The 55,365-nt window shown below is 41.1% G+C and overlaps 2 protein-coding genes across 2 annotated transcripts; one reads left to right on the top strand and one right to left on the bottom strand.

Moving 5' to 3' along the window:
* Positions 1-20,423: 20,423 nt before the first annotated feature.
* Positions 20,424-30,717, top strand: lrpap1 (low density lipoprotein receptor-related protein associated protein 1). Its single transcript, XM_084563484.1, has 8 exons — positions 20,424-20,701; positions 21,895-22,039; positions 24,579-24,709; positions 25,530-25,650; positions 27,347-27,502; positions 28,268-28,350; positions 28,861-29,037; positions 29,904-30,717. Exons 1-8 carry the CDS (start codon positions 20,540-20,542, stop codon positions 29,970-29,972), a joined length of 1,044 nt encoding a protein of 347 aa, XP_084419610.1. The 5' UTR covers positions 20,424-20,539; the 3' UTR covers positions 29,973-30,717.
* A 943-nt stretch (positions 30,718-31,660) lies between these two features.
* On the bottom strand, positions 31,661-49,553 carry dok7b (docking protein 7b; the record flags this gene model as incomplete). The annotated part of the gene is made up of 12 exons (XM_084553862.1): positions 31,661-31,855; positions 32,626-32,857; positions 33,630-33,666; positions 34,402-34,473; positions 37,155-38,023; positions 38,541-38,648; positions 40,832-40,951; positions 45,565-45,765; positions 47,908-48,058; positions 48,493-48,581; positions 49,339-49,384; positions 49,500-49,553. 12 exons carry the CDS (start codon positions 49,551-49,553, stop codon positions 31,684-31,686), a joined length of 2,151 nt encoding a protein of 716 aa, XP_084409988.1. The 3' UTR covers positions 31,661-31,683.
* Between the last annotated feature and the right edge of the window lie 5,812 nt (positions 49,554-55,365).

Here is a 55,365-nt window from a genome sequence, read left to right on the forward strand (position 1 = left end):
CAACCTGCCTGACATGACACCTGCCTCAAGCAAACACCAAACAGAGCACAATGAGCAAAGTCAAGACTGTAAGCTGTCTTTGTGAGGCATCTGAAATATAGACAGGCTATTAAACATGCCTTCAGGAAGCTTTATTTGATTAAATATTACTTCAGTGCTCATAAACAAGGGTGAGCGTGAGTGTCTCTGTGCATAAGCTAAGCCAGGTAACCATGTCGAGTTGGCAAGTGCAGAATCAGTTGCCATGTTCTACCTGTACAAACCAAAGAAAATGAACAGCAGGTACAGATGGCCGGTGGGAGTACATGGCACCATGCTGCAGGCACTAACATGCACACAAACCATACTGTGAGGCCAGATTCAGACGTAAAGCTCCACTCAGTCATTTTCTCTCGATTAATCCTCAAATCCCAGCTCTATAATTACATTATGCACACGGATACATGGAACTGGATGTAATGAATATGTAAATCAGTTTAATATGAAGCACAGACTGTGACAGAAGCCAATAAGTCTGGCTCAATCTTCATGTTCCCTATATCTAGCAATAAGCAGAGAAATATAAATTTCTTGGTATAAAACTGGGAGTGTGCGTATGAATAAATTGTACATTGATGCGAGAACTGCTGATTCACAAATATCATACATATGATTGACATTTAAAGAATTTTAAAAGACATTTACAGTGGTCACTTTCACAGACAATCCTGAGCTTTAACATGCAGACTGTCTCGGCCCACCTAAAGTCACTGTCTGCATCTCACAAAACTCAAGGGAATTTTTGAGGGAAACGTCAGAGCAGGTGGTGGTGATTTCTAGTCATGTAAATAGCTGTATTGCATCCACCTTTCTAACATTAAAATGAGTGAAACTGATGAAAGGAAGCAAATATGTGCAGCCCTTTCATGTTGTTGACGTTCCAAACATCACCAATGCTGATTCTTTGTGGGGAACTCCACTAGTTTTACTCATCAAAGGTTGTTTATTGGAATACTGCTACACGTGGGAGTTGCATAAATTCTTTTGTGGATCCAGATGGAGCTGTGCAAAAATCTGATGAACTACCTCTGGGGATGCTGCTTGATTCAGGGATGACTGGGTCTGAAGACTACAAGGCTGAAATGGAAAAAGACGTATATGGCTGTGGAGTTAAACGTAAGTGAGCTTGCCATGTCTTTGTAGCTTTATGAGGCTAACTACTCGAGTCCCCATTGGTCACTAGCATACCACACCGACTTAACTAAAGGTCAAAGCTCTAAGAGGCTTTTATTGTTATTTCAACCATATATAGCAGGTGCAGTACATTGTGAGATGTACTGCATGAAAACATAGTTCTAAGTACAACTCAATAATAATACTTTATGCTGTATTGATCCCACAGGGGAAATTCAATCCCGCTATTTGACACATCCATTTGATCACACGGTGCTGTGTACAGTCGGGTCAGGGGGCTGCACCCAGGGAGCACTTGGATACGAAAAGATACCGGGCCACAAAAAGGGTATGGATGTAAAGTGCACGTGTGGAAGCTTATGCAGACAATACAAAAATAGTGCAAACAGTACGAATGCAAACGGTGCAAACGGTGCAGACAGTGCAGACAACAGTGCCAACCGTGCAGCCAAACAATACAATACAGAGAGTGCAAAACAGTTGGTAGACAATGCATGTATAAAATGATATTACACAGAACAGAACAGCTAATAAGCAGACTAACAGAGTACGAGTTTGAGTAAACATTTGACTGACCAGCACTACCAAGTCTTGTTTCATTATCAGTGATGTTGAAGATGTAGAAGAATGGAAGGAGCAAGAATGAATGAAGAAGGAAGAGTGCATGGGGTACTGGGCCTACATAAGTCTAGGGGTTTGTCTTATTTTTCCCACGGAGCCTGTCTTAAGCCCACGTATTTCACTAAAGTGTCCTTTCAGTTCCAAGACGTCATAATCCAGATGGGAGAGGCTCAAGTTGCATTACTTTGTTTCAGTTTCATGCTTATATTGAAGTAACAAGAGTTTGAGAATAAGTAGTGCATGGTTAGACTGAGGTGAAGCCTCAGATGAAGGTAATAGATACAGACAGACTCCCCTGGAGTGTAGGTGCTGGTAGTGGTTGAGGAGGAAGGCTGATGGAGACTGACAGAGTGACAGAATCACAACGAATCTTAAGAAGATGGAGTATGGAGCAAGGAGTGAAGGGATGTTGACAATGTGATTAAGTGGAAGTGATGAAGTGAGAGGAGCATCACAAATAGCCCAACTTTCACCTGAGCTTCATTTAATAACATCAGTAGTAGTAACTTGACATGCAGATCAGAATAAATGCAGGACATTGTGTTGACAATTGCTATTTATTTACATATTTTAACACAAATCCCACAGCTGACACAAAACCTCCACCTTTACGTAACTGTAACATTCACTCTAATCAATTCAGTCACTTAAAGCAGGTAAATTATCTCAAAACATTTCTGAGGGATTCATTCTGTAAACTAATGTGACATGGGTGCAGTGTGAGCTGCTCTTTAATTCTGTTGTATTATGTGTTGAATGTCCTTTTGTCTAATATCAGGACCAGGCGGCTTAGGTTTTCTTCAATCTGCTTCATTTAATGTGAATTGGAATTCAGGCTTCCAGGCAACATGCAGTCATTACAGTAGTTACAGCAGTAGTTTAAATGTGTCCAGGCCAAGGCAAGCCCACAAGTCCTGTTTCTTTCATTGTGTCCTTCACTGTTCTCTCCGTCCTTTTCTGTTTTCATGTCTGTTTATAACACTGCTGCTTTGCATGACGATGATGATGCAGGGTAAAATACATGTCACAAAATGTTTTAATACAGGATGCAGTGCTTGTCCTTGTTGCTTTCTTCTAAATAAACCTAAAGGATTTGCTCTTAAATGCATGTTAAAAAATACCCATGGTATGTGCATCATTCGCACAAGTAATAATTCTCTAGACACAGACACGCACACTTACACACGCACTTGTATCAGTTGTTGCTTCAAAACTGACCAGACGTGGTCTGTATTACTGTACGGATTTAGGACTCGTTTCTAAACAACATCCACTGAATACATCAGTAGGTTTCTCATTTAAAGCAATCAATTTCACTGACAATAACTTTATTTCCTTTACGCCTTACTTTCTTCCACACTGTAGAGGTGATGTTAAATGTTTCCCCATGAGTCTGCATCTCTGAAGACAGGGCAAACAGACTGTCGTTAAAAGCGAAATGAGGACCTCTTTACAGGATTATTATTTTATGTCCTGAAGGACACTGTACAACATATGGAGGAAAGACCAAAACTATTAAACCACACCCTGGCTGCATTGTATTTTATTGTATACTTAAAGTATTAAGCCAGGTTTTGTCCTCATACAAACAAGCTATAGAAAACCAATGTGTGCAAGGAGAGCTTTACTGTATAACATTATTAGAGTTTTTATCCTTATAGTTATCCAGTGCAGTGCCCTGGAGATTCATGCATGCTCATTGCAACTCCCTCGAAGCACAGGCAGACACAAGTGGCTTTTTTGCTTGCTGCTTGCTACTTGTCGAGGCACTTTCAAAATAAAATACTACTGCTACTAAATAAAATAGTTCATGATAATAAATGCTACTTACGTAAATTCTCAATTATTAAGACATTGAATTAGAAAGAAAAACAAATTAGATGAATTATCTAAACAGTATTATTGCAACAACAGTTACATCCATGCTCATTTACAGTAAATCACACCTGCAAAAGCCACAGATGAACTGAGAACAGATAGCATGTCTACTGTCATCTCACCAAAGCTCATCTGTTATTGAATGCAGTACACATGTGAACACACATAAACCACTTTTACCACAAACAGTAACGCCTTACAGCTCCCACTCCTTCTTCTGTAATCAGGTCTAATCAGTGCCTATGGAAAACAAAATTCAAAATAAGTGTTTGCCCAAAGGGACCGCTGAACCATCATCAGCACATGCACATCAAGTTGATTTTTTTATTAGTCATACATTATTAATCAAAGACTAGCCCGGTTATTTCTCAAAGATGGTTTAAATGTCTTTGCTAATCATCTGGACTATTAAAATAATATTTTAGTTTTAAAAGCCTCCATCCAAGGCTAAACACAAGGCAGCATGTGTGAAATGTTTATTTCTATTGCAAGAATGCAGTAAGAACTGAAAAAAAAAGTTCTTGGTCTGAAGGAGTTTGGATGTTTCTAAAGAAGTTCGAAACCCTCTGGTGGGTGAAAGTGCTGACAGAAGCAGCAATAATTTCATCACCTGTTCTAAAATTGTTAAAAAAGAAAAAAAAAAAGACTTTTAAATTCACTCACAACTCACAGCTGCAGTCTGCTCAGTCCTTGATGCTATTTCTTTCCATCACGTTAGAGCTTTGTTTTTATTTTGTTTTTTGTTTTTTTTTGTGTGCATCTTTAAATACATCCATAAATGATGAATATAGTTTGTTCTTTCCCAAGTTTAAACACAGATGAGATCCATTATATTACTAAAGGTGTATGCTACCTGGACACATTTCTGTTGAACAATTACCAAAGATGACCATCCGTTTGATCTCATTTAAGTTTACAAAAGGAAGGCTAATCTGTTATTGTTATTGTTGTTGCCGTTGCTGTTTTGTTTTGGGGGTGTTGTCTTGTTATCAGTACAGAGCAAAGCTTCACCGAAAGTTGAGGTCCTAACCAACTGCTTTAGATATAAATATCTGTCTCAGTAATGCTTTGCTACACAGCAGATCCTCGTAGAAGTCAGTTATCATGTTAACCTAGTCAAACAAGAACCCAGACAGTCCAATCTGTTTCACTCACCTCCCAGACAGTGTACAGCATTGCGTATAGTATATTGAATAATGTATCTCAAGTAATGTGTTTTTCCAAGGCCTGGCCTGAGGGGGAGTATAAGGGATGAACCGTGATTTCAGTCACCTTCCAAGACAAAGATTACAACAAGAAAACAACAAATAGACAACAGTAATGAGGAATTAGAGAGGAGACTGAAAGAGAGCAAACAAAGCGTTGTCACCTTGGGATTTATTTGTCTGGTCTTGTTGTCAAACATATCGGTTTGCCTTTGGAATAATGTAGCACCCGACATTGTGTACATTTATGTAATTCACAGAGGGCTGTTCATAGCTTCAGGGTCGACACATGGCTGCGTGACAGAACATTGGTGACAGAGTCGCTGTGCTTTGTTAGTTATACTCAGTATGTACACGCAGATATTTAACAAGAAAAAGTGCAAATGTCCACAGACACGGGCTGTGGGTGGAATATTGTCTTGTTGTTCCTCATTATATCCCAGTAAATATGTAAATGTGGGCATGCAGCTCTGGCTGGGCATTTGCTTGTATTAGTTATTAAAAGTGACTGCGAATCTAGTCGCAGATCAGCCACCACACAAGGCATTTGCAGGATTATCAAATTCAGTTTTATGCTCTTAAAACCCTAAAAGTTTGAATGGTGGTTTTCCATGTTACTTACAAGGATATCCAAAAATTTAGCTCTATAAGATTGAGCAGCTCACAAACGACAAACGAGGCTGCTAACATAAAATAGCAATGCTCACATGCTCATGCTAGATGATTTAGCATTATGCTAACATGTGATTTTAAGCACAGTGGAAACTGAAGAAAATTACATTAGCTTTTTCCGGTAGAGTATTGATTTGTAAACCACAGTACTGGACAAGCTGAAACATTGATCTGATGACGGAGATGAAAAGTCAGGTTACCATGACAGGCACAAGAGTTCCTCCTGAGTGGAAACAGAATGTCTGAACCAAAGCTGATAGCAATGTCTGGTGACACTGAACATGTGAAAACACAATTTCACAATCTATCCAATAGTTGAACTGACCAACCATGTGACGGAGCATTCAGACGAGCATAGCTAAAAAACATGATCCAAGTCAAAGCATCACACTGAAGAGTTCAGTGTGATGTCTTCGGCGGTCAGTCACCATCAACTTTAACTAACTCCTCGCTTATTTTAAAACGGTCAGAGAGGTGTGTGAGATTGCGGGAGTGGAGATTAGGCATGTGAGCAACCCAAGCAACCTTTACTGGCACCTACCCGTCATTCAAAGCGGCTCCACCGTTTGCATAACTTCGCATTTATATGATTTAAACAGATGAGTCACATAAGCTTCCACCCACTATACAGTTGTCATGAATAGGGAAATTCGCTATAGCACCGGAGCCATTTGATTGTACCCGGCTGGAAACATTTATTTCTGCTGTGTTTAAACACAGAGCTCTTTGGACACTGACTCGCTTTTGCAGCTCAAGTGGCCGTTCCAGATACTGCAGCTCTTGGCACTTCAGTGCATCCCTCATTTGCTTCAGTGTTTCAGTCCTGTTTGTTCGTTCGCAGTCCCTCTCATGCACATCTCGCAAACAGATAACGTTTCAGTTTTAAAGAAGCTTTAAACACATGAGCACTACTTGAAGCAGATTTTTATGCCTCTTCTGTTTTATGCATGTAACTACAGTGACAGTGACAGATAACCCCATGGCATTTAACTTCAAGGTCATTTCCTTAGACTCAACAATGTTATTCCACAGTTTATATACAGACACAGAGTAACTCGTTGGAGATTATTGTCAGATTAGCATTCCTCGTGACTAGTAAAGTATTATGGGTGTGCAAAGGTAGTGGAGAGCCCCCTTAAACCATTAAACTTTATACTCTGAAGTAAAAAGGAATTAAAAGTGGGCATATTGCACAGGCATGACTGCACCCTGTGGAGAACCTGTTATCATACACATGACAGGCCTACTTGTCCTCTCTTAAAGCAAGGTCACTCTCTCCTGAGCTGTTTTTATTTTCCTGTTCTTTGTTTCCCTTTGCTGTTGTTGCTCGTATCGCTCGGTCTTTTTGAACCATTATGTTCAGAGATTGCCCCGCTCCCTATGAATTAAAGATGACAGCTTCTCCACACTCACGACTGCAGCATGCTCACTCCTTGACATGTCCCACAAACTTCTACAAGAACTCTCGAACACACAGACACACATTCAACTAAATGTTATCCTCTCTACACTTCAGCATCTAAATGATAATTTCCTCCACCTGCCGCCAGTAGATGGGTAACTGAAATTGCATCTAATGTTCATTGAGATGACAGCAATACAGGAAGTAATAAATCGGGAAATTGAATAGCCTGAGCTTTCAAAAGAGGAGTTTTTTTTTTTTTTTTTTTCAAACAGCAGGGTGCATACCGGCACTGTAGAGTAAATGAATCAGCAGATGAATACTCTGAACTCAACTTCAAAACTGAGCGGCATGATAGGTTTTTCAATAAGATCTATATTCAGACCAAAGCTTGAAATGAAAATGGATTGGATTCTTTCCAAAAAAAACAACACTGTTTCACTTTTTCTCTCTTTTCCTTCTTTATCCGTTTTGCCTTCCCTCTTTGTATTATTTAGGGACATTTATCTTAATTAAGTTGAGATCACAGTACAACAGCAACGCATTATTAACATAGAGAAAGAAATGAGAAATGAGCCCCTTAGAAACATTCTCCAGGTTAATACATACAGAAAAAAACACTGTATTCCTCATTTAGTATGCTTTGTGTGGTGGTATAGAGCTTGTCCTTTTCAATTTTTCCTAATTCCAGGCCCACCTTGGATCCCACAGTCTTTAGTTTTCAGCGACACACTCCCCAAAGAAACACTTCACAGCTTCATTCCTTTGTTTTTCTGCCACCTGGCAGCTCACCTGGACCCAGGGGCTTTCATTCTTCATTCTCCTCTTCCTGAATTCCAAGTGCAGGTGTCACATGCATCCAGTAAATAGAGTCGTATGCCTCTGCACACAAAATCCGTGGTTTATCATGGTACCTCAGGCTTTTACTATATAAATATGAAATGTCCTGCATGTACGGGTGGCAGCATGCAGGGATCAGATCACAGAATGATTCAGAGAGGGTTGTCACATTTGTTTGTCTCCAGATGCCTGGTCATTTATCTCAGGAAACACCCATCCAAATTCCAGACACACACTGAATCAATATTTTTATATTCCACAGCATCACATCTGGTTGAACAGAAAAACATCTCACAGGTGGCTCAAGCCCTAGGCTTAAGAAGAGCTTGTTCTGTTATTCTGTGTTTGTCTTGGCTTTTTTTGTGCCTAATTTACTATTCCAATGGTGCGCTTTAAGTAGTCCATAAAAGTAAATATTTAACCAACTACAGTTGTGAAGCAAAAGATATTGCACCGCATTTGTGTATCTCCAGGCTACACATGAATTTGAATTATTCAGCAATGCACAAAAGGTCCAGGTACATCTCAGAAGGCCACTTTAATTTGCAAATCATGTTGTGAATTTGAGGCTTTTTAATAACTTGTTCTATCATACCAGTGTGTTAATCTCTAAAATTACTAGGAAACATTAAAGATGTAGAGGATGCACACAGAGCTGTGTGATTACAGAAAGATTATCAAGCAAGTGAAAAGTCCCAAGGAATGACAACAACATTTATCCAGTGCAGTACTTTACACTATGCAGTGTTTTTGCATCTTGTCAAGGTGCAGAGGGAATAACCATCAGTTAAACTTTAATCGACTCGCCAATATGAATGCATGATGAACATCATTTATTGAGGAAGTTGTTTTGCAGAATGTGATACCACCAACTGTGTGACGGAGGCTGGTGCAGAGCCTGGCAGAGCACTCTGCAAAACATCTGAGCCTGCACTTGTGAGGAGACATGAAGGTGGAGTTGAGGTGGTGGTGGATGCCAGACCAGAGAATGAGTAAAGAGCTGTCTGTTGACTGTGACGTCACACACTGGTGTCCTGAAGCTCAGTGTTATAGCACCCTTTGTCGCCATATTGGCTTTGCTGGACTCTGCGTAACTGGATGATTAAAAAGTGGTGGCACTCGCACAGGCGGGTGATTCTTAGACAGAAAAATAACCTCCTGTAAGGCCTCCCACCTGTCCTGCCTCCCGCCTGTCCATCAAAGCAATGACGCCCTTGATGAAGCACAACTTCAAGCCTTGATATAATTCAAACATGTCAGTTATATAAAAATTGACCCGCTTACAGTTGTCCTATTTGTTGGTTGTTGTTATTTTACCAGACTTTACTCTAAGAGTGGACATCTTAACATGGAGGACTATGGAGATTAACTCGCTATTGGAGTGAGCGTCGAGTGGCCACTTGAGAAACTGAAGTTTTTAGCTTGAGCGTTTTGAGGGGGTTGCTCATGGGTCTGCACATGCAGTAATTCAAGAGTCAGGAGTAAAAGCAGATGCAATTCAGTGTGGGTGTTGAAGTGTAATACCCTGAAATTTTCATGAAATCATATCTCATTTTAGATTTTTGTTTTTTGAGCCAATAGTCATTCAATTTATTTACAAATTTATGACCTCTAGAGTATACCTGTATTCAATGTCCCAGTCTGTTACTCAAGACTCAAATTAGATTAGATTAAATATTGAATTTATATGTGCAAGAGCTTCATAAGAAATTACGTGTAATTCAGCTTTATAGTGTGTATTTTTTTCTCATTGCTTTCTGTTCACTCTCCTACAGCCACAGCAATAACTTGTAAAGCTATGATGTGGCTGTATGAAGGGAAATGTTTAGTTCTCACTGGAAATAAGTTATTAAACATAAACAGTTCCTGCTGTCTGTTGCTTTCTCTGAAGCAGGAAAATGAGCTTACTTGCCACTGATAACCAGGTACTGGTAACAGATAATCTTTAAAACTGTTATGTTTGGATCAGAGTTGCAGAAGACAGGTGACACGCCTTAAAGCAAGCCAAGAGACTACTCACATCCAAAGTCTGATATATTGTGGTTTCTTATGGCAAAGGCTTGCAATCGGCTAACTTCTTTATTAAGCAAGATGGGTTTGCTTGGCTGTACCATAAGAGATACTTATTTGTTTAGTATATTGGACATGTGTGCATTAACAAGCACCATGAACGGTCTCATTTTTTTTTGAGTTGGTCTTTTTTCCCCATTTTTAACATTTAAGATCAAGGGAAATGGATCAGGGCAGTAGTGACATTTAATTAAGTTGATAAAAGTTTTTTATTTTTCCTTGTTGGGGCACTTACCTGAATTTTCACAGTCAGGAAGTCTCTTTTTAATCTTTTTCAGAAAATATGACAAAGTGCAGCAAGTGTTCAGAATTCTGGGACCCGTAGTGCTAACCTTCACAAATGGTTTCCATGGTAACTACATGTCTCACCAAGTCAGCTGTGACTTAAATCACTCAAGAATTTGTCATTCATGTTGACATAAAGTAGTGTTCATCACACAGTTGTTGTTGTTCTAACTTTTGTATATGAACTGGATTACACTTGATCAAGGCTAGTCTCACCTTGTGCTGTATATCTGGCTCCCTCCCTGGGTCGGTGCTGGTTCCAGTTCAACATGAGCGCCAGGGTCTGTGAGGTAATAAGTGAAAAACGATTTTCACTGCTAGGTCTCTGGTGTCAGCCCCAGGCCTTACCTGGCCTTTGAGAAATAGATTTCTGTGGACAGAGATCGTCTTTTGGAGGAACGGTCACGCCGAATTTGTCCGTTCCTGCTTGCTTTGTTGTGTCAGCTCTGACTACAGCCCTCTGTTCACAGCAGGCAAGACACTGGCTCCAGTCAGCAGGCACTTCAGCCTTTTCTTAACATGTAAGCATACACACATACACAAAACACACATAACTTATAAATTCAGTTGAAAGATTAAAGTAAAATACACTCATGGAATAAAATCAGCTTCTGCTAAATGCTGTAAAAACTCTCCTGTTAATTGTCAGTTAATCAATGCAAATAGCATTTAAATGGCTCCATCTAATTATATGTATTTCATGAGAACTTGCTTGAGACGCGAATGAGTTGGAATTCATACTAACACTTGAATAGTCCACTAATTGTAGGGTTGGCTAATTCATTCTCTGGCTAACGAAAGGCCGACCAAAGTGTAGCAAGGTACTGAACACAAAGTTGCTCCTATACCTTGAATGGTGTGTCTGAATAGGGGACCAACAAACAATGTAAAGCGCTTTAAGTACCACTAATGTAGAAACACACTATATAAGATAAGGCCATTTACTTTTGGCATTAAACTGTCTAGTCAAGCTAACAGGGCTATCACTCTGGAGCTCTAATCGATGCACCAGACAAAGCACAGTCCAAGACAAACTTTCTATTTGAGCACTCAGACAATTTTATATCCATCAGATTTCAGTTTGCATCAAAGTCAAACATAATTCCACCCAGAAATGTGAATAAGCTTCTTCAACAACTCAACAACTTCTTCAGTTTTTTCTTCCAACTACAACACCTGACTCAATGAAAACTAGTTCTTATTTATAGACTCAGTCCGACAGTGACCACTGCATGATAATAAGCTTCACTTAAGAGGCCAATAAAACCTTTCATTTAAAAGCAAGACAAAAACTAAATGGAATACAATATACAGCATGATATCAGGTATATATATAAAAAAACAATGCATACAGGTAATTCCTGTCCAACAGCTCTTGTTTTTGTTCTTTATTTTGCCGTCTAAATTGAGCCAAATGGTGAACTGACATTGTGCTCTCTAACTTTGTCGGTCTATTGTCAGTCAAACAACTACATATCAAAACCCTGTCTTTAAGGATCTGCTCGATACCTTCACTCCTTTCTTCTTGCTCTACTATTTATATCCGCTTCAGTGGTTTTGAAAAGCTGTACTCCTCCTTAGAGTCAAGGATCATGACAGAGAGTAAATTATTGTTATTTGTCCCTCTCCCACGCTCAGAATGACAGGTCTAGAGTGGCCTTGCTACTGCAAAAAAACAAAAAACATGTTGTTTAGCTCCCTCTCTCATTCTACCTTTATTCTACTCCACCATCATCCATCTCCTTCCAGCTGATCTGCATTGTCCCTCTTCTTTCCTCTCCCCTCCGTACACAAAGCAATACCCCCAGGAAATAAATCTGTAAGTGAGGGTTTGCTTTGAAAATTAGCGTCTCTTATTGAATCAAATGAAGCATGGACTCAGGGAGGGAGGAAGGAAAAGGTCAGCAGACTGAGAACATTTAATGAATATTGAATCCACGGCTTTCTCTCTCTTTCACAAACACACACACACACACACGCACACACAGAGAGCAGATGTTACCATCAAATCCCCTCAGACCCCGGAAGTATGTCTGTAAATGCTGTATATATACATAACAGCAGCAACAATAATATCCCTATAGACATGCACTTGCAGTTTTCTCCAGTGGTTTTGAAGGGTCATGCTGAAACTGGAATCGCTCTTGTAATTCATTTTCTTGCATATTCTATAGTGCAATTGAAATTTTGAGAATTTAAAGGGAATTACAGAATTAGTATTATATGAACATTAACCAGACCAAGGGAACTGTGTAATGTGTCACCAAACACCTAACTACCTACTGAACACAATAAACTCTTTAGCAATTTGCAACTAAAGAGTTAAATATTTTCTACGGGGACTGATCAAAACAGGGACTCTTCAAATGAAGAGTGAATATCGGACTTACATCTATCTAGTGGACGGAGACACAAATGTGTTGTTCTGTATGTGTGGCTAAACAAACCTTAACTCGCAGGCTGAGCCAAGCCATCCTATAGATGAAACTCATTTTGGCTGTTTGTATCTTCACTGCCATTCTTTGGGTCACCAGCTAAAGCTCATGAATATAGGTGAGGGTTCGGAAACATAGATCCAACAGTAAGTAGAAAGATTTGCCTTGTGGTTCAGCTCCCATACAGCGCCTGCATTACTGCTGATGCCACAGCTTGTCCATCTCTTGCTCCATATTACTGTTTTGCTGACCCATACATCCACCCCAGCCCACTCAACATACAGACTTTATGAGTGTAAAACAGACACAGGGACTTAAGCTCACCTGCTGAATGGACCACAAGAATTATTTTGCTTCTGGATCGCATTGTGCAGCCTGATGTACATGTGTATTAGCATTTCCTTTACTGGCCCTGCCTGCGGGTTTTTTTAGTGATGTATAAAATTTACTCCAGCTTCCTCCCACTGTCCAAAGACATGCTCGTTAGGTTAACCGGTGATTCTAAATTGGCCGTAGGTGTGCATGTGAGTGTGAATGGTTCTCTCTCTCTGTGTTAGCCCTGCGATAGATTGGCGACCTGTCCAGGGTGTAGCCCACTTCTTGCCTGGTGACAGCTGGGATAGGCTCCAGCCCCCCCGTGACCGTTGACAGGACAGGCGGTTACAGAAAATGAATGAATGAATGGAAAATTGCCTCTGTAACCTCAGGCAAGTGGATTAAAAAGTTGTTACAAACAAAACAGAACTTGAACCTTTTTGGCAGTCAGAGGTGTCCTATCAACAGTTTTACAATATTTATAATTGTGGACTATGGAGTAGATCCCTTTGGGCTTGCAAGGGATTTGACACGATTGGCCACCTCCTCCTTTGAGTGAGTGAACTGAGTGATTTCCTTAAGCTTCAGTGAAGGTGACCGTAAAGCAGAAGGACACATTACTGGCAACACTGCACATGATATTACACATGCTATTAGTAGCATATGAACCATATCCATTTCCCATTAAAAATGCATAACCTTCCCTAGCCTGTACGTTTTAAAATAGAAACCACATAGCATAACGAATGTCCATTTCTGATGAGCAAAATTACTTTTGGTGGTTGTTTAAAAGGTCTCCAATTATCAGTTGAAAGAGCACGCTCATTAACTCCTGATCCTGTTCATTATGAAACAAAATTGCAGAACATTTTATAAGGCAAATCATTTCCTTTATATATAAATATATATATGGGTGTAGGTCTTCAGAAACTGGCATATCATTGGCATAAAAAAAACTCAATTTCATGCTGACGTTTCAGGCTTACGAACGCACCACTTATGTTAAAAGTTGAAAGTCATTGCTGACATACTGAAAAATATAGAAACTTATTTTCTGATGTTCAAAGTGATGACGACTTGAACAGCTCACTATGGCCACAGGGAAAAGCTCCATGCAGTTATGCAAAAGTAGAAGTTCCTTTATTTCTAAACAATAGTCTAAAATTAGCACAGATATTTTCATTATTATTATTATTATATATTACCTCTTTTTATACATCTTGCAGTGCATAGATTGCCTGCACAAATAGAAACAGGCGGGATAAGGAACACTGCGCTTCCATAGCAACAACAAACACCAAGCAGACTGTGATGTATCAAGCAATTGCAAATATGTGGAAAAACAAAAGGAAAAGCCCACAAATATAATCCAGACCATCAAATCAGCTGGAACTTCTTCCCAAGAGGACTCCAGCTGATTTGGATCAGTCCAGCAACATGTCAAGCCTGATTTCTGCAAATACGGAATGTGTCGAGTGCTGTCCTAGACATTTGACAAATTCGTAATACAAGTGGTTCATAATACAGAGACTGCCTGCAGCTGCTTCAGCTCCAGCTGCTGAGATGTGTCTGTAACAACAAAAAATATGAATGTGCTTCGCATATAATATACCACAAAGTGTGATATGCCTTCTCACATATCGCAGTTTTCCTCTGCTGCAATTTTAGTCTTGACTTATATCAAGCCAAACAACGCAGTGTGTTTATCTTAGAGAATATGGGAAACAGTGTTTTTAAGCATCTGTGCTCATTTGGTTTGTGTAAAGACAATTAAAATATAATTAAACATAAAAGGCAGTGTGCAATGCTCTCTCCTCTCAGCAGCTTATCAGCAAACGTAGTATATCTGCAGTCATTAATTATGCATTAAATTGTAGACGTTTTTGCTCTACCTAGCTCCTGTGACATGTAGGCAATCTGCCATTTTTATTTTCATGACTTGTGCTGAAACTAGCTCAGTGAAAATAGAGGATTTGGAAATGTTGAAAGTTTTATTAGCAACGAGCTAATTCCAGCTGAGCTAGACTCCAGGTTAATGTGATGTCTGCTCTCGTTGTTCCCTGCAGTTAAATTAGCGCAAGTAATAAGATAATCGAAGCCTGTTTATTGCAATCACTTGGCCTTAATGACTGTGTTTGTTCTGTGGTCAGTGATTGAATGTATCCTTTATTTCATTATGACTTTCCCCCCGACACCCACAGGACAACAGGACGTGCTGATCAAACACCTGTTGTCTCAGGATCTTAGTTTCTGTCTAGTTTTTTGATATTTCTGTCTGTTTTTTGTGTCTCAATGCTGCCACACCCCACCTGAGCTGTTTTCTCCCTTTCTTGAAAGCCAAAGGGAAACAAAAAAGAAAAGCTTATAAGTTATTGAATTATTTTATCATTTGGGAACTGACACAAACCTTTTATCATTGACCAGAATCCCTTTAGCATGTGCACAAGGATACTGCAGGTGTACCAAACAGCTGTGATGGGACTGAAGGCAAACTTAATATTCAACTGCAATATATGATTTTGCAGTGTTTTCTGACAAAATCTCAGAGCCTTTGGCAAGGAGGTGTTGGCCTTTCAGTTAGCCGGCTGATTTTTTAAGAGACACACATTCATTAACTTTGGCAGATCTCTGGTGCATACTGATGCTTGTTAAAGCCAAAACCTGAGATGCAGAGATCCACAAAAAAGAGATCAAATATAACAAAGTCTAAGAGTGAAACAGGGGTGTTATTGGGGCTTGAGAGGGTACTCGTTATATTGTAAGTCCTGTTAATAGTGCCTTACATATGCAGATGAACACCACCTGTGGTAAGTGATGAAAGGGCGGACAGTTTATAGAGATTTAATATTAACATATTTTCAAAATGCTCAAACTGGATGCAAACAAAGTCTGAAAATAATTAGATAGAATCATAGTATTCACTGACCTTCTGCTTGTTGGGTTTAAAGATGGGGGTATTATGGTATCTAAAAACACCATACAATGACCAAGAAATCTTTATATATACTGTACACACACAACCGGTCAAAAGTTTTAGAACACCACACTTTTCCCAGTTTTTTTACTGAAAATGATTCAGTTTAGTGTCTCATTGCACTCTGAAATGAAGGCATAGAACAAATAAGCAATTTGAGTTGAAAAAGAAATCATGGAATCAATTTATAGACCAAAATGTATTCTAAACTTTTGACTCATCAAAGTAGCCACCTTTGGCAGATATAACAGCTGAACACACTTGTGGCATTCTTTCTACAATAGAAATCAAATATTCTTCAGAAAGTTCTTCCCATGTCTGTTGCAGAAGTTCCCATAAATGTGTGGCACTTGTAGGTTGCTTGGCTTTCAGTCTTCTGTCCAGTTCATCCCAAACCAGCTCGATGGGGTTTAAGTCTGGAGACTGTGCTGGCCACTCCATGTTTTCAAGCTTACCATCTTGTTCTTTTTTCCTGAGGTAGTTCTAGCATAGCTTGGACTTGTGTTTTGGGTCATTATCTTGCTGTAGGATGAACCTCTGACCGACTAGGCGCATACCAGAGGGTATTGCATGGGGCTGCAGAATGCTGTGGTAGCCGTTTTGGTTCAGGGTGCCTCTCACTCTGTACAAGTCATCAACCCTGGATCCAGTAAAACAGCCCCAGACCATCACACTTCCTCCTCCATGTTTGACAGTTGATGTCACACATTGTGGAACCATCCTCTCGCCTACTCGACGGCGTACAAAGATTCTGCGTGATGAACCGAAGATTTGAAATTTTGATTCATCAGTCCATAATACCTTCTTCCAGTCTTCAGTAGTCCAATGGCGGTGTTTCATGGCCCAGGCGAGCCTCTTTGTCTTATTCTGACATCTTAGCAATGGCTTTCTTGCTGCAACTCGTCCTGTCAAACCTGCAGCTCGAAATCTTCTCTTCACAGTTGAAACTGAGACTTGCTTACTACTGTGCTTGAAGCTGTTGTCCTGTGAGCCGCCCATCACACAAGCTGTTAACTCTCAGAAACTTGTCCTCTGATTCAGTTGTGGCTTTGGGTCTGCCAGACCTCTTCCTGTCAGAGTTTCCCCCAGTTTCTGAGTGCCTTTTGATGGTGAAGAAAACTGTACACACTGACACCTTGACTTTTTTTGCAATTTCCCTGTAGGAAAGACCTACATTTTTAAGTGTTATGATGGTCTGTCTCTCTTCCATTGTTAATTGCCTTTTTCTCGCCATTTTTGTAGCAACACACTACTTTCTGCAGTACAATACTGTTCACCTGATGCTCATGAGGGTCTGGTACCACAGTGTGTTCCAACACTGCTTTTATGCAGACAGAGGGGTTGTAAGTAATCAAGAAAAGTTGGAACACCTGTAGGAATTAGTAGCACCAGCTTTCAAGGCTGATTCAACCTTCATTGCTGAAGAACAGCTTTAAATTGTTATCCCACTTCGTGTTCCCTGAAAGAGACCTTTTTGTATAATTCTGAAATGTACATTATTTTTCAGTTTTGGGTAACTAAACCTTTTTTTTTAACCTCTGGCTGTTCAGTACTTACCTTTGTACCATTTCAAGCTATTCATTAGACCTGCACGACTTGAATTGCAATAAATAACTGGAAAAATTAGGGTGTTCTAAAACTTTTGACCGGTATTGTATATATATATATATTCCAACAATTCACATCAGACAAATGGCCACAAAGGATGAACTGCTAAGTGAGTGCCTCAGGCAACAGAAACCCGATGAGAGTGCAGAGGAAGAGGAGCACACAACCTGGAGGGACAAGCCCCTACATGTGACCTACCAATGGCTGGAAAAGGCTGGACTTAGAGACAGCACAGAGGCACTGTGCAAAGATGCCCCTGAGACAGTCCAGCACATAGTAGCGGGGCGTAAGATGCTAACCGGGTCAGCGTACATGGAGAGGCACAACCAAGTAGCTGGAATAGTGTACAGGAACATCTGTTCCCAGTATGGAATAGAAGTACTCAAATCCCAATGGGCTGCACCACAGAAGGTGGCTGAGAAAAACAGGGCCACGGTTCTGTGGGACTTCAGCTTCCAGACTGACAAACAACTCCTGGCTAACAAGCCGGACATAGTGGAGGTAGACAAAAAGCAGAAGAAGGCGGTGGTGATAGATGTGGCGATACCAAATGATGCCTGCATCAGAAAGAAGGAACACAAAAAGGTTGAAAAGTACCAAGGGTTGAAAGAACAGCTGGAGCAGATGTGGAAGGTCAAGGCGAGCATGGTCCACGTGGTAGTAGGAGCACTTAGGGGAAAAAAAAAAAGATATATATATATACATATATATATATATATATATATATATATATATATTACTACATATAGTAGTAGTAACAGGGGGAAAAAAAAGTAGTAACACTTAGGGGGGAAAATATACTCTCTCAAGTGTCTCAACTGTTTTAGCGACACAAGGGAGACCTTCACAATATTAGGAAGGATAATCTTATGCCTGGTCAGGCATGTATATATATATATATATATATATATATATTCTATACACTTCAGAGAATGAACATGGTCCTTCTGAGGGTGTCCTGTTGTGTCTGCCAACACAGTGTTGTTAGTGAGGGCCTTTGGGTCCTATAGGTTGAGGGGAGGGGCCTTTGTGGATCAGGCTTGTTCCAGTGCATCCTACAGATACTTGATCAGTTTGGGCCTACTATTCAACACCTTGTGCTGTTTTTCATGTTTTTTGAGTTGTTCCTAAACTGTGTCTTTCTGCATCCTGCTGGGGGTGGCTGCTGCTATCAAGGAGTGTCATTGCTATGGGGTGGGGGCGTCTGGTCTGATCTAGGTGGGTGTTACATGCCTAAGTAAATACACATGAATACCGGTGTACGTATATATGTAGCTTCTAATCTTGTGAGATTACTCTGTTGTAACAATCACTCTAAGTGTCCTTATGGGTTCATCTAAATACATAACATGTCAAGACACAAAACACTTGACTAATTGATATTTGTTTACATTACATTTGGTTTCTATTTCAGGTCATAGTTGTTTTGTGAATAGGAATTCTTATTAGATTTTTCCTTTTTTTGATGAATGGTATATTGCTGATTTAAAACCACACAGAAAGATAATGTGATTTGTTTTGGTCTTTTGTTGAGTGATTGTGAGTTGCTGCTTGGCACTCGCCACAAGTCCATTATTCATTTTCTCTCTTGCATTCACTTGAGTTCAGTTTCAGCTGAATAAGATTTATTAACAATGAGGTTCTAAACTTATTTTCTTAAGGCGAGGGAGTGCAATATAGTGTGTCTGTCTGCCACACCACCTGTCTGTCTGACTTTCTCCATTCTTTCTCACAGTTTAATATCGTTTAACTGAATTGTGTTTGGTTATTCTGTATTGGAATGAATGCTGCACAAACAGTTTTGTCACGGCTGCCAGTTGACTGCATCACAAATACCAAGCTTTTTCTCATTGTGTTTCCAAATCTAATTAGGCTGTCTGGAATATGCCAAGTGTGCGTGTGTGTGTGTGTGTTTATTGCATTATCTAAATATTCAATACCTGCCATGGTTTTTGTTGTGTTCGCATTTCTGTGACTCCTTTAAACTACTATAGAAGTCATGTGTCATATTTTCTGAAATCTTTACAAAGATGTATGATGCAAAGTAAAAATTTACATTACAAAAACAGTGGCAAAGTGAGATGTAATGATTAATACAGTATAAATATGCTCTAGATCTTAAGACATTAGTTTTAAATACATCATTTGAAATGTAACATAATAGCATCTAGCTTGATTTGAAATCTCATAAATAATAAAACAATGAAAAAATAAACAATAATCTAAAAATAAACCATCTGAGGTTTATTTTAAAAAGTAATAATAATATTTGGTTATGCATAAAAATGTGTACAAAAGTCATATAATTAAATAAAAAACGTAATGCAAAAGTTAAACTAAAATTAGTATTTTTATAAAATAAACAAACACAACATCGGGTTAAATATAATTTTAGACTTAAATTATATAGATTGAAGTTTTCAAAAGAAGTCGTGCATTTTAAATAGAGTTTTTGTGTACTACTGGGGAATATAAATAAAGCTTTAATTCAGATTTAATATTTTTTTATAATTAACATATATTACAGTTAATATGAAAAGCTTTGTACAACCCATTGAAATTATTTAAAACAACTATATAAAACATCATTTCAAGCAAAATATTTACCTAAATTTATTTTTTGTAGTTTCTGAGACAGAGTTGATTTGCATGTTGTAATGAATAAATGAAATCCCTTCTTAATTTCTATACCGTAACGGTCAACCAGCCCATCATGTGTGAGCAGCATCCAGCGCTGTAATCGCGTGGAGGCTTTCTATTTGCTCACTGGTTTTGCAGTTGGGTTGCCGGGCAACCGAGCAGCGTGGCATTTCAGGAATTGTAGTCAAAGAAAAGTCGTACCCCTTTCACTAGTAACGGAAAGGCTTTGGAGCTAAACTACATATCCCGGAATGCACGTTTTCAGGAAGTATCCGCCCCTTTTTGAGCATATGACTTGTGGTACTCCAGTGTGTCAAAACAACAGATCGTTTTCAGTGTTGTCCGGCTTTCTTTTTTTAGCTAGCTAGGGTTTTTGAGCGCATTTTATCCGTCGGACGTATAGTGTATATTACATTTGAAAATGAGGCTGCAGTGTTTAGTCGTGGCTTTGTGTCTCGGCGTGGGTGTACTGGCTGGGAAATACTCTCGAGATGTGAATGAGCCCAAGCCGAGCGACAGTGATGGGAAGACGGTGGAGTTCAGGATAGCTAAGCTGAACCAGGTTTGGGAGAAAGCTAAAAGGGTACGTATGTGTGAGAAAGTGTGATTAAGAGATGTGCAGATACGGCAAGTAAACTTGTTTAGGTTACAGCCTTGTACAATGAGGAAACACCTACATGCGTGATTAAAGAGCCGCCTACGAACCGGCCTGATGAACAGTATAAATCAAATGTGTCAAGTGTGCGGGTTTTATTTGTTCATTAACATGGAGGCTGGGGATTTACAACTAAGAAAGTGAACCAAGATTGTCACTAGAAGTTAGTCTGATAAATATGGGTATTAAGATGTGATTATAATGATAGTGTTGCTATTAAATGCATCCTCAGTTGCCCCCAGCCGACTTTTGGTCAACATTATGAGGCTGTAACTGTGAGCTGCTTCCTGGTAGAAGGTCCACTTTAAGGAGGGATGATGACACTGAGGTCAAGTACTAACTTTGTCAGTTTTAGAAACCTTTGCAAGTCAGTGTCTGGAGAGATTAAGTGTGAGTGCAGAATGAACATTTATTTTAGTAACATGCATAAGTGTGTTGGCAATAAGACTCCAAAAAGGGGGGCGTTATCATGGACCGTGAAAGAAGATAGAGACGGTCCCCTCCAGAGTCAAGACACTGGTGATTACATATTACAGGTTATGATTATTGAACTTTAATTTCATATAATATCTCACAGACTATTTGATTTTAAAACTCAATGTAGCCAAATATGGGTTATAGTCAGGCGTTAAAGTCTAACTCGGTTAGCAATGTATTTATAGGGTCACAGGTTACCATTACAGTTACAGCATAATTGAGCTGCAGCTATCGCACTGTGTTTTCTTGTGTTACTGCAATGTTCTCTGTCCTGTTTGTCTGTATTTGTGTTCATGTATTCATTCGTTAAACTACAGAAACCCTCAAGAGCAGTGTCTGATGTAATGTCAAAAATTGGATGTGGGCTTCATTTCTGCTTTGCTTTATTCAATGTTATAATGTCTGATATAAGCAGCAGCAGCAGCAGCCTGTGAACAGATAAGCATCATGTCTAGCATGAGATCATAGTAATGACTATCTGATGTTGTGTTTGAAGTTCTGGCCATTCTTAAACCCGCACTTAGTCCATCTGTGCAAAGGATAATCTTATCTTATCTCATCTTATCTTACTCTTCCTTAAACTTCTGCTTCTTCTTCTTTCTGTCTAACAAAAACAATGGTATGTTCTCCTTTTGGTTTGATAGATGCAGTTGTCCCCGGTCCGACAGGCTGAGCTGCACAGTGACCTAAAGATTCAAGAGAAAGACGAGCTGCAGTGGAAAAAAACGAAGATGGAGGGGCTGGATGAAAACGGGGAAAAAGAGGCCCAACTCAGACGCAACTTCAACGGTGAGACAGTCTCTGAAAACTGGTGCAGTCAAGAATAGTTTGAATCGTGTCCTCCTTCTGTCCTGAGTCACTCTGCCCTGAATATTTATTCACTGACCTTGGCAAATACCACAGTGTGCTGGTGCTTTTATGATTTTGACAAGTAATTATGCTTTAAATGTTATCAGTACATGTTGGTATTCACCAAATACCAATGGTAACGAACATCAGGGATATTTTAACCTAAAGTATTGAAGTATTACAGAATTTTCTAAAATCTCTTTTGTTAGGCTAAATTAATGTAGATAAATAAAGTATAAAAGCGCCGCCTCTGTACTGGCAATAAGAGACAGATAGAAACGTCTCCCTTATAAATGCAGGATTTCATAAAGGACCTTGTATCTTTTATATTGTACCCAGTGACCTTGGAGAGGCAAGTGGAAACTTTCTGTCTGATTAAAGGTTAAGAAAATGCAAATATTTTACAGAATGCAGCTGTTTCTAAAGAACATACTATATAGATATTTATTTACTGCACAAGAGAGTTGGCTGTAGAAACTTATTCAGAAAACCATTGATTCTCCATTGATAGCCACTAGTTGCTAGCTCCAAAAATCAAAAAATCAAAGATGAAACAACACTGTGCTCCAGTATCCCGTCCGTCCTGTCCGGCAACTAAGGGTTCAGTGTTGTAGACGATATTTCTGTGTCATTGGTTTGGTTGGTTTCTCATTGTCAACTGTCTGGACTTTTGATGAAGTCTCGAGTCATTTTTATGCAGAAATGTTGAAAACATTCTGAGGGATACAAATGTCCACTGTACTTGATTGGCCTATAGCACAAGCAGATAGTTTCCTTAACTCTTATCATAAGGAAACATCATCCCTGACTATGTTTTAACATACAATCAAATGGTATACCTCAGGTATTTGAGGTGTTTCTATCTCAAGCACATCTGATGAACTAACGAAGCCCTTGATTGGTTGCATTAGGTGTGCTTGAGACCACACCTGATTTGCAAAAGTGTGCTCTTATGAGGAATTCTATTCAGGGGGTTGAATAATTTTAAGACTGTAGCAGTCATTAAAAGTGGTATTTTGTGTTGAATTTGGAGAAACCGCTTATAATATTAGTTGTGTTGAGCTATTTAAATTTTTCTTGTTTGGTTTGTTTATTGCAAACAGCTACTGGTTTGTACATTTTGCCAGTAAACCTAATTTGCAGAGGGCGTTGAATAATTTTGATTGCCACTGTAGTTGATATGGGAACACAAGCTTATTTTATTGTTTACACTTGGGTCAAGAGTCTGGGCTGAAAACATCCTTTTTTAAAACTATACAAGTTCAGCAGTACCACACAGAGTGTCCGTCTACAACTCTTATGAGTTTACGAGTAATTTCAACTAGCCTTCTGTATATGGAAAGACTCCGAATGAAGGATCAGCGGTTAATCAGTGACACTGATGGTTCCAACAATGCTGAGGTGGTGCTGAATAAGCTGCTGCAGTAACAGTTTACTGGAGCAGAATAATGAGGGCAGAGTGTCTTCAGAGCAAGAGTCCAACTTCAAGTGCTGCCTTTTCAATTTGACTAATATTTAACAAATAAACAGTGTTCTCCCTCACTTTCATCTTTAAATATCATGTTTTTCACTTTATCAGCGGTATGATAAAAACTACCGACTGTGAGCTTCTTAATGTCACAGAAAAAGGGAAATTAGTTTGTTCTTCTCCGGGATTTATTAGTGATGCTACTCCACAAACGTTTTGCACAAGGCCAGTTTTGCAAACCCCCATAAATCCAAGGCAAATCTGCTCCCTCCCCAACAGGTTAGTGTAAAGGACCTGTAATTAAACACACAGGCTATACATTAACTCAGTGTAAAGTGCTTTATCTTTACTTGGCCAGCCGCCTTATGCGAACAAATTAGTCTATCGCTAAAAACATTAAGTACAACAGCAATATACTTTTCTCATACTTGCCTATTAATTGTTGTAATTAAAAACCAAACCATTTACAATGTGGACCTGTAGTGCAATTGATTTATTTTATTTATTTATTTTTAAATTAAGCCCATTTAGGCACATTAGATGAAAACAGTCCTATTCATGTATAAACATGAATTCTAATCATAATTAACTGTGCTCTGCTGATCAGTGACATCCTGTTATTTGACCACATGTGTATTGAGGGGTGAAATTTGTTGTTGGTATTCACAGTAAAAAGGATCCTGCGTGCTGATTAGGTGATTCAGATGTTTAAAATGCTGCTTGTTTATTTTTTACATGTGAATTTATATAAATGTGTTTTACCGTTAACACCACCACCTTTTGTGGATTGTCTGGTGGAAACCCAACCCAATGGATGAATCCTTTTGCTGTTCTCTTGTGCAGTAGCTTTCTTTGGATCTAATGTTACTGTCAGAGGTTGAGAGACTAGTGTAAGTGATAAATATATGTGTCTTAGTCACTTTAGATTCCCACACTTATCAGGTTCCTCTTGTGATAGTCATGATGATTCACCGCAGCATTTGTCTGAAGTCTTATGGTTGTGTTGTGCAGTGATTCTGGCCAAGTATGGGATGGACGGGAAAAGGGACACGCGGACTCTGGAGAGCAACTCACTGAAAGACCACGACACCAAAGAGGGAGACATATTTGATGATCCCAGACTGGACAAACTCTGGAACAAGGTTTGTGTGCACAGAAGAGAGGAAGGAAAGTACTGAAATATGGTGCTTTGATTTTATGATGTTATTTTTGTAACGTCTTTATGGGATTCGTGCAGCCCACCACAGCTGTTAGATCAAATAAGGACACAAACCTTGAAAAGAAGAAGTGTCACGAAAATTCAAATAACCAAGATCAGGCACACCAAACATTTTACAAAGTTAAAGGCTGTTCAGGTTACGGTTACAAGGTTCCAGCAGTAGTTTTATGTTGGATAGAGTAACTGCACCTTTGTGTGCCCAAGAAACATTTTCAAAAAGATATGCGTGTTCTGACTATAAAAACTGTTGGAAACTTTTTCCACCCACAGTACCCAAACCTTTTTGTCCAAAGTTGGAAGTACTCTGTGTGTCTCCTCCACAAGGACCAGGGGTCTGACTTAAGTGAAGGAGAAATTATCTTCTAAAAAAAATTCATTCTCTTTCATTCTCTGGGGTGTAGGACTTTTTAAAAGCACCAGAACCTCCAGTAGCTTTAGTGACAGGAATTAGTTGGGTAAAAACGTAGAGAAAACTACTTTAGACACTGTATCGATTGATATTACCTAAATTATACCATTTAAGTCCAAAGCTTTTTAATGACCAGTTAGTGTCAACTCTACACAACAAGTTTTCGTAGAGAAAAAACAAAGAAACACTGCCCTTTGGAGGATATATGTGTAGATTCCATGTATTGCTTATATTCTGTCTAGAATGGCGCTTGAATGGTGAACTTGTTGCGTTATTAGAGGATTACCAGCCTTTGAGACGACTTCTTTATCTCCACTGGCTCTTCCCCCACCAGGCCAAGAGCTCGGGGAAGTTCTCCAACGAGGAGCTGCTGAGCCTGAAGAGGGAGTTTCAGCACCACAAGGACAAGACCCACGAGTACAACATCCTCATGGACACCGTCAGCAGGACTGAAGGTGAGCTGCACGAATGACTGTCTTTGCTCTGCTGCCAGGCAGAGTTTAGTTTTATTGGTATTGTCTAAGACCAGGTTTACAAGCCTTTAAGGCCTGTTCTCCATTCTATTGTTGTGTCTTATTTTGTTTTAGTGTGTGCTGCGGTGCACAGTACACACTGTACAATAAACTTTAGCTAGTTCACGTTACCTCTGGAGTCGTTTCCTCCGGGTTTTGACCAACTCTCTTAAAATAATTGTAAATCTCCATGGTCTCAAAGTCAAGAGCACAAACATCGGGTTGAGTTGTCCGTTGTCCGTTTCCTCCGTCAGGTTAAATTCAGAGCACAGCGGGTGAGTGGCCAGTGTGTGTGGAGAGTCTGGGGGGCGGTGGCTTTGGGGAGGAGAGGGACATACAGTCTATGGAGAGGGAGGGAGACATGCTTTCAGGAGCAATAGGAAACACAACGCAAGCACAATTTTGCTTGAAACGTGCAAAAATATTTCCGATTCGTTATGAGACCATGGCTTAGTAAATTAGACCCTGATGGGCCACCATAGTATTAACATTGTATGGGAAACCTTGGAATGTGGGTCCCCCTATAACTTTGCTATGATTGAAGACGATCCTCCATAATGTAACTATTAGACATTAACAGAAGTATGTCAAAACCAAAATAATTGACACTAGGACAGGGACTGTTGGTTATAAGGAGGGGATACAAATATGGCAGAAGGGAAAATCTCTCTGATAATAGTCTTTAGCTATCAGGGCAGTTTTCAAAGTTAAGTAATAGTAAAGATAAATATTGCAGTTCTACATCTCAGTGTTTCATAGGTGTGGAGTCTGACGTGCCCTCCCTTTGTTCAGTCTTGTGGTCATGTGCATAGGTAGCAGGTATCAGACTGCACATGTTGCCACCCACCGCTGCCTGCTCTATCAGTGCTTGTCACACCACATCACGCTGTGAGTTTTAAGCGGAGCTGACAGGCCCCACTGTGTTCCAGATAGACATGGGGAGGACAGGCACGTCTCCTTCGGATGTGACTGACACTTTGCAGCTGTTTCTTGCCAGAACTTTTCCCCAAGCGCTCCACAGCGCTGCATTTGTGCCAAACAAGCCAGGGGTACTTTTCTGCTTGTCTGATGCGTTTAGATATTGAGCCAATCACATCCTGCCTTGTGGGTAATCTCTGTGCACCTTCACAACACCACCACCACCACCACCTCCGTCCACTTCCTGTCCGGGTTCTCCTGTTTATATTTTGTTTGTCTTTTCTCCTTTTTTCTTTTGATCCAAATGTCAACCGTTGCCCAGGCGGCCTTTGTTTGATTTTCACCTCCTCGCCTCTGAGTTTGAGACAGACAGCAATCTCATAACCTCACAGTGGTGTTACCTAGTAAGATAAAGCTCATAGGATACTGAAAGCTTCTTATAAAAATAAATCTGATATATGGAGACATAGCCAGTAATATGAAATATCATAAAACCCTTACAGATTTTTTTATGACTGCCACTAAACACTCATTATTAAAGGCTGCATTTCTTTCTCTCTTTCATTGCTTTCATTTCCTTCATATTGTTTCCTGTATTCTTCTCTCTTCATAATTTATTTTGTCTTCTCTCTCCCGTTTCTTCTCCTCTGCTCCTGTCATCCACCCTACCCTGCACCTCCTCTCCTGTCCTTTCTATCCCTCCATCTGCTCCTCCGAACAGAAATACACAAGAACGTGATCTCTCCCCTGGAGGGTGATGCCAAAGAGCATGTTCTGCACCAGAAGCACACAGAGCTGAAGCTGAAGATGAGGGACCTCAACCAGGGCTTCGAGCGCCTCCGTAAGCTCAGCCACGAGGGCTTCACTGAAGACAGTGGTGAGAGAAAGAAAACACACTCTTAGCTTGTCCCCATCTAACTCTCACTCTGTGTTTCTCTCATCAGCTGTATTACTGGGAGCTGAATTGATAATAACACAGACCTGTCGTAGTTGGTGAGCGTTGCTACGCTGATGGATTAATGTCAGTGTGTGTGCTTTTAGTTTTGAATTGAATCTGTCTCAGAAATGGAAAGAAGTGTTTCAGCTCACTGTGCTCCATTTATCAAGTAACATAAACCAGTTTGTCCTTGTTCTGTTTAACGGTGAAAATTATATTCCTGTAGCCTTTTCTCTCTCCTCTCTTCTCTCCTTATAAACCCTTATAAACATTACCATGTCATATTCAGCTGCTTTTGGTCGAGTGTACTGAAGAGTTTCTTCGAGGGCTCAGTGGGAGTCTATTGCGGAGTTTAGATGAAGGCGATGTGCCCTCTGCTGATTCATAATGACTCCTTTCATTCATCTCCTCCTGGTCGTCTCTCACTCAGCCACTTGTTCTCATCCTCCCTCACTTTCTGCCTCCACTTCCACAAAACAGTCTTAATCTCCTTCCTTTTTGTTTTGAGGATAAATGTGTGACGGCACACATTTGGTTTTTAATATTTGTGTGTGTATAAAAATTGATTGGGGGTTTTTGTTGTGATTGTATCATATGAACTATCTGCTGTGACAGCTCCTCCTCAAAGCTCCTTCCCTCTTGAGTATTGCTGTGGCTCCAAACTGTATCTCTTCATCTTCCTCTCTGTCTGTTCTTGCTCTGTAGAGTTTCGGGAACCTCGTGTGATTGAACTGTGGGAGGCTGCCAAGAGAGCCAACCTCAGCAAAGACGAGCTGGACTCTCTCAAGGTAGCGCTTACATCCCTTGAGACATTTTGTTGGACCTACACTTTTTGTCTTTTGTCTAACTCTTAGAGTGCAACTCTCAGAAACTTTTTAATGAAGTGCTCTTTTGGTAACAGCGGTATTAACAGTATTTTTCCCCGTGTACTTAGTGGGTAAGAACTACTTGAGTAGTGAGGCATGAAACAGAGAATACAACTTATTATGATCGCATTTTATGCATTACACATTTGAAATTCACAAGGATCCCACTCTCCTATATCTCGTTGTGCTCCTTTCACCCTTTGTACCATGAGCAGACGAATGCAGTGAGCAACTCATTTTCATATTCAATTATTTTCAAAGCTATCTGGCTCCACAATGAGATTTAGCAAGAATTCCTCTTTGTGGCATTTCCTCTCTAGTCGCCTCTTGCATATCAGCTCCCCTGTGCATCTGTGCATGTAATCTAATTTAAACCAAACGTACACCCCTTTATGTTTGCTGCCCTCTTTTTTTTTTTTCTTGTTCATTTAGGAGGAGCTGCATCATTTTGAGACCAAAGTGGAGAAGCACAGCCATTACCAGGAGCAACTGGAGCTGTCCCATCAGAAGCTGCAACACGTGGAGGCTTTAGGAGACAAAGAGCACATCAAGAGGAACCAGGAAAAATACATCGCACTGTCAGAGAAAACCAGGGAGATGGGCTACAAGGTAAGTAGGGCTAAAAGGGTTCTTTTACAATAGAGGCAGTGGCTGAGTGCTAGCCTGATTTAGAAACAAATATAATAAAGAAATACCATTCATATAAGAAAAGACCCTCTTAGTTCTGAAGCACCCAGTGGTTTTAGGTAATAAAATAAAAGCTGTTGGCAACAGTTCAAGAACACTGACAGGATTTATTTTGATGAATCCTCATAGCGCAGACAAGTTTGTGAAGACTCTCATCCAGGTAATGGTGTTTTAAAAAAAAAAACAAAGCTAGAAGGAAGACAACTGGACTTGTTGAGTTTTCTTGGAAAATGTCTCTCCACTCATCTAAGTAGCTTCTTCAGTTCAGTTCTAAATTATTTTGTCTGGACCATGACTAGGTCCAACCAGATACTCATAGTACAAAAAAAACATATATCTGCTTTTATAAATATTGTATGTTCTTATTAATTCAAGCACACATTTATTATTATTTAAAGGCTAATTCTTAAGCATAATTTGACATGGGAAGTCCTAATATAAGTTTTAAACCTTGAATTTCTAACATGGCCAACATTGGCATTGATACAGCTGGTAATTGAACATTTGATTTAACCATTTTGAAGTAAATTCTGATCAATAAATGTGTGGACTTGTGGTCTACTATGAGAAAATAAAGCATTCACAATTAATAAGTAATTCACATACATATTTAACACAATATCAGACAGTTGTAAGTAACAACAAGTCAAGACCTACAACAAAACAACCAAATTATTGATTAAATTGCACAACTAGGATTGTGTGTGTCAGGAGGAGCATGTTCAGTTGACAACTTGCATTCTTGCAGTTCAATGGTGACATGTGTGCCTCTCGTTGTTTGATTTCAGATGAAGAAACACTTGCAGGACTTGTCCAACAAGATCTCTCGTCAGGGACTCCAGCACAATGAGCTCTGAGTGGTTCGGATCACCATCATGGCGTCAGTGAAGGCCAAATGAACTGAAGTAGCTTGCTGTACAGAAGCACACAACATGTCCATTCCCTTTCAGCTACTGTAGAGGACAAAAATCAGTGTCTTCCATGAAAGATTTTCTACTTTTCTAGTGAACAAATTTAAGAATTGTTGGTTGTTTGTACATAGTATGTGTTTGACATGCATCAGTTACCAGATTGTCATAAGGATCGATTAGTTTAGTGTGGTGTTCAGTAGCAATTTTGTTTGCACGACTAATGGCAGGCAGGTGTAGAAGAAAAATCTGGTTGTAGTACAAGAAAACTGAAAATGTGGCTTTTCTCATTTACTTTTGCCAAATTTTGTGGAGGTGGAGTGGAGGGATGGACAGCTTTAGTTGAGTCACTATTGACCGTTGGCAGTTTGTCCACATCGGTCTGTCATTAGCTGTGCCAATAAGAACTACTGCATCACGATGACTGATAACATTGTAGTAACTCAAGTCTTGGTAATGTTACTTCAACCGTCTGATCAATAAATATATGATGAAGAGGAAGCACTGAAAGCCAATGACCTGAAAATGAAACAGCAACCTTTTAATATTCAGTAGGGTAAGATACAGGTTCCAGCTACATACTGTACATTGAGTCATCTTTTAAAAATATAGTTTCATGTAATTCATACTATCTTGGCATAAATAAAAGCAGCTAATATTTACAAGCCCTGTAGAGGAAGGCAGTCACCTATAGGGAAATTAATGGACGACTCATCCTTGTGTTGTTTTTTTCTCCTCATCTCCTCAGGGACACAAGGGGGGAAGCAAAACCATAAAAATACATTTGCATCAAATATTGGACAATCTGTCCTGATGATATCAAGAGGGAGGTGAGAACTGGAAGCACACACTGTGCTTTTTCCATTCATCACTGCCCTGCCTTCTCACAGACCAGACGCAGAAGCATTGATTGTGTGCAGTGAATAATGTTACTGGCTGCCTGATCACTCAGTCATGTCCTGCTCAAGCCACACTGGACGGGATTAATGTCATTTGCACCCGGGATATCATTCTAAGCTGCTTGTTTTAATCAAATGCTTTCCTGCTCTCATGTGCAATGATAGCCAGGCAAGGTGGGGCTCTAATAGTGGACTGTGTCAGTATTGAGATGTCATTCTGAGATCATGTTCTGCACCAGCCCTAAAAATTGGCACATTTGGGGAGAAAGGTAAGAACAAGTATGCCCAAAATAAATGTAACCAGAAAGTAAAAGATATTCCAGCCTATTACATTAGAACAGCTGTTTATCTTTGTCTCCTTTCTATCTACATTTGTTTGCTGCCATTCTCTCAATTGAGTCATCTTGGGAGAACATTCCTTAGACTCCGACAGATAGAAACGAGTGCCATGCAACCAAACTAGTAACATTTCTGGGGTAAAGGTCATCTAGAGAAACGACAGAAAACGTTAATTTAAGAACAAGCATATGAGCAAATACACTTTAACAGCTGCAAAAGAGAGCTCCCAGACATCTTTTCTTCTTCTTCTTCTCAGTCTTAGTGGAATGGATTGCTTGCGGGAATTTCTGTTCACTGGCACAACTGTGGGTGTGTTTAAGTACAACAACAACTGGTATGACGACGGACAGCCTTTCAGTTTCAGTCAGAGATGTGGAGAGAGTCTGCAGTGAAAACTGTTTCGAAGTGTCACCGAGTTGCAGTCAGTTGGGTGGCCCTCGCCGCCTGCTCTCCAGCTGAGTCAGTCTGTCCTCCCTGCCCTGAACGTGCTCCGCCCCCATTCTCTGAGCTGTTTCCATGGCAGTGATGTCGAGGTGGGCGTACCTGACAGAGCCCTCTTCTGGACGGGGGAAATAGATGGTAAAGGTGGAGATAAGTCACGTCATCTGTACATTGCTGACAAAAGTTTAAACAACATGAAATGAGCTGTCAATTCCTGAGAAGTACTATGACTCATTTGGTCCCTGTGTAACTAAATCCTACGCTGTTTGTTCTTTCATTGGTAGCTCTAAATTATTAATCTGATTCAAAATTGCATACAATAACTTGGAAATGTTCTCTTTACTTTTCCAGTTCACACTTTTTGAGTTTTATTACACTTGTAATTTGCTGTATTAAATGAAACATTTTAACAGTCCAAATGTGATTATGTGACATAAATTAAGCTCTGAAGTAGCAAGAATTAATTGTTTGTCTCTGTTCATTAAGTGTACTCATCTGCCTTAGCTGCTCAAAGGCAATAGAGTGAAAGATGCCAGCAGGAAAATTCAAGCCACACATGCGCTTCTCATATTTAGTGCGATCCTCTGTTTTTCAATTTGAGGGAGGTACATTTCTAAGATTCGGTACACAGATTAAATCAACCACCCTGCCAGTAACCAGCAAGCGAGAAGGAAAAACAGATGTTTTAGGAAAATAAGCAGATGAGTGGTATTTAATATTCTTGTTCTGTTTTCCTAAACCCAGTTGTGAATCTTAAGCATAAGCACAACGCACCGTGCTATAATACTGTACATGCTCATAATGCATTTAGCCCAAAGGTGGCTGGATGCAAAATGTGAAGCCATTCCTGCAGACTCCACGTGACACATAGTAAACCATGCAATTAAGGATGGACTGGATGTTAAACATCCGTTCAAAACAACATGTTCTTGTTGGGTCTGTAGAGCTGTAAAGTGTTACCTCTCACAGCACTGTGTGGACTGGAGACTGGAGCTGAGCCGGGCCTCTGCAGGTCGAGCTCTGTGTAGAGCAGCTCTCTAGTTTTAGCCGTGAGCAGACTAATGGGGATGTTAACATAATTAACAGTGCTGTCACCGTGAGGCCCAGCGTCCAGGGATGAGGATGGAGGAGCTTCGTGGGAAGACTGGAACACACCTGAAGGGAAAATTCCAAAAGGAAGGAAACTTACCGGCTCGTTATTCCCACATTCACATTATTCACAATAGTCACAATATTTATTATTATTTTTCTTTCTGAGTGTTGGGTATTTGGGGTTTATTCACTGTTTTTCTATCCAATTCGTATATGTCCGACAGTGCTGTATGTGATGGAGATGTCAATTTCCCTGCGGGAACCTCCCAAAGGGATCAATAAAGTTGTCTATCTATCTAGCTATCTATCTATCTATAAGTTAAGTAGTTCTCTTACCACAAGCTGATGTTGGCCTGTGCATTTTCAGTGTAACAGGAAGAGGTGGAGGGGCAGAGGGAGGCAGGGAAGGCAACGACCTCCTCTGCTTACAAGCAACGTCCCCACTGAGTCTGTGCCCCTCTCTCACACAGAGAGGAAGGTCTGAGAACAAATATTTAGAGCATTAGTATTTCACCACTGACACAGTTAAGAGCTTTGGAATCATTTTTCACATAATACTCCATTGCCAGAAAGAAGTCAAAAGTATTTTAATTAAAAGGCTAATAAAAGTCATTTGATGCACCAACATGTAAATGTAATAGATGGTTGAGGTGAAGCCAGTTCAACCTGTAGTTCAGTCTAGACAGAGAATCATATAATCTTAATATGAACAAAACTACCCATTAAATGAAATGAACTGACTAAAAAAAAAACACAATATCTCCTTCTGAAATGAGGTAGAATAGGAAGCATAAAGTACATGAATAAAACTGTCCTTAATGTTGGACAAACAAACCTCGTGGATCTGCAGAAGGTGATGCAGAGTTGTCAGTCTAGAAAACAAAAGAGGGAACTGAATTTGGTTAAAATATTTTTTAAAGAAAAAAAAATCACGCTTGATAAGTTACTTGATGAACTCTACAAGATAATACGGCAATAAGTTTCTTGATTTCCCACGACTCCCATGTGTCAGTTGCTATTAATACCTTTATCCATGGTATTAAGTCTGTTTATTCTTAAACCCTAGACCTCTTTCTCAGACCTGAAAATGACATGCCCTAAACTGAATATATCTAAGCAACTACAGGGTTTATTTTTTTTATTTTTTTTTTTATTTGTGCCATAATAAAGGTAACACATCTACTGAAAAGCTGTAGAAATCACTATATACATATGCTACTGTGTCAGTAAATCAAGATGTATAAACTTAAGATTTCTTTTCCGCCTAACAAAACTACACTTTTAGAGTGAATATTTGTTTGGCAGTGGCAGCTCAAAATCTCCAGAAACCCATAGCACAACATAGTTTGCCACATGTCCATTTAGTTGCTAGGTGCTGGTGTTGTGTTTCATTTGTGCAGAAATGGTCGTGCAGGTTGCCGCATGGTTAGCGCGGATTTGTTGCTCGATGCACACCGGCCACCTTTAAAAAAGGACTCTCAAATCCTTTTCACTTCAGAGGAAGGAGTGTATTGGTTCTTCTTTCAGATGTCATACATCTTGCTTTTTTTTGTTGCGTACTTTCATGCCTTTTATGAACGAGCTAAAACGGACGAATTCAATCTCACCTGAGTGGAGCATCTGTTCCTCGCTGACCGCCACTGCTCTGGTGTAATGTAGCTGTCTAAACCATGACTGCACTGGGTGTCGAGACAAGAGGAGTTGTTATCAGTGTAAGGTTAATTGTTTTTTTTTTTTTTTAGTGCAGCATTGAGTGCTGTTACTGACTTAAATTAAAATGGCAGCATTTCAACAAAAGGCAAAATGAGATATGGAGAGGGTAGACGGAGCAGCCACGGACACAGAGCCTTTAGAATAAACTGATAAGGAGAAAGAATGTGGAAGAGGGGAAGTGTGAGGGCATGGGGTGAGCGGCTAAGGGTGCTGACGAGCTGAGAGGACAGAGCTGAAATCTTTAGAGGTGACAGACGGGGGACGAGAGGCTGGCCGGCTCAGACATGAGGAATCTCTGACAGCGTGTCCCAATTTACAATTTTCCTCCTCCCTGCAGCTGCTAATAACACAGCCAACTGGACCTTCAGATTTATTATCTGTCCGACAGTGTTTCAATGGACACAACGCTACTTTCGGATTCAGGCATAGTCTCATTATCGAACACAAAGGGAGTAGTTTTAATGAAACGCTAATAGTTGAGGAATGACAAACAAAACTCATTTGTGTTTCAATAGGATTCTCCTCTCTGAGGGTTTCTGTCAGTTTCATCACTACTCATTAACTTTCTCAGTCCCCTCTGGCTCTCTCCCTCTCCCTCCCCAGCATACACATGCTCTATAATGAACAGACACACTCCTACACAAACTGTCAGAAATCACAAGACATGCTGTTTCCTCTTCTGTTCTGATGATAATTTACCCGCTACAAGGGGGAAGCGCTTTTCACAACGCATCAGAAAATTAATTAGACACTATGTGGAAAAGTCTCTTCTGAGAGCTTTTTCGACAAAAAGTATCAAAGGGAAAACAACGCCGGCTCAAAACAGGTTTACAACGGACACACGCCTGATTTTTTTATTTATTTTTCCCGTACTTATTTTTTTCTGTACTGGGGGTTCAGCAGGTGGTACCGTCACCTTGCAGTGAGACGGACCTGACTTTGGCTTACAGTCACTTGTGCTCGGTGTTCGAATCTTCTCACCATGCTCCCTCACCCTGTGGTTTTCAGACCAAAGGCATCCAAAGTCATTTGGACCAGAGACTAAACTGCCCATATGGAGGAGACTGGGAAAGCATGCTGTGAGTGCAAGAAGGCGCCACAGTGCAGCAGAGAATGAACTTCTGGTGTAATTTTTTCAACAAAAGGTTTAGTTCTTTGTCCTGTGGCGCGTGGGTAAGGGTTTATGATGCTGGACGGGATATTCTTTAGACAAACTATTACCTGCAGGTATCATTTATTGCTGCTTTTCACCTACCGTGCCAAACCCTGCTGAGCACTTTGGCTGATTTCCTAATGATCCTCTAAAGCACTGACTATTGTAAATCACAGTTACAAAGCAGCCATCAGACTAAGTCATTAGTTAAATAGCAAGTAGCAGTGGGTGTGTGTAGAGGCCAGAAAATTGCTGTTTGAACTGCTGGAGCATCAGCCGCAAACACTGCAGAATTATTAAATAGGGCTGTGTAACAGAGGGGAACTGAGGCCGCTGAATGAAAGACACTTACATCGACATCTCTGGCAGTGTCATTATAAATCAATATTTACAGGGCAAATTTAATAGGGGATCCTGTTCATTTACCCACACTCTACTAAGTATGTAGTCACCCCAAGTTCCATTTAAACCTAAACCTTTAAATACCTTTAATATTCTGACAGGCACTGAGAAACTCTGGAGGATATAGAAAATATATAGCCGAAGTCCATATGGAAAACATACAGAAAATGTACGTATTTACAACTAGATATATGAACTGCAAGTGTTGAATGTATTCCACAAAGTTTGTGCATTTGTGGGTTTGCTAGCTAAGATTTTAAGTAAGATATATTTTTGTGTGTGTGTGGTTTTTGCTCATGCTTCAAAATTTTGAGTAGTTTTTCCAAAAAGTGACAGTAGTAACCTTAGAGTGACGTTATCAATGTGACAATAAAAAAAATATCATATCAGTCACAGCCGCCATTTGGTCATTTATTCTGCAGAATGAGTATTTGCACATTTTGCAGATGATACGTCTGTACTTTCACTTGAGGGAGGTTTTGAATGCATGATCTTTACTCATAATTATGTATTTTAAACTGCCCTCACGCCATCAGTTAAATATTCATATTGAACCTAAGAGTGCAGATAAACCCAGACCTTCAGTTTGAGCAGATCCCTCATTGCACTATCCAGCTTGTGGTTTTCTTTGCTTAGCGAGGCCAAAAACAGACATATGGGACTTGCTCTAGGATATTAAAAATTTCCAGCAGAGTCTCGCTGATGCATCTCCAATCCAATGGCCATAAATATTTCTGACAGCAGGTGCCAACTTCTCAGCCTCAATAATATCCCCTGTTCTCATCCTGACTCTTTCCTTATTCCTCAACATTAATCTCTTGAGGAGGACAGTAATGCTTATTACCATGAGGGGTAGTTACATAAGATTCCATTTATTAGCACAGGAATACAAATAATAACACCACTGTGGGTTTAATAAATGCAAGCAAACACAATATGGAGATTAGCATCGGTGGAGGCTAACCCAGGAGTGATTAGTGTGATGATTTGTGAACATTTAGTTTCATTTCAGTGTATAATGGGAATGATAGAGTGGAAACAAGGCCTGAAGTGAAAGAATGAAGGAATGAGATAGTGTGACACTGCCAGTACCTGTGTGTCTCCAGGGACCAGCAGGGGTGTGGGTGTGGACCTCCCCTCACTGTCCACAGAGGGCGCTCTCTCACTGCCCCAGGAGAAGGAGCGCTGCATCATCGCCTGGCGCTGAGCCCTCAACATTTGTCTCTGACTATCACCTCCATCCCCACTGCTCCTGCCCTCTCTGCCCAGCTCAGGTGGACCTCCCTGGGCTGATGTGTCCCTCAGGGTCACGGCCTGGAGCAGACTCCTCGGGGTGTCGTACCACACTCTGAGCAGGCTGGGGTTCTGGTACTCGTCGCTGTGCCTACGTGATGCACTGGAGACAGATCTGGAGGCACAAGGGCAGGAAGGGGAGGTGCTAGCATAGCTGTACTCTGGGGTGAGAATGGGGTGTAAAGGAGAAGGAGGAGGAGTTGGGGGAGGTGCAGATGGAGGTGAAGAGGGCAGAGAAGGAGCAGCAGGTAGGCTGGCTACTGAGCCAAACTCCTCCCCTCCTCCCTGGCTGGCCATGTCCAGACTCCCTGTACATGAGGAGAAGCTCCCTGAGTAGGAAGACTGACTGCCTGTCGCTATGCCGATCCCACTGTCTAATGAGCTCTGCCTCCCGCTGTCATGGAGACCACGAGGATGTAGTTGGGCAGAGGACGGACGACTCCCGGGGCCTCCCATCACAGCAGCGTAAAGACGGTCATCTGAACTGGTCAAAGCCTTCAGCGTGGAAGAGCTGGATGCCGTCTCACTGGAGAGATGCAGCCTAGCTAACGGCTCCACCCAAAACGGAGGTCTGCTTCCGTAGCTTGCATCTGATTGACTGGAGGAGGAGCTGGAGATGCTGCTGCGGTCGTCCCCGGCAACGGATGTACTGCAGCTGTAAGTGGAGGCTAAGGAGGGTGAGAAAGTCATTAGAGCCTGGTGAAGTGATTCATACGATGGGATGCAGTCAACCACGCTGTTCTGCATAACTGAACCATTTAATCAGTAATACATAAATCATGTCTTTAGTCTGACTCTGGGTACAAAATATTATGACTCTGTCAAATCAGTTTTTAATTAACTGCTCTCATTTGCTTCAGTACAAGTGGTTCACAGGTGTTTCTACACAGTAAGAGCAGAAATCATTATGTTTCTAAGCCCTAACTTTCTCTGGGCTTTGGAGGTAGTCAGTGAAACTGAATCATGGGAGCTCTGACTACACTGGCCTCCACATTTCTGACTAACACACACATAACTATGACAATAGCTTTCCGAGGATGGTGGCGTAAACACGGAGCAGTGATTAATAATTTGTAGCCAGTCCAGTACAGTACACTAGAGATTCAGAATTCAGAATCTGACAGTGGATGGATGAAGCAAGCTAAGGCTGCTAAAGCCTGAAGTGAGGTTCATAGGATGATGTACCTGTGCTGCTGGCGAGGCTGCAGTTGGACAACATGCTGAGTCTTTTCTCCAGCTCTGATGCCTCCTGGTCAAGTCGTTCCTCCACCGAAGCTGGGTCGGCGTTGGGGTCTGCTGTTAATACATACACAGCACATGCAGAACACTGAAGTTGTTTAGCTCAGTATGGCGTGGAAACATGTAATGTCTGTGAAGGTACTCGGTCATACCTAACTGTAATTGGCAGAAAGAATATTCCTACACTTACAGGTGAGTTTCTTAGTCATGCTAGTTTTAGGTGGGCACCACCCACCAATGGTCCTAATAAAACCCCACCAGTCCTTTAGAACTGAATAAATACTTTGAATACTTCAATAGAAAGTCTTCAAGAAACCAAACAAGTCCAGCTGGGGCCCTTGTCTCAGCTTTGCTTTGTAATGTCACCCTATCACTCTCAACAAAATGACGCTCCCCCCTGTGCTTGTGTTTAATAGATCCTTGTGTTCTGTAGCTGCACAGAACTTTCTTTAAGCAAAAGAACGAAACAAATATTTCAGTCTGCTAGAATGGCTGCTAGCGTGGGTCTCAAATTGTTAGCCCAGCTTGTAAATTTAACGTCACCCAGAGGACGTTAAAGGCGCCTCGACTATCTGTGGAAACATCAATTTAGCATAAAACCCCACCAATTACACACCTAATGCCTGCTGTATAGTGGGTCAGGGTGTTTGTGTGTATAGGTGCCAACAACCTAATCCCTGGATCGCTGCTTCTGGACTGCAGTAGCTAATGCTAATTTGCAGATGCCAAGTTTTTTCACTACGCTATGCGGGGTGTCAGCTAACATTTGCTAACGTAGCTAGTGCGCGCTAATTATAGCTACTTGACAGCACTGAATGTTGTAGGGTTACAGTGGGCCCCTAAGCAGAGTGACGCAGGTTGGTGAATGCTAGGATTTAATTTATTTCCATCAAATGAATCAGACTTTCACCACCTATGTCTCTGTACAAATCACAACAGACTGGCCTTGATGAATCTAGTCCCAGTACATGTAAACTTTTACTTTATTACATTTGAAACAACACTGTGTAAAAGAAGAGACCTGTCACTCAAAGGGGCTGCATATGAAATTATGCAAAACTTTAAGCCTTGTTATAATTTAATCAGGTGAAGCCTGAAAAATTTGCTATAACGTCTAAAATAGATTTTTTGTTTTTGACAACAATGAGATGAAGCGCTTCGCTAAAGTGAATCAAATTACAGATTTCTTTTAGAACAAATTCGGAACAATGACGCACAAAACAACAAAATGTACAACACTGGTCTATTTGTTTTTTGACGTTTAATATGGAAACTGTACAATACATACCTCAAATATGTACCTAAATAATAAAACGTCTCCGCAAAGTTTCCAGAGGAGGGAAATGCTATCAGCGCGTACTGTAACTTGGACATCCAGGATACACTGGATGCATTCCAGTGAGTGTAAACGGACGTTTCTTTTAAGTACAAGACTTGAAGGCAACTGCAGCTAAACTAAAGAGCTGCAGAGATATTATTGAGCGGTGAGAAAGAAGTGACTGAGACAACTGGGTCCAGGTCAAACTAGTCAAATACTATTTCATTTTTAAATTACAACTGACTCTGCAAGAAAGTGCTAAGTGGAGTTTGACACTGGTGAAGGGAAGGTCTCCTCTGACAGTGTGATATTAAAAATTTAAAGACACAAAGAAATTGTAATTGATTTTTTTCCATGTTGGCATCCATCTGAAATTTAATGTGAAACTATAAACATACTCAAGGACACGTGTGTGCGCGTGTGTATACTGTAAAGGGCACACTTTCACAGTGCGGCAGTCTCCGCGTCTATTTCAGAAGTTTTATAGAGTTGTCAGATCCTTGGCATGTGTAACTTTTTCGCTTTACAACTGTCAATAATCTCCTCAAGCAAATGCCTGAGAAATTAGCTGCGTCGTTACGACAGCACACGAGTCGCACACAAAGCCACGACCCGTGGGGCATAAAGCATGTGGTGTTTCCGTTAGCATGGCGCCTGACACAAATACTTAACATGTGCACTAAACAGGCAGTAAACCTTTATAATGGAAGTCGCATTCCAGCGTGACTGATTGTTTTAGTTTTGAACAGTGGATCTCTTTTGCCAACGTTATAATTATATCCTGGCTAAAATAGCTTAATTCCTGCATGCGCATTAGTTTAAAAAAAAATACTTGCACACATATTCCTGCTCATATTTTTAGTCGGTTCTGTTTTCAGTTTGCGTGTGTGGTTATGCATGTGCTAATGTGTGTGTTCACCTGGAAGGTTAGGTCGCAGGCCATGAGGGGCCCTGCTGGGGGTGATGCCCCTGACAATGCAGTCAAAGAGGAAACTGATCTGCTCTCCTTCTGCACACGACAAGAAGAAAACACCAGCCCCTGGAAGATGGAAAGGAAAGAGGCATTCAGTACGTATGCTAGATCACGAGTTGAGAGGAAAAAAATTGCAGAAGAAGTTGTAAAATAAATTGTATGGCAGATGTGAAAAGAGAGCTGCAGCAAACAGCTGAAATATTTAAGAAAAACTTCTTTTTTTTTTTTTTTTGCAAGGCCAGACAATATCCACTGAGGCTCAAAAGATAGCAGTATAGCTATTTAGCCAGCCGTAAACCTTTCTACTAAGGGTTACATAAAATGTCTGTCAGTTCAGCTCCTACTCAACCAACACAGAGGTGGCTGTTGGTGAAAACACAAGACCAGCAAAAAAAATAAATAAATAATAATCCATGAAACATCAAAATCTCACACCGTAGAGATATTGAACAGAGAGCCACAAAGTAAGCCCTTACTCAGGGGTTTGGTACAACAAAATCATCTTTGTTCTCATGGAACTGAGAGCGCTGCTGATATAAAAGGAAAACAGCTGAGAAAGTAGAACAGGAAATTGTTCACAGCACTGAACAATGCCAGTCAGTTTTAAAAACGTAAACACATTTATAACACTGTCACATTACACTTGCTAAACTTACTTTTAATGTGTATGCAGCCAGTGCTGATAAAATATGCATCGAGAGCACAACATAGCTGTGTGAGCTGAATAATTAAAAATAGTTTCTCACTAGACTCATCAGTGAGAATTAAAGGTAATGGAAACCTATTAGCGTCATTAGTTATGTGTATTTCATAGTATTCTCTGGAGTCAGCAGAACAGCTTGACATCGGCTCAGTCAGAGTTTCACACCAGGAGGAGATCAAGTACGAAGCTACGGTAAGAGCTGAAGAGCTGCTTGTTTGAAAGGCAGGGTTCTATAAACATAAATCTAAAGCAAAAAGCTGAAAGATGCTAAAAAGCAGAGGTGAACACCAGAGTCTTGTGATACTGCTCTAGGTCATTTATCACTACCAGCGCTCCTTTAACATTACTCTATTTGACAAATATCATCAACGCCTGAAAGTCTACGAGAGTTGCTGTGCAAGCTGTGACTTGCACTGAAATGATTTATGTAGTTTGCCAATGTTCCAGTTTACACACAGCATCATGACATGGACCTCGGCTCATTCTACTCTCTCCTTTGAAACCATCATCATCTTAACAGGCCTTAATAAGCTTTCCCCCCTCACAAACTACCTCGGAGCATGTTTCCAGGTATTGATGGATGATGTCACCACAGCATTTCCAACAGGAAAACATATTCAAGCATTAAAAACAAAGTTAATATCATCTGTTGGGATGAAACAAACTGCAGTTATCTCTGACAGTATTTCCATTATAAACACAAATAGGACGTTGCACGTGTTCCTCATTTACTTATCACAAATAGGATCTGGATCCTGCTGTGTGAACGTTCATCTTAAAAGGAGAACATTTTATTTTCAGTTCTTTGTACTGAATACACATAGACGCTTTTCCTTTTCTGTAACGTCTCCAACAAATGTCTGTGTGCGTGGGACTGGCGTCAATTTGCCCACAGAGCAACTTCCACCCTCGACTTATAAATATAAGCTAGCAGGTGGCGTCTCGTAATAAGTCAGTTTTGTCTATAAGCTGTTTCACCACTTAAGATACTTCATCACTTCTCATGACAGGTGGAGATTAAGAGACATTTTGACCTCTGTAGGTCACAGACAATAATGTCAGCGAGCTGGTGAAGTTGGATGAAACTCTCTGATCTGGAACACAGATAATCTGAAAATACTAAAATAAAATAAAAAACCCTTGGGGGTAAAATCATATAATATTTTATAGTGCACACAATAAAAACACACGTGCAGCCACATACTACAAGAGGAGGTGTGTGTGTTTATGTCTGCTGTGAGACATGGAAAGATTGCTGACATAGCGTGTCGGCTTAAAATTGCTTTTATCTAGATCACATGGCTTGCCGGCCGTCAATACTGTGCAGAGGATCATTTATTACTGCGTCTGCATGTGCGCTAGAGATGTACGTGTGTGTGTGTGTGTGTGTGTGTGTGTGTGTGTGCGTGTGTGTGTGTGTGAAGGTCCGCACGTGTTAGCTAAGACTCAGGCTCCGCTCCAAATATGATCGATTACAGAACACAGCGGCCTCATTATCGAGTCTAATAGAAGCTGGCGCTCTGATATCACTCTGTACATTAATCTGTGTGCATGTGACTGTGCAACCGAAAGCACAAGTCCAGCCGGCATCCCAGCATGAAGATCTCAGTCATTATTGAAGTACAGGACGACACAGCACAACAGCCTGCTGTCCCAAAGAACCGGTCAGTTGGCTCTCAGTTGGCTCATCTTTCAACAGTAAAGAGGCTTGTCGTGTCACTGTGGTGTGAAGCCAGAACTCATCCGAGGCACAGCTGACTTTCAAAATGCAGCTATATCAGAATTAGGTGACACTAAGACCCGCTGACTGGTTTGATCGGGCTAAAAAAATGACCTCAAAGGAGCTAAATTAGGCAGCCGAAAAGAGCTCTTGATTCGAAAAGTGTAAATTACAGCACTATTAGTCTCTGCCGCTAATTGTTCCACACCGTTTGCACTGATGATGGCCTGAACTTGTAGTCCTGGAGGACTGGAAATGTGAGAGGGTGATTTCTCCAGTGATAAATGGAAAAGGGAAATTAAAGCCAAGAGGAAAAGGAGTTTTCTCGTGATTAAAAGTGGACTGATAAACAGTATAATTTCCTCTGCTCCTGGAAACGGTTAATAGCACTGTGAGCTTGAGTAGATCCAACCGCTCTTTTTTTATGGCTAACCCTGCCAGAGCATACATGTGGGTATGATTGATTTGTACTGTCATCTGCACGCGTTCTCCAGTTGCACAAATAAGCTCATTTGGAAGCCGTGTTGACCTGCTCCTTCTCGTGAAAGAAGCACAGATATGGTAAAGTATTGAAGAATTCCCAGTTTTCCGGTCTTTGTGTGTGAAGTCTGCACTCCATAAAACTAACGCTTGGTGCTGGAATGTGTCACATGTACTCACCAAATACAAATAAACATGTAAAAATGTAAACCAACACTCTGTTTTACCTTCCACTCACGCAAGGAATGTCACTTGCTGACTTGACTCTCACATCTCTCTCCTTCAGTCACTCTCTGTTCCTGCTGCCATGCCAAGGGGGCCTCTCTCTCTCCCTCTCTCTTTCTGAGGCCCCAGTGCCTGATGGGTACTGTGCAAATGAGCTGCAGGCTAAAGATTGGGAGTGGATGTGTAGCTGCTGGGAGCTATGTGATTGGCTGGGTGTCCACTAGAGGGGAGACTGGTATTTATAGACGCTGCTCATCAGATCGCTGAAACCAGAGCCCCTAGACCTCGTGGTTATTCTTGTACACACACTCGAAAAGACAGACATCGCAAAAGTGCACCCAGGAACCGTCGACTTCAAGAATCCTCAAAAAAAAAATGACAGAGGGGAGTCATCTTGGTGGACGGAAGAACTAGTGACAAGCTTATTTAGAGATACCTACCAATGGAAACCTGACAAACTTTTCTCGCCGTCCATCTCTCTCACACACACACGCAAAAACATAAAGCTGCCTCTCATTCTTTACATTCATGCCCACATCAACTGGACATTCAGAGGATGCTTAAACCCTGGTAACCACACAAACAACCACATATACAGTACAATCGAACGCACACAAGCACACAGCAATGCTTGTTGAGCAGGTGTGCAGTGTGGAGCGTTCATACATAGAAAGTCATTTCTCACCTGGATAAAATTACTCTATAAACTCCTGCAATAAATCACAGGTTTTTATATCAGTCTATTAGTGTTTGTGTGACAGAAGAGGAATGGAGGATTATTTATCTACGGTTCTTGGTTGATTTGATTTAAAAGTTAAACCTCGGTTACTGTCACCTCAAGTATCTGTCTTTTAACGTGTGTCTTTCACTTCAGCCTTTACCCACGACGTCCAGTCTCTGGAGTAAAATTGTGAGCAAGACTTAAATTGAAACTGTTTTTTTTTTTTTTTTTTTTTTTTAGGTCCTTCAACATCATACCTCCAGGTACTTGAAAAATCAGATATGAATAGTTTTTTTCTGTGATTTCTATAAATGTAACAAACTGGACCTTGCTCTGATTGTTTTCTCAAATACAGTCTCTAGTTTAGTCTCTTACGCCAGCGACAAGGACATGCTATAAAGAGTTTAGCATTTTATTATCCATTAAGCACTTTCTTATTATCTACGGCCATAAATGAATCTACCAATATCTGAATGTTCCCAGAAAAAGAATATAAGCCGCTATGTATTCTTCCTCTTTCAAAACATTATTTCCCTCTGCGTGTACACTGTTTATACAAAATGCAACATGTCTTTGTTCCTCCCATGGCCGTTCTCTTACTGACTGTCAGTTATAGAGTACACATAAAGCTTTTTGGTTCTCAGAGATTCACATCAAAGTGAAGTTGTGGTATCTCTGATGTTACATCCTCATGGTTCAGCCAGTAGAGCAAAAATATATAAAACACAACAGATTAAAGGATTAAAGGATTTGAGGTACTATAGAATGATGTATCTGGCTGCAGCCTGTAGTGTCTAAATAAATACAAGCTCAGTCCACTAGGTACTCACAGTATCCACAGCGAGTCCCACCCTCGAACACGAAGCCATTCGGGACGGCACCATATCGACGCAACGCCGACAACTTCCAGTGGCCGATGACGACGGGAGGGAGGCCTCTGGTGACAACCAACAGGTTGTTGCACAGGTGGAGGGAGGCAGGCCCACTTTCCAGCTTGGTACCTGGTTCAACGGTGACGCTGAACCTGTGAACTGAAGGAGAGAAATAGCATTTGAGAGGAACGGAGAAAAGTTTGTGTTCCACACATTCATCAAGCAATGACAGGCTTTTGAAACGCCGTTGATCGTAAAGAACATCGATCACGTAGCAAATTAGGAGGCGCAGAAAAACAGAACAACGTCGCACACGCACACACACATATGTAACTGATGGCTGCATTAATGATGATTAAACACTTCTTGAAGCTCTGCTGGCTGCAATTTGTCAGCGCTCAGTTTGTGCAGATGGCATTTGCTCAGAGCCAAGGGCTGTCTCTCTCAAAGCCTGTATCATACACGATAGTAGCCTATACATGAGAGTATATACAGGATGTGCCCTCAAAGGATTGCAAGCAGAGCCAAGAATCACAAGAATTATAGCATTGAGTCTGCAGCTTGATGAATCACCTCAAAACCTACAAAAGTGAAAAAAGACAAACAAAAAATAGCCCAAAATGAATCAGTTAAGCATTCAGTATATAATACATTTAATTAAGTTTTACACAGAGACTTGATAAAGCAAGCTGTGCACAGTGCATCACCTCTGACTAGACTGAAGGACTCCACCAGAGGGAATCTGAGCTCTGTCTGTTTTGCATGGAGCTGAACCATCCGGTGTGTAGCTGAGGATTACATCCCCGTCACTACAAGTGTTACATTTATGTAAATGTTTTCTATTGCATAATTAACTGATGTAGAACCAAAGGGCGCTCTGAAGGCAGAAAATGTGAAAAAGTGCTGTCTAAAGTTGACCGAGCTTTACAGAAGGAGCTTAGAGAATAAGACTCTCCTTAGTTAAAGAATGCTGCAGTGATGTACAAGAAGAAGTAAAGGCTTAAAAGACGTTTTCTAGGTCAGCTTAAAGTAGTGGAGGATTCATTTAAAAGAACTGGAGACTGAAGAAAACTACACTGTACAATACTTGGTTTCAGTATTTAAACTGAAGAATCTATAAATTCTTAGATGCATGTTTAGAGGATAGATGTGGTATCGTAGGTTTTATTTAATAGTCAGATGAGGCTGAAAAGCATAATTGACGTTAAGCTGGAGGATGTTCTTAGTCATTTATATATATTGTAAAGAGCACTCGTACAAACTGTCAAGACAGCCACTCTGCGACTTAAGAAGTGAACGATTACAGATAATATTAATTATTAATATTATTAATAGGAGGAAGCCTTGAAAATGTCTTTCAGGTGATATCACGGAGGAGGAATTACTTGATTACTTACTAAAAACGTTTAGACTTGACCGTCTGTGATGCACAGAAAAATGTCAGTTCAGTTAACATCTTGGCTGATAAATGTAGTTGAACACGAGACTGACGGGTTTTTTTAGCAGGTTATTAAAATTCATGATTGACAGAACATTTCTCAATAGCTAAAAAGCCAACCACTAACTTCTAATTGAGAGCTTTTCAGCAGTGGATAAAATGCTACTTTGAGTAATTGGCTCAGACTGAAGTAAGACAGCACACAAAGGCTGCATTAAATCCAAAAAGGTGGGCTTTTGGAATGGTCTTGAGGACACTTTTATTATGCAGGTGAAGCCTCAAACATTAGTTCAGTAAAGACTGTTCTCATAAAAAGTCGTGTATTTAGGGTTATTTTAGAACACACACAATTGTGTAATGGAAACACTATTGGGCACAACTGAACCATACACTATAACTGCACTTGTCTTTTATGCGTGACCTCATATACAGATCTCCTTTTCCCCACAGCTCTTTTCTCTCCACTGAAAATAAAGTTGTGAATTTGAGACAGCAGATTTTGCAGACAGAGAGTGGCTAAATGGATGGAAGACAAATCGTATGTGTCTGTGAAAATCCACCTCTACCAGTGACAGAAAGTTCTCTGATCCTTTCAAATTGACAGAATGATATTGCTATGGGATGGGGGTGTCTGGTCTGGTCTAGGTGGGTGCTACATGTCTAAGTAACATCCACATGAATGCCAGGTCAAAAAGTTTCTCAGGAGAACATTGAATTGTCAAAAGATTGGCTGTGTGTGGCTCTCTGGGATCATTCCTTCTCTTGGTAGATCCAGTAAACTCTCATCTGATTTTAAAAATCCATTTCACTCAGGTGTGTTACCTCCCTGTTGAACCCCTTCAACTCACGGACCAATCACTGACCTTCTCCCAAGCTGTAGCGGATGCGGGCATCCCAGGCCAGCAGGGCATCACGGTTGCTGAAGCCCAGGACCAGTGTGTGTGCCAGGCAGAGGATGGAAAGCGTGTAGGATATCCCGTCGTAGCCGTGCCCTGCCTCCACACCACAGATCCCCTGAAGGAACAGAGTGAATTGATTACGTTGACAGTATACTCCTTCATGTTGCCGTTTTTTATGTGTTCTCTTAAAGGATCGATGCGTTCGTTAAAGTCTCTTATCTGAGGTCAAGTAAATTCTGACTTCGTGTCTGGATCCTTTTTCTGCCACAAACTGTGAAAAAACTGAAACATGAGACTAAAACAAGAAAAACAATCTCAAATGATATTCTGGATCACACATGTGGGCCCTGGTTGGTTTTCTGTGTTTGCCATTCTTGACAGATTAATGTGACTAACCTTGTCCTGTCTGTCCACATTACAGTACGTGACATCAGTCTCATAACAGCAGTATGAAGGGTGAGGTTTGGGAGGAAAATGCACTAAACAGCCGTAATAAACCTTCCAACTGCACAGATGAGCTGCGAGTCTTTGGCGTGCTGCTGGACGTACCTCCAGTGTTACACTGAGCCTCTCTTTGTGTCCGCTGCCCTTCTCCTTCCCTTTCTTCTTCTCCTTGTACACCACCAAAGACAGACAGTCTGATGAGGACACACACAGGGAGAGAGAGAGAGGGACTCAAAGTTTACAGACTGACAGACCTAAATTTTGCATTTCATAGCAAAGTGCAGAACAACAGACGTGCCACTTTTTGCAAAATCCCTCCAGAGTGCCTGCTTCAACTAAGGCACAGCTGTCATAACAAACCCTGAAACAATGAACTGATCCACTGGCACAGCTGATAATGAAAGTCAAGTCCCACACTCAAACACACACACACAGAGGGCAACGCTGAGTGCATTATTGTCACCACTCTTGCCAGTTTCTTCAGGGACAATGCCCCGGGAAGCTCTTATGTCCTCACAGCATCTCAGATGATGTTCAGATTTTAAGACATGTGGTTTCCATTCCTGGCAAACTATCAGGCCTCTCAGGCAATGTCACATTTTATGATTTTGTCTGGAAGGCTTTCAAATAACCTTAATGCACCAAATAAAACCCCTCGACATTTAATATGAAGGCTCTGAATTTATATTTATATTTTATATTTATATATTTTGGTCACTTCACCTGATCTAGTTCATGTGTGTCGCAACACTCTCACGTGTTGACGCGGATATGTTGCGCTATGCGCTCTGCGGCGCGCAGCCAAGACACCAATTGGCAAGTTGCGATTAGTTAAATTGCAGAAAATTGGAAGAGATTATTGCGCCGCGAATACCCACATCTTTCTGTCGCTGTGAAAATGTGCAAATCTCGAAGGGGGTGCTGCAAAAATAGAAAAGGTTTGACACATACCTGCGACCGGAGAGGGCTTCCGAAGAACGACCCACCGAGTCTTCCACTGTGGAGAAGTTTGCAAAGAAACAATAAATCACCAAATGGTTTCTTCAGGTTGGAATGGAAGATTAGGTGCGTATTTTAAAGCGTGAAATGAGACGGCAAGTTGAGGAATTAACCTTTTTTCCATCTCTAAACTTGACTTGTCCCTCCGCGACAACTGTATCCGTCATCTTCTGTCATGGTTCCGAGCAGCAGCTGTGTGTGTGTGTGAGAGAGAGAGAAAGGGGTCACTTTTCAAAATAGCCTCTACAGGACAGGGCCCTCTCTCTCTCTCTCTCTCTCTCTCTTTCTCCCCCTGCAGTCAGACCACCAAGAGCCGCCAGCCTCTGCCAAGTTAGTACAGTTGTCATCCCGCGTCAAGTGCTTATCGTTTACAATGGAGCTAATTCGATTAAAAGCGCATGACTCGCGTACCTTTCACTTAACTCTTCAGACTTCCACCGGGCCGGGTGTTAGACAGGGATTCATGGTGCCTTAATTCTGATCAGTGGAGCCTCAACCCTGTCTGTGGAAATCCGGTTTAATCTGTGAAAGGTGACTCCAGATAATAATGACAATTGAGAGAACAAAAATAATTATTCAAGCTTTAGTATGCGAGAAAATGTTATTATTAAGGACTATTAATTGTGAGTGAACCAGCAGACACACTGCTGGATTTACTGGGTTCACTGTTGTCTCATAGCAACAGGTCTAGCTGGGGTTTAATCTTCTTCTCACTGATCTGGAGCAAGGCTTGTAAAAAGAAAGGTTTTTTAAGAGTTAGTATGGGGCCTATATACACCAATCGACCATAACATTGTGACCACTGACGGGTCAAGTGAATGATACTGTTTGTCTTGTTATGATGACACCTGTCAGTGGGTTGGATTTATAAATCGATGCGTTAGAAGCAGGGAAAAGGGACAAGTGGAAGGATTTTAATGACAAATTGTGATGTCTCTACAACTGGGTCAGAGCATCTCCAAAACTGCAGGTCTTGTCGCCATTAGTGGTGAGGGAAGGAAAAGCTGTGTACTGTAGGCGGCCAAGGCTCACTGATGCACATGGAGAGGTGAAGGCTGGGCCGTGTGGTCGGAGCCAACAGAAAATCTACTGAAGCTCAAATTGCTTTCTCATAGGAAGGTCTCAGAACACACAGTGCATCACAGTTACTGCCATTCACGAAGATGTTATTTTGATATGTACCACCTACCTAAGAGTTCCTGCAGACCATGTACACCCTTTTATGAAAACGGATAATGCACCCTGCAGTAAAGGAGAAACCCAGCAACAAGCTGTTGACTCCAGATGTCAGTCCATCTGCTGGATGTGCTGCACCAACAGGTTCGATTTGTGGAGGCCACACCTCGAAACTTGCGGGACTTAAAGGATCTGCTGCTTACGCCTTGGTGCCAGATACCACCACACATCTACAGAGGTCTAGTGGAGTACAGGCCTGGATGAGTCCGGGCTGCATCAATTAGAAAGGAAAAAGAGCAGCAAAAGGAGGAAAAACTGAATATGAGGCGTCATAATGTTATGGCTGATCAGCGTATTGTCTGTGAAGGTTCTCAGTCATCCAGATCTTGGTATGGCCAAAAACCTTAAAGAAAGGCAACTGGACTTGCAGAGTTTCTTGAAGACGTTTCGCTACTCCTTTAGCTTCCTCAGTTCTGAACATCAGAACTACTTTAAAATTTTGAGATAAACTTTGGTGTTTATATCAAAAAGGAGAGGTGCATTAAACAGCCGGTGGGATAAAGTTTCAGAAACAACAGCTTCACATTTATTTCTCACTGAGAATCTTTATTTTCTAAACATTTCAGTTTCTTCTCTTCCTGTTTGCCTAAAACAGTTTTTAAAGCTCACTCCTCAGACTTGGTCTCGTTTTGGTAAAACAGCTTCATAAAGGTTTTTGTAGGAGCTTTGTCAAGTCTGTGAGAATAATCCTGAAGGTAATCATCAGAGGCTGCAGTATGTGCAATGTAAGTTGAAGCATTTTGAGACCTTGAACCAAAGACAGACTGAACTCGCTTTTCTGATTTAGCCTCATTTGCAAGTTCTTCGATTTATATCAAAATACAGAACCAGAGAAACTAATATTAGTTGTATTCTCCAGTCTGACTCAAGTCTGACTACAGACTGGTGAGAAGACCAATGAAGGGAGCAATGCTCTGTCCCAGCTCCACACTCTTTATAGCCGTCATACTAGCTGGTGCAGAGAGCATCTTTGCAGTCATCAGTCAAACTGTGACTGAAATGTCATCTCTGTGTCCCTCGTGTCTGCAAAACAGCTCACATAAAAAATCAAAAAGTTTTTGATTTGAATATCACATTTCCAGCATGAACACACATCCAGACGTGGGAGATCCTTTCCAAAAGTAAAAGTGACAAAACCACATTTCAAAAAAAGGTGCATTACAGCCTCAAAGGACAAGGGCGTCATTAAAGTGTTGCTGCTGGTCACGCTAGAGCTAATTTTAACTTCTTTCTCTTCTGTCACATTGTGTTTTGTATGAATAAATAATAAGTAATAGTTTAAGACAGCTTTCAGACAGCTGAGCGAAAACCAGGACATTTCCCTTTGAATATAGTGGAGCATAATCAAGGAATTAGTTCAAATTTGTACTTGAGCTGACGTACTTCCTCCACTACACAGTTCATGCTGAGTGTGGTTATAGTATGGAATTGGGACACAGCTTTGATCAGCCTCTCCTAATAGCAGCCCTCAGCGGGGAGTCTGGGAGCAGCTGCACAGTTGTTGACACTTTGCCACGACTTTAAACAATGTTTCAGCTGCTGCAGGGACCATTTGTGAGTGTTGTCTGAGTCGCAGAGACAGCATCAGCAGTCCAGGCAGCCTGTGAGTCAGCGTTGTGCTCCTCAAACAAAAGTTGCTTTCAATTTACTCCGGTCTATCTGCCCTTTGCCCTCACTTGGCTCCAAGTGTCTCTTGGATTTGACCATGGAGGGCACGTCTGAAGTCTGGTACACAGCTGACCTCATCCTGCCGCCACGGCACCGCAGCTCCAAGGCCACACCCTCCCACTTCCTATCCAGCTCTGACCCCTGGGAGCCCTGCCGGTCTCTGGACCCTCTGCGTCTTTGCCTGGTGTCTTCTGGGACAGAGGTGGACCCGATATTGTCCAAATCCAAAGCTCGTTTTGGGGTCGAGTGGTTTGAGCGGGAGGAAGGTGACTTGGATTTGCGACGAGAGCGGAGAGGAGGTCGTGATGGTGGGGGAGGAGGAGGATGATGAGAGGGAGGGATGGTGTCTGAAGATGTTGTCCTTCGGCTGAGCATTTTGAAACCACCTCCTCCTCTTTCTCTCCCTCTCGATCCGTCTCTGTTTTTACCTGAGGAAGACGAGGCTGCTTTAAAAGGACAAAAGAGAGACGAAGCAGACAAGGGGAAAACCAAAGCACTCACTGTCACTGCAAAACACTCCACATGCAAGAAAAACATTCATGGAATAACACAACAAAGGCTAAATGGGTAAAAGCCTGTGGCGAAATGAGAAATAAGAATTAAAAAAAACAGGAACAGACTCTTAAGTGAAGCTGGAAGATATCCTTATCCTCCAGTATTTTGTGTGTGTGTGCAAAAGAGTGTGAGAAACTACGATTATTCACATTCTGTCAAATTCAGTTACATATCTCACTCCAATAGCCGTGACCAGCCTGTAGCCAACTGTCCCAACACTATAGATGCAGAAACACACACACACACAAAGCTGGAAGGCAGCAGGAAACTAAGTGGATGTGACAGATATTCTCATGATGGCCATGACATCATGGGAAAGATGTTTGGATGGTGCATGTAGTGTATGTATGCGTGTGTATGCTTGTGTGCGCGTGTATGTGTGTGTTTCTGACTGAAAGGCAACCGTGCTCTTGTCTTAAAACAAACTGCTGCCATCTACTGGCCTAAAGAGGAAGACAAACATCTCTCATTATTAGTGACTCCATCCGTTTCCCTTGAATTTAAACCTGTTCTGCCTTCTCAGAATTAATTAAAACAATGTTCCTTCCCTCAGCAGACAGGTGCAACAGGAAGAGCTCATGTGCTCTTAGTACTGATGATAAAAAAAAATCATTCATTCCCCTGAGTCTCTGGTTTTACAAGTCAAAATGTCTGCCGTGACAAACACTCACCACTAATGCTCTCTGAAAGAAAAAGAGTTAAATCTGTCTCTGCCTTCTTCCTTCTTTCCGTCAAACAGCTTCCTCTTTGTACTTTGTGCCAACAGACCTTTTTTACAGCAGACATTTTGACTTATCACAGTTGGGCAAGCACAGGTGCATTAATGATGGCTGCACTCCATTTTGTTGGGGGGCTGCTCTTGTGGCTCCTGCTTCACTGTCCTGTCTTAACTGGCTTGTTTTATGGGACGGGGCCACTGTTAATTCACCTTTCACTTTCCCTGCCGAGGCAGGTCCATCAGCAAATGTTGAGACCCTAAACTAAAACTGAGAACACACTACAAGACTTCTTGACAGGTCTTACCCACGATTACCAGTTGGGCAAAGTCTGCACTAGTTAGGAACAGTTTGCAAGAGTAGTTGGCACAAAAATCTGTTAGTGTGTGAGGGGAACAAACCCGTCCTGACCTCAGTCACTCAGTCTTGTTTGAATTTCTTGAGCCGAATCTGGACTCTATCGGGTAGTGTGAACTGATAACTGACCCAACTGCAAATAAGTGTCGCCAACAGCCAGTGAAAAAGGGAGGGTGGGACACGGGAAATAGCGCCAGAAGACGACGGGAAGTAGTGGGGAATATTAAAACAACGATGGCGAACAGCGAAAGAGGGAGAATGGTGACAAAGCTTAATTTTGGCAGTGCATACCACAACTGCCGCCTTTGCAAGATTCTGTACAAGAGCTTGATGCGTTAAGTTGGTTTCAGTTGGTCTGACGAAATCATGTAGTCTGTGATCCCTCATCAGGCCCATGTCTTTCAGTCGTCATACAAAAATCTGCTGAGGCCAGTCTACTGGTGTGTACTCCTAGTCATTTCAAATTCTGTAAAGAGTGTGAAAGTTGTGCAGTGTGTCCCCAGGTGAAGACGGTGACTGTACTGACATTTTCATGGTGGGCATGCTACTCATGTTAGCATTTAGCTCAAAGCACCACATTGCCTAACCTATCAAGGCGCTAGCATGACTGTGGCCTTGCGTTACATCCCCCTGCACCACCGCTGGCCTTGTAGAGGCAGTGTATGTCTCTTCGGCTGTTGCAGGATCTTAATCATCCTAACCTAACTTAATCACACCTCTGAAATGTATTCATATAAACCTTTATTTTCATAACCCTGTTGCCCTTGAGCTGGGTCATAACAACTTAACCAGAATAGACTCCTGTGGATGTAGAGCAGAAACAAACAGTTCAAAATGTCTTACTAAACTAGCACTAAACGGTGTAACACCCCAAGTGACAATCTTTGAGGTAATCGATCTGACTGTATACATCCTCGTCTGGACAAAAAAAATATTCATTGTGATTTATTCTTTCTTCCTTAAGAGCATCCTATGCAAGTGTTTTTCCTCTTGAAAGCTCAAATCACTACGACTGACTGACAGCTTGTTCACTCTATTGTACCCGTTAGGGGGAAATTACAGGTTCATCATTTTATTCATACGCACAATTTGGTGGTATCATTTAAATTATGCAGAGTGCTCGGAGCGGAGGTCTAATCAAACCGAGTAATTGCAGGGACTGTAATGATTGTGGACTGTGGACCACTCTGCTTCTACAGATTGCAGAAGTACTTATTTTTATATTACACGAAAGCAAAAACACATATAGAAAAAGACTTCAATCAGTGACTTTAACCTTTCCCGTGATTACGGGTTGCTTTAGCTTCATGGTTACCTATATTTCTCCATTGTGTCCCTCTACATGTCTACAAGCTATTTCAGCTGAGCAGCTAAATTGTCCTGATGCACCATGAAGTAATTATTTTGTTGGCCCCTGGATGCTGGCACAGCAATGAACAAGGTTTTA

Source organism: Chelon labrosus (genome assembly GCF_963514085.1).
Source record: "Chelon labrosus genome assembly, chromosome: 2".
Classification (NCBI taxonomy): Eukaryota; Metazoa; Chordata; class Actinopteri; order Mugiliformes; family Mugilidae; genus Chelon; species Chelon labrosus.

Excerpts from the sequence above, each read along its gene's own strand:
- lrpap1 (XM_084563484.1), top strand. The coding sequence starts at position 20,540 with ATGAGGCTGCAGTGTTTAGTCGTGGCTTTGTGTCTCGGCGTGGGTGTA. Across the intron at positions 24,710-25,529 it reads TGGACAAACTCTGGAACAAG|GCCAAGAGCTCGGGGAAGTT; the intron begins GTTTGTGTGCAC and ends TTCCCCCACCAG. Across the intron at positions 27,503-28,267 it reads GGGCTTCACTGAAGACAGTG|AGTTTCGGGAACCTCGTGTG; the intron begins GTGAGAGAAAGA and ends CTTGCTCTGTAG.